The sequence below is a fragment of the Muscardinus avellanarius genome, assembly GCF_963383645.1.
Source record: "Muscardinus avellanarius genome assembly, chromosome: 2".
Classification (NCBI taxonomy): Eukaryota; Metazoa; Chordata; class Mammalia; order Rodentia; family Gliridae; genus Muscardinus; species Muscardinus avellanarius.
Window position 1 is genome coordinate 181,002,450 of NC_137787.1, and position 72,089 is coordinate 181,074,538.

The following is a 72,089-nucleotide window of genomic DNA, read 5'->3' on the forward strand; positions in this document are numbered from 1 at the left end:
TTCTGGAAGGCTTATGACATCTATGACTGTCCCGAGAGCTTTGTTTGGGCTTGGGGAATGTCAGCAAGGAGTGCGTGAGTGACATCAGGAAGAGGACATTCAAGAGAATTATATATGACTTTGGAACATTTTCCAAAGATAAAAAGGGTTCAAGATATCAACACAGTGGTTATTGAGATGCTAAACAGTCTTTATCCCAAGTGTAGATCCAAATAACATTACAGAGCTTCTGGGGATCATTTGTGAAAAATTAATGTGTCTCTGAAAATGGAACAGAAATATATAGCTAATAAAGAGGCAAAATAAATGGTGATGATTGGAGATGAAGAAGAAAAGCTCTTAAGAAAATTCAGTAGAAAGAGTATAGCTAAAGATTTTATAGATTTTAATAAGGTTCTTAAAATGGTCCTTGAATGGACTTAAAAGTATGAAATCAGTAATTTAAATTTTTCATTAATAAGGCAATGCTTGCTTATATAGTATTATCTGCCTGCAAGCAAATGTCTGTATGATTGTATCTAAAAATGTAAAAAAGTTTAAAAGTACAAAAACCCTAACATTTAAAAATAAATTTACATTTAAATTTAATAGTTCAATATAGCAAAAATAGTTCAAAATATAAAAAATAGTTCAAAATATATTTAAATTAATTTAATATTTCAATGGAGATATAAAGAAAAGATTTATCCAACAGTTAATGTTGATTCTTTCCTTTTTTCTTTCTTTCTGGTACTATGGATTAAACTAGGAGCATCAATTATACCTCTAAGCTATATATCCTCAATCACTTTCTGTTGCTGCAATTTTTTTATTTTGGAACATGGTCTTAATAAGTTGTCAAGGACCTCCCTTGAATATATAAAATGAAACATAAAATAAAAATATAATATAAAAATCCCTAGACAGGTAAATCTATTTTAAAAATATTTTTTACTGTATTTTATTTTATGTTTTGTAAATTTACATATATTTAGATAGACAAATTCTCACTATCATGTTATAGCTTTCTAAAGTATTCACCTCAGTAACACACCATACAGGTTGGTAGTCCAATAAGCTTTACTTTATAGACTAAATGTGTAGTAGGCCATATTATTTATATTTGTTTAAATATCCTACATAATGTTTACAAAAATTAAATGGCCTATAAATACATTTCTCAGAAGAGTTTTATTGCTAAGAGACAGATATTGCATCTTTTCTTTTTCTTTTTTAATTTATTGTATTAACTAAGACATCTATGTGATATTGAATAGAAATTGTGAAAGTAGAATTATTTTTGTGCTCTTGATCTGATGGGAGCCACTTCTAATTTTTCAAAATTAAATATAATGTTAGCTGTAGGGTTTTTGCATGTCTTTTTTTTTATCAAACTGGATACATCTCTTAGTATTTCTAGTTTCCTGAGGTTTTTATTCCTCATAAGTGTGTTTTGGATTTTATAAGATGTCTTTTTCTGCATCTATTCATATTACCATATAACTTCTCTTATTTTGCCTGGTGAGAAAGATTATATTAATTTTTAACTATGTAACATGCTTGCATATTTAGAATAAATCCTGTGTGGTTAAGAATTCTAATATTTTATATAAAGTCTTTATTTTTTAAAATTTTGAGAAACACTTTCAATAAAAACAGAATTCTGTGCTTTCTTTTCCCCTTTGAAAAATATTTTACCTCATTTCATATTTATATAATTTCTATATAAAATTCTGATGTAATTCTTATTCTTGCTTCTTCATAAGTAAATTCTCACTACAAGCTTCATTCAATAATGAACTACAATCCTCACTACAATCCTCACTACAAGTTTCATTCAATAATGAACCTTTAACCTACTGGAATTTGAATATAAAATGTCTAGGTACAGGATTGTTCAGTATTTATTTCGTTAGATATTTTCTGATTCCCCTGGATATGCAACTTATCTATTACTAATTTTGGAAAATTTTAGCTGTTATTACTTCATATTTTTTTCTGCTTTCTTCTTTCTTTCTCTTATAGTTAGGCATCCTTCTTTTATACAGTCCTTGTATCTGTCTGTGAACTTCACATGTTCTTTTTTTTTTTTTTTTTTCTGGTACTGGGGCTGTAACCCAAGGGCATTCTACCTCCAAGCTACACCCTCGCCCTATTTTGTTTTATGTTTTATTTTGAAACAGGGTCTCACTGAGTTGCAAAGGGCCTTACTAAGTAGCTGAAGCTGTCTATTAACCAGAATCCTCCCGTTTCAGTCTCCCAAATGCTGGGATTACAAGCACATGCCACCATGCCTGGCTACATATTTTTATCAGTTTCCCCACCACCAACAACAACATGTAGGTGAAGAGAAGGTCTTGATGGTGTTAGAGATGTATATTTTTCTTCTATATGAAAAAATAGAAAAGCTTTAGTTAGATATTCTCATTTTTCTATATCAAAAGATAGTTGGGCTAGAGCTGTCTTTTTTTTCTCACTACTGAGCTAGGCTCTGCAAAAGAGTTTGCCTTGAGGTCAGACATACCTTATAAGTTTTTTAGGATATTTTCAAATGATAACATTTCTCCTCTTCATGCAAGAAGGTTGAGTAATCTTCAGCTTTTACCCTGATATCTGATGGGTCTTTTGGAAGCACAATCATAAAAGTGTGCAAATCCCCTTTAGTATGTATTCCCAGAAGATACTTTATCTTATGGAAGTTCACACTGAGCTTTTAGAAAGTAGTCAATAAAAAGTAGCTTTTAGAAGGTAGCCAATAGTTGCTGGCTTCAGTGATGTTACCCTCTGGTAACTGATGATTCTCTGCCTATATAGCTTTTCAGTTTCCACAGGGTATTTCAGTGTCTACCCACAATTCTCTCTCTTGAGCCTAACAAAAATTGTTAATTTTTGGCTTCTTTGGCTGTCAAGTTTTTCTTTCTCTTTCTCTATTTCGTTTTTGTACTGGGTATTGAACCCAGAGATATTCTCCCTCTGAGCTGAGCTACAGCCCAGGTCCTTTTATTTATTTTTTTAATTTTGAAATGGCCTCAAGCTTGTCACTCTCTTCTCTTAGCCAGCCATGTACTAAAATTACAGTTATGCTTCACTGCTCCAAGTTATTTTTCCATTTTGTCTTCTTTCATTTCCTTGTTAATTAAAAAGAGGGAGTACTTCCAGATTCATTATGTATATCAGCAAAGTAGGATTTGTGGCATGCAAACAGGTACTGTGAATTACTACTGCCCATGGTCAGAGTATAAGATAGGTGTTTGAATTTATATATTTTTGAATGCTATTTATTTATAAAAATATATTATTTTTATTTAAAAGGGTATGTAAGTACCTATTATGCACATAAATTAGTTATGAGAGATTTGAGATTATTTTAAAATAATATTTCAGTATCTGTTAATATTTAGCCAACTATAAAGTACTTTGATCCACAATCACGTGTATACACTGAGTCACAAGATCCAAAACTCTGTGTGACTATAACTTTATTGTAATTCCGGGAGAAAGAAAGATATCTTTTGTATTTACATTTCTTCATTCATTTGGCAAGTATCAATTGAGAATTTGTTTGGTCTAAAAAACTAAGTACCAGATAATCCAAGATGGCAGAATACAGAAAATGAGCTCACTTCAGTTGCTCTGAGACTCAGAACTGAACCAACAGAAAGACTGCTTCTGAATAAGAGAAGATATTCATTCAGAATTACTGCATGTGCTATGGAGATCAGTGTGGCAATTCCTCAGGAAACAGAGAATGAATTAACCATATGATCTAGCTATACCACTCCTGGTTGTCTTTCCAAAGGGATTGAACTCAGCATAGTACAGTGATACATTCATATCCACGTATAATGCAACACAATTTACAGGAGCCAAATCATTGAACCGATCTACGTATCCATTAACAGATGAATGAATTATAATATATATTCAATGGAATTCTACTCAGCAATAAAGAAGAACAAAATTATGGCATTTGCAGGAAAAATAGATATACCTGGATAACATTATGTTAAGTGAGATTAGTCAGTCAGTGAAAGTGAAAGGTCATATATTTTCTCTCATATGCAAAAGCTAGAGAATAATAAGGATATATTTTGGCATTTTTTACAAGAGTTCTACTTCTTCTTACCTGCTTATTTCAAGTCCAGTTGGTTATGTACTGAGTGTATTTTTCATTTACTTATTCAATTATCACTTTAATGTCTCTGTAATCCAATTAAGTGTTCATGCCCAAGTTTAGAGAGAACTGAAACATGACAATATTTTAATGTCTTTTTGTTGTTACTTTTTATAAATATTCTAATATGTTTTTTGCACTCTTATCATCTAACTTTAGTATACTTTTGGTTTTACTTTATTGATATATTTATGTGCAAATTATATAAAGGGAAATGTTTAGATCTGCTACTTTTTAAGTTATATTTAATTTTAGATTAATGTATGCACAACTATATATTTCTGGTTCACACCCTGCAGATACTCTTGCATTTAAATATCCCATCATTTATATATTCATAATAAATCATAACTATATTTTACTAAAATTTGTGCTGAGAACAATTAAGAGTAGATAGTTCAAATTTTAAATTTTATCGTTTATGCCTACACATATTTTCAACATAGATACAATATATTTCTATCTTGCTATTTTGAATAATAGATGAATAATGTCACTTTTTCATCAAATAATATAAATATTATTTTTCTCAGATATGTAAAATATATAAAAACCTCATAAGAGCCTTAAATAAAAATAGCTGAACAAACCTTATAAGAATTGTAGACAAGCATCTTATTATAAGCATGCAATTTATATTATTCAAAATAATTTTTCCACTAATTTTTTATTTGAATGTCCTCCAAGTTTGAAAGATGGGTGTTGTATGTGTTTGGCTGAGAATGCCACCCCAGAGGTGTCTGGATGCTAATGCTCTAAAGCTATATTACATAGCAAAGGCAATTAAGGTTGCAGATAGAACTAAAGTTGCTAATGAACTGTGAGATGAGAAAATTATCTTTGATTACACAGGTGGGTGCAGTCAATCACAGAGAATCTTATAATTGAATCATGGGTACTGGAAGAGAGACCAGTAAATGGCAATATAAGAAAGATTTGATTGGAGATAGTTGTCCATGGGGATACTGGAAGAGACCAAACACCAAAAATGTGGTTAGTCTGTATAAGTTAGAACATGCAAGCAAAGACATTTTCCTGGTACTCTCAGTATGGATCACGAGGCTGCTGACACATTGAATTTATCCCAGTGAGACCAAAATTAAATGACTTAAGACCTGAAAGATAGTCAGAAACAGCTGTGTGCATCTGAAATATCAGCTATTCAGGAGGTTGAATCAGGTGGATCAAAAGTTATAGATGAGCCTAGGCAATTTAGTGAGACAACTCAAAAACTACCACCAAAAACAAAGCTTCAAAGCAATTTGTGTTATTTTAAGCTAATAAGATAGTTGTAGATTTTACCATTACTAATAGATTAGTAGATTAATTCTTACGGGTATGATTTACATTTGGCAATTTCCACTTATTTAAAATATATATTTATACATATATATAAAGAGATCAATATTATCTACATTAAAAATAGGTATGCCTATTTAAGCTTTCAGAAGATTATTTTTTTCCAATTGATTTTCCCTGTAGATTAGTAGCTGTTAATTATAATATTGATAACATTGTTATATTACTTTAATTTTGTTGATTTTATCATTTATATACCTTGTTGATAGTTAATCCACACTTTTTACTTACCTTTAGCTAGCATTTTATTTTCACCTGCTACTCTGTACATCACATAGCTTTTATTTCTGTGAAATTTTAGTTCACTGTATTTTGTTGAGGAAAATATATTTTTTTCATTTACACTTTTTTCCTTTTATTTTACATATCTTATTTATAGGCTAGTTTATTTTATGTAAATACATTCCTTGTTATATTGATATTTACACTAAAGTCTTTCTGTCAAAGTAAAAAAAAATTTTATAGTCCAAAAAAACAGCAATTGGCTTCCTTTGTCCACTGAATTTCATTTAATATAAAATTTTGCATATTCACCAATGTTGCTTTAAGTGACAAGCATTTCTCATTTTTATGATTGAATAGTAACCATTATGTATTAGTATCACATGTTGTTTTCATTTATTATGCTACACTGAGCATGGTGGTAAAGGTATTTCTTCAATATGACAATTTAATTTCTTTGATCTATATATTTAGTACTTAGATTGCTAGATTATATAGAAATTTTATTTTTAATTTTCTTTGGTATAATAGTAAAGATTGAACCCAAGTAATCCACAGCACAGTCATAGCCTCACTTTTTTTTATTTGAATATTTTGAGATAAGGTATTACCACACCACAAAGACTGGCCTGAATCACACAGTCTCCCTGCCCTCTCCTCAACTTTAGCTGGGAACACAGGCATATGCTGCTGTGGTTGGTACATTTAAAATTATTTTTAGTAATTTAAATAATGTTTTTTGTAGTGACTTTAGTGATCTAATCTTACTTACTTTTTTTTTTTTTTTTTTTTTTTTTTTTGTGTGTGTGTGTGTGTGTGTGGTACTGGGGTTTCTGGAAGCCCTTCTACCTCCAGGCTACACTCCCAGAACTATTTTATATTTTTATTTGTAAACAGGGTCTCTTAAGCTAGCACGGCTGGCTTTGAACCTGTGCGACCCTCCTGTCTCCGCCTCCCAAGCACAGAGATTACAAGAGTGCACCACCACACCCGGCTTATTTAGTTTTAAGTAGACAAATCTCAATGAAAAATAACACAGAACACAAGGAGAAGGGAAACCATTACTTAATTTAAGTATCAAAATAAGACTGTTATTTTTTTACATCTACGTTTGTGTGTGTGTGTGTGTGTGTGTGTGTGTGTGTGTGTGTGTGTGTTACTGGGGATAGAAACCAGAGGCTTTCTACTTCCAGGCTACACTCCCAGACCTATTTTATATTTTATTTGGAAACAGGGTCTCACTAAGTTGCTGCGAACCTCACTAAGTAGCTGAGGCTGGCTTGGAACCTGCATGATCTTCTTGTATTGGCCTCCCAAGTATTTGGATTACAAGTGTGCACCACTATGCCCGGCTTATATTTTTATAATAAGCACTTTTTCTCCTTTATTTATTTTTTGTTTAATGTGTCATAGGTATTGACCTATATTTCTGCCCAATTGCATTATTATTTTCATAAGTTGAGTTCTAGATCAGCATACTAGAATATTCAAGTAATTAAATTACCTATGTTTTAGGTATTTGGTATCTTTTGTAAATTTGTATAAAAAATTTAAATTAGTGCTTATTTTTAAACCACAATCTATGATAATTTATTAAACATGATATCGTCAAAAATAAGATTAAATTTAATCAATTTGTGAAAATATTGTATACTTAACAACAGTAAAATGTTAATGAGCAAAATTTAAAAAGACAAATATATAAGGATAAAATTTCTTGTTCATGAATTGGAGGACTTAATATTACTAAAATTGCCATACCACACAAAGCACTGTATATCTTGAAAGAAATTCCCATAAATCCCCCCCAAAATAAATGAACAAACAAGATACCAACAAACTAAAAGTTAGAAGCACACCACAGGAAACAATAGAATAAAAGGTATCCTTTGAAATGCTAACAATATTAGTACACCATTTATTTTATACTGAATACGCATTCAAAATATGTGAGAAAATCCTACAGCAACTCAATAGCACAGAGAAAGAGAGGGGAAACCAATTTAAAAAGGAGGAAGAACTGGGGATGTTGTTCAGTGGTAAAGAGCTTGTCTAGAATGGGTGGAGATATGTGTTTGCTAACCAGCACTGTCAGAGAGCTAACAAATAAACAAATAAAAATAACAACAAAAATGTGAATAATTATGTATCCAAAAAGACATAAAAGATCAACAGATATATAAAAAGTTGTTAAATATCTTTAAGAATCCAGAAAATGCAAATGAATACTATAAAATAACACTTTGTGCTAAAACAAAAAAAAAGCAAAAATATAAAGTGTTGACAATTATAATGGAAAAATGAAAATGCCTTGTTTTCTGTTGTTGGGAGATTGAAATGGTCAGTAACCATGATAAACATTGTGAAAGTTCCTCAAGATATATAAAATATATTTTAATATGAAGCCCTATGTTACTTCAAATTCTACTTTTGGATATTTACTAAAAATAATTATCAACAATATCTTAAAGAGATGCCTGAGCTCCCTGTGTGTATTGCAGCATTATCCACAACAGTCCATTTATGGAAACAACTTCAGTTTCCGTGACTGAATTAATGGATTAAAAAAGTGTTACTTATATACAATATCATTCAGCCTTAAAAAAGAATAAACTATTTCCACAGATGAGTTTATTATAAGGGTGAACATGGAGAATAGTATGATAAGTGAAAAAAAGGTCATGACAGAATAAATACTGCATAATTTTACTTGTAAGAGGTACCTAAAGTACTCAAACTCATAGATCAGAGTAGAATGTTGGCTGCCAGGAGATGTGGCAAAAGGATGACAGAGAGTTACTATTAAAAAGTATAAAGTATCTGGGTGTGGTGGTGCAAGCTTGTAATCCCTGATTGCACAGGTTCGAAGCCAGCCTCAGCTACTTAGTGAGGCTCTCAGCAACTTAGTGAGACCCTGTTTCCAAATAAAATATAAAATAGGTCTGGGAGTATAGCTTGTAGGTAGAAAACCTCTGAGTTTAACCCCCAGTACCACCAATAAAATGAAAAATAAAAAATAAAAAATAAAGGTAATAAAAGAAAAATAATAAAATAAAAATAATAAAATAAAATAACAAATAAATAAAAATAAATAAATTAAATTAAAAATTAAGAAATTAAAAAATAAAGTATCCAATATACAAAGTCAGTAAGTTCGAGAGATCTACTTTATACCTACAGTTAAGGATATTCTACTGTGCTTTTAAAATGTGTTCATAGGGTATATCTTATGTTCAGACTTTTGCCCTCAAGAATATACATGTAATGACTTTGGGAAAATATGCTACTTTGCCACAGTTTGAATAGTACTATTCTAGAGTTTTTTGTCTGAACAGACTTGTCTAAATCTCATGCATATTTACCCAATCCACAAATATTTCTAACCCTTTGCATCTTATATACAATCCCACACTATCTACATTTTCATATGAAAATCTTGCACCAAGCAAAGAACATATCTGCATTTGCTAATTTGCAGGAAATAGTGAGGTAGGGCGTGTTCAGCCACACATTTTTTATAAAATGTTACCAGAATAAATGAGCATGGTTCTTACATCATTCTGTCTTTATCTTGAAGCTATTTTTATGTTGAGTGTGCGTATTAGTGAGATCTGGCAGATGGTATATATCATATTCTTATGGCACAGATGTGACAAGTACCAGTCAGAAACAAAAAGCATAATGACCTTAGCCACAGTACAGTGTTTCTTTCTCCAGCCATAACAGCAGCCCTTGTGAGACACAGGCTCTCTTTGATTTACACTCCAAATGAATGTGGACGTTCTTAGTTTCAGAACCATGATGTGTTTTTAGATTTGTTTATAAGGCTAATTAGACTGTTTTTGTTTTCCACTTTTGGTACTGGGAATTGAATCCACAGACATTCTACCTCTAAGCTACACTCCCAGCCCTAGGTGGTTTTTTTTGTTTGTTTTGTTTTTTTTCCTTAAATTTGAAACAGGGTCTCACCAAGTTTCTAAAGCTCTTGCTAAATTGTCAAGGCTGGCCATCACCAGAGCACACCAATTTTTTTTTTGTTGTTGTTCTGTATAGATCATTTGGCATGTGAATGTGCACACAATATGAATCTCTGATACAATAATCTGCATTCGCAGCTCTCAGCATTTCTGTATTTTTTTGTTGTATTTGTGACTCATATCTGTCTATGGCCATGGCTGTTAAATGTCCTTCAAAAGGTATTATGCTCCATTAAGAGATACCCTGCCCTCTTTATATTCTTTTTTTTAAAATATACTTTGATGCATTGTAATTGCACCATGTGAATAAGTTCATAGTGATAGAGGCATACACGCACATAGCACTGGACAACCTTCCCCAGTCTCACCCTAGTACATCCCCGTCTTTGTATTTGAGATTCCTTGCACTTAAGGTTGGCATTGATAATTTTGTATATATACAAAGTGTAAATTGAAGTGTTTGCTTCATCATACCTTTCTCCCTACCCTTAGATCTCCTCCATCATTTCACTTGGGTTTCCTCCTTCTGTGGAGTCCTAGCTTCCACATTTAAGAGGAAACATAACTTCACTTTCACGTTCTGAGACTGACTAATTTTACTTAACATAATGTTCTCCAGGTCCACCCATTTTTTGAAAATGACAAAATTTTGTTTCTCTTTATTGCCGAGTAGAATTCCTTTGTGCATATAACCTATACTTTTCTGATTCTTTCATCTATTGATGGATATCTTGGCTGGTTTTGTAATTTGGCTATTGTGAATTTGCTGCGATAAACATGGATGTGCAGGGATCTCTGTAATACTATGACTTTCATTCCCCTAGAAAAATACCCAAGAGTGCAATAGCCGGATCATATGGTAGAAGCATTCCCAGTTTTCTGAGAAAACTCCACTCTTATATCCATGGCAGCTGCACTAATTTCCAATCCCACCAGTAGTGGATAAAGATTCCTATTTCCCTACATCCTCATCAGCATTTATTATTGTTTGTATTCTAAATGATTGATTGAATGAATCTATGATTTTATGATTCAAGTAAAATCAAGTATAGTAAGTAGTCTTTTCATTTATCACTATATTAACACATTTAAAGATTTAGGGTATTTCTCATATTAGTCAGGCTTCCATGCACTTTTGATTAATTATTTCCTTTTAAATCATTTTTACTATTTTATGACTAAAAGGTCAGCTTTTCTCCTTAAAACACTGTGTGTTTATCACATTTACTACATGATATTTTTGTTTTTCTTATTTTGTTTTATTTGTGAATCACAATTAAATGCAAACTTTTGATGTGCTTTTCACCGCACCCCATGCTCCTCTCCACTTCTTCCCTCCCCAAGTGAATCAGTGAGGTTGGCAGTAAGACCTTCACATATTGCTACATTATTCGTTTTTTAAATTTATTTTTATTTTTATGTGGAACATATTAAAAATGGCATACATTCAGACTGTGCTTGGTGCCCTCTCCCAAACCCTGCTTCCCTTTCTCCCATCCCAGCAATGAGTGATCAGGATAATCATGCTATATTCATACTTTTACACATATTCCGGTTTCTTTCCGCAGTCCTTCTTTCTCCCTTCCTTAACTCTCATACCTAACACCCTTTACTACTCAACACATCTGTCTGCATTATTTAAAGTCCCTAATGTGTTCTACTTTTTCTCTAGCTTCCACATATAAAAGAAAACATATGACCCTTTACATTTTGAGGGTAAGCTCATTTAGCCTAATATTTTCCAGTTTCATTCATTTTCCTAAAAATGACATAAGTTTGTTCTTCATTATGGCTAAGTGAAATTCTATTGTATATAGAAGGATTCTTCATACTGATCTCACAAAATTTATTGCAGAGGGAAATACAAGTGATAGTGAATGTAGTATGTATCACTTTGAATCTCACTAAGATATATAATTACAATGCACTGATAAATGTATAAAAGACATAAACATTTTTAAAGATTTGAATTTGACATGTTTTCCAATCTGGTATAATATGGAATTTCCTTAAAAATCAGTGAAAGAGAATACAGCTATTTAGAAAAATGTTCCAGGTTTGTTAATCTCTCAATTCACTTTGTATTTAAGACTCCATAATCACAAATTTACTTCTTTATTGATATTATATATTTTTATTTAACTATTAATTTTAATACATAGCTCTAATTGTATTATACAATTATTTTATTATATCATATTAAATATAATATACAATATATTATATTATTTTAGAAATTTAAAATAAATTAGGGTGGTTAATCCACACTTAATTCCTTTTTATTCTCCTAGAATTGATAAAGCGTTTTCTCTTTTCTAAATTCTTCATATGTACCTTACAAATAATCAATTTTCATGTATATATTTAATTTTAATCATAACCAATAAAATTAATGTAACTACTAATAGCTTTCTTATTTACATAATCTATTTCCCCTGTTGATAGATAAGCAACAGGTTAGTGTGTTTATATACTCAGATATGCATGATAACATATGAACAAATAAAAATTATGTGTTTTTACAATGAATAGACACCATCACATTTAAGTGAAAAATGCTATAAAGATTTCAATAAAACTAATTTTTATTGAAAATTTTATTGATTCCATTGGCTTAAGTAAATTTGTCCAATAAATATATTCCTAGAGTTTTGTAGTTAGAGATATCAATGTGATTTTATATATTATACTGTTTGGAGTTTTCAGTTTATACTACAAAACATATTTAAAATAGAAATAAGGTGGCAGTACACTTGTAATCCCAGCATTCAGGAGGCTGAGACCAGAGAATCGTGGTTCGCGGACAGCCTCAGCTACTTAGTGAGGCCCTCTGCAATTCAGTGAGACCCGGTTTCAAAATGAAGAATAAAAAATAGGTCTGGCAGCTAGGAGGTTGAATGCCACTGAGTTCCATCCTCAGACCTGCAAAAATAAATAAATAAATAAATAAATAAATAAATAAATAAATAAATAAAATAGAAATAAATAATATGGTTAAAATCACTCCGATTTTGTGAACCTTTCATTTCCCAAAAGAAAAACAACAATTCACTAAGAAATGAATGTCCATTCTAAACAAGCTAAGAACCAAAACTAAGTAGAATAAAATTATTCCCTTTAGACTGTCTATGTAGAGGCTTATTCCAACTACTGAATCTGATTTTTGCTTATAGACATGCTGGAGAAATCCTGCAGGGTTTTATCGGTAAAAAAAACATGCAGATATGAATTCCTTCCAAATATAGTACACACCACAGATTTTCAGAAAATAAGAAACAGCAGTTTGCAACACTATGAAGGATATATATTCGATAAATGCATTAGCCAATTTTGTATGATTTTTGTGGTAGCTCATTATTAAGTTGGCATCATAAATCAATATTTAAATTTTGCCATACTTTGCTGCTTAAATAAACAGATGTGACAATTTATCAGTTTTTTATTTGAAGAACAGTATTTTTAATTTAAGTTGGAAATGCATTTCTGAACTTGTCATTCAAAGTGACCTAGTAAAAAGTAGAAGATAAAATTGACATGTGATGAAAAGCATATGACATCTTTTACTTTATTTCAGTAATTATAAAATGTTACAAGATTTTTGTCTGACTTTATTTTTAGTGTGATAGTTCTATTCATAGAAAAATTTTGAAGAAAACAGTACAATATAAAATATGCTTATAAATTTGTTTATGAGTAGTATAATTTGTGATTTTTCTCTGTTATTTTGATACTTTCTTTAAAAATCAACAGAGTAGAATTTGTTAACACACTAAACAGACTTTTTTCCTTTATAAGGACACAAGATAGAAGAATAAAGTTATTTAAATTTGTCATAGTAATTATTTCAAGATTCTCTTAAATATTTTTGCATGATACAAATTTTATTGTGCATGAATATATGTAAAAGGATAGATATATTTAACCTTAAAATGATTAAATACTGTTTGTAATGCCTTCTGGATGAGACACTAAAACAAATTGTTCAATTTTTATTTATAAATAGTCAACATGCATTAGCCTATTAGAATTATAGTTAACAAGACTAACAGCTCATGTTGATTTGAAATTCCCAACTACCCTATTTTCTCCTTAACAATGGCTCTGAATCATGCTATTTTCTTGTCCTCAGAGCCTGGTATTATGTAGCTATTCCTTTTCTATATGTATTTGTGTTTACGAGGAAAAAACTCAATTTGATACGTACAACTTATATTTGACAGATTTGGGAAAAGAATTCACAAATTCTCTGCAACTTTTAGCTATGTAACTTATATTAGTCTATCTAATAAATACTTACTGTGCACAATGTCAGACACTGTGTTCAATAATGAGAAAGAAATGGTGATGAAGAGTGTATACTCTTCTAGGGCTGACAAAATATTATGAAGATAAATCAGTATGTAAAATTGTAAATGATATTAAGGTATCTATAAAGTATGCTGCTATGACAGAAAATCACAGTTGAAATGTGAAGGATATATGAGATGTGTAAGTATTTAGGCAGTCCGGTACCAAACATTCTAAGTCCTTGTCATTGCAAGATTATAATTATGAAGAGTGCATGGAAACAAAAAATAGTTTTAGTAACATTAATAGGTAAAATGTTTTAATTTGACTAACAATATTTACACATCTTTATGTACCTATTTTGTACATAAAATTAATATACATTTGGGTTAAGATAGTATGATTGTGTATATGGGTGTTTATGTTTACTATTGTTTTTAAATGAATGTTATTAAGAATGAAAAGGTTAATTTAAAAAAAGTTGTACTCATACACAAATATCACTCAATAAAAAAATAAGCAATTGAGCTAAACAGACATTTCTCCAAGGAAGACTTACAAATGGCCAGCCAACAAATATATATATAAAGAGTTTAATATCTTAAACAATCAGGCAAATACAAACCAAAAGTACATGAAGAGTTAGATACAGTGGCTAATTAATCTCATTACTCAAAAATTTGAGATAGGAGAATTGCAGGTTTAAAGCCCGCCTGTGCAAGTTACTAGCACGCTGTTTCAAAATTAATAATAGTAATAATAATAATAATAATAATAATAATAATAACAACAACAACAATTAAAAAGGCCTAGGGGTATATTTCAGTGGTAGGACCACCCTGAATTAAATTCTCAGTACCCTCCTCCCACACAAAATAAAAAAGTAAATAAACAAACAAAAACCCATACATTTTATTTAAAAATAAGAAGTAAAAAAAGAGAATGGTGGTGCATTTCTGTAATTCTAGTATTTAAGAGGAGGAGACTGAAAGATTTTAGGTTCAATACTAGCCCCCAAAACATAGCAAGACCCTCATAAACCTAGTGAAACCCTATTTTAAAAAATGATCAAACACACACACACACACACACACACACACACACACACACAAAAGAAAGAAAATGAAAAAAGAGCTGGGAGTGTAGATCTGAGGTATAATGCTCCTGGGTTCCATTAACAGTAACAGAAATGAGTGAATGAATGAATAAATAAATAAATAAATAAATGAAATTATGTCATTTGCTGGCAAGCAGAACCAGAGAACATCTTGCTAAGGGAAATAAATCAGATTTAGAAAGATAAATAACATATATATCTTCCTTTATAAAGAATAAAAGGAATATAAAGAATAAAGGAATAAATATAAATATAAATATAAAGAATAAAGGAATGAAAAAGCAACCTCATGAAAATGGACCAGAGATCAATAAAGTAGAAACTGAAGTTAGGGTGGGATAAGGGTGGCAATTGAGGTAGAAACTGGAGATTGAAACTGACTAGATTATGTTGTGTGTATGTATGAATACAACACAATGAATCCCATATATATCTACAAGTATAGTATAGCAACAAAGAAGTTGTCCTTGCTGTGGAAAGGAAAAAAAATACCTTCATGTCATTGAAAGGTCTATGTTATTAAAACTCACATGTAGGTGATATGTAATGTCAAAGACTATTTTGCACCCTTTAGGAAACTGTTTTCTAAAAGTTAGAAAAAATAAGGAAGCTCTTTTATTTATTTTTTGTTTATCTTTTGTTTTGAAACAGAGGGTCTCACTAGGTTGCTGAGAGTCTCATTATGTTGCTGAAGCTCCTCTTGAATCTGTGATTTTCTTTCCTCAGCCTCCCACGTATGGGATTGCAGTCATGTGTCTCCATGCTTGAAATTAAGCGGTTTTAAAAGATAAGTAAGGTTTTTTTAATTTGAAAATAAATCTTATTAATTTAACAAAAATTGAGCAGATATTGAAAGCACAAGAATTAAAACCTACTAGAGTGGTCCAGGCAGGTGACAATATTGGACATGAGGCCTATTGACAGTGAAGATGGAGAAGCTACATTGTCATTGCCAGCTTTCTGACACTATGACAAAATAACCGAGGTAATTTACTCACAGAAAACCAGGTTCCTTTTGGCTTATATATTTTAAGGTTCTAATAATGTATAACGGAGTTACCCCATTGCTTTGAGATTCTGATGAAGCCTCACATCATGGAAAAAACACATGGTACAGCAAATGCTTTATTTCATGAGTTTGAAAGGAAAAAGGAATAGAAACTAGTCCCCAAATACTTTTCCTGAATATGCCTCTTATGACCCACACCCTAAATGCTCCACCACGTATCACAAAAGTTCAATTTGGGGACACAGCCCGTGGAGTTTAGCACACAGACTTTCGGGGGGTGGGGTCTATCATTGATTGCTTTGGATACTTAGGGATTTTAAAGTAGGGGTTGGAGGTGATAAGAACAGATGCTATCTTTCTAGCTGGATCACTTGCCAGGGAAGTATTGCAATGAACTGAAAGGATAAGGTGAGATAAAAGTAAAATAACAAATATTTTTATGCATTGATTTAAGGTATCTTTGACATTAAGAATAGGATATCTGACTAGGTTTTTAATATGAATATGAAGAATAGAGAAATCTGAATAGCAGAGAGAGTATTATAGTCTTCTGTATTTGGTGTTATTTTTTGTATATAATATTAATTGCATTTTATGTATCCCGAACTAGAAAAAACAACATATAAATATTGTTTCACGTGCTATCACACTTCTATTGTCCATTTCTATTGTCCTGTTTAAAACTTCTATTTTTCTTTTTGTAAACCATGATAAAACTGTTGCTGACGATCTCTATAACTTACTCAAAGTACCAAAACTACTAGAGCGTCTTAGCATGAAAGACTATGATGTAACTTATGATTACCTATATTTCATATAGATAAGTATCCCATATCCAATTGAAAAATGGAATTACTTAACAAATTGTCAGTATGATTGGCCTATATTTCACTAAGTATGTACCTAAGTGTGTGTTTCTTAATAGGATACTTCTAAACCACTGATATTGTAAATATTTCAACTTTCTCCATGGAAATGCTAAAGTAGCAATGTGCAATCTATACAACATGAACAGAAATGTGTCTAGAAATTATTTTAAAATGTATTTTCAGGAATAATGAATCATTGATGTCTTCATTCATATAAAATAAATAATGTGATTTTTATCACTAATAATATGTACATATAGAAAATGCTTGAAAATGTAATTTGACAAGTAAATTCATAATTCATTAACGTAACTTAAATTTACAGTTAGAAAATTAAAAATATTTTCAAGCATATTTGAACATCGTGTTAATCCCTTCCAACTATAATAATGTAAGCCCCACAGAGCTGATAACTTTCTACCCTTTGGTTTTATAATTTCTTAGAAATACTGAAAATTATTTTATGAATCTTTAGTTCCATGAAATAATTAAAAATAATAAAAATACTGAGTGCAATTTCATACTCAAGTATTGAGGAAAGGTGATAAACTTCTGTTCTTGAGACATCTGTAGAAAAACATTATTTTAAATTATTGTGGCATTAGATAATCTTGAGTCAACTGCAGGATTCCACAAAGCTTTTTCATGTTTTAGTTAAAGGAAAGAGTTATGATCCTATCAACTATGGATGGTCAAGTTTCTCTAAATAATAAATGTAAAGCTAAAATGTCTACAAAGATGAAGACAAATTCTCTGATTTTATAAAATGATTTATTAAGCTATTTTGCCTTGTAAGAGAAACACTGAACCTAAATAGGAAGCTATTTTGCAGTTGAACATTCATTATATTTTTACATCAGCTTCTATTGCTCTACTTAATATATAGAATTTTATGGGATGTACAATAAAAATCTTGTTCCAACAAATCCCCATCTGTGTCAAAGAACAAATCTCAGAAATTTTATCTCAAAGTGAATATTCCATTTATTGCAATAATAACTAACACTGTTCGCAAGCCTTGAAGCATATATATACATATATCATAATCATATATATACATATATACATATTTCATAAATTGAATTCGACCAATACATATTTAAGAACAAAAGAGGTTCTCTAAAGATCTTAAAACCATTCTAATACAACAATAAAGTCACCTGTGTATGAAAGCATTTCACTATCATATCTTGAATTGGGTGAGAAATCTTTTGTTGATGTTGCAATGCAAAGCAATTCACTGTCTTGGCATATTTTTTTGTACTTCTATTTATTTTCTCATTGTGTTAGCTTACCAGATTATCATCAGTGATTTACTATTGTTGAATTAGGAAGCATATTGATGTTATTATAACATATGTGAATGACTTCTTTCTGAAATTTTTAAGGTTTAGAAAAATAATTAACAGTTCCCTTTCTACTTTGGTTATAGTAAGTCTTTGGGAAACAAAAAAGTTGAGGTCAATTTTTCAGTTATTTATTTCAATTTTAGGATTAAAAAAGTGCTTGCTGGCCTAACACTTCTTTTTTTGACAAAATGTAGATTTGTAATTCGTTGTTAAAAGCTAGAATGTGTGATTTATGCTAACCACCTTTCTTTATAAACCAGTTTCTTTTGTTTTTGACATTAACATTTTTATAATGTGGAAAAGAATTCATTAACTTTAAGCAAAAGCATGATAAATGGAAAAGTTGTTTTGTAATAGATTTTGAAATTAAGATTCATCTAGCAGTGAAGATAACCTTCTATTCTAGAAATTTAAATCACTAAGTGTCAGGAGATATGTTATCTCCTTTTATATAGTGCTTTTCTCAGCCATCTAAAACAAGTTAAACATGACCTTTCTTTTCTTTTGGACAACACACACACACACACACACACACACACACACACACACACACACACTCACTCACAAGGGCAAATGCAAATTAAAAATAAGCAGCTTAATTCCCTCTGACTTATCTCCCTTCCTTTTTTTTCTTATAGCAATTACTTAAAAAAAAAACCTTGTAAATTATTTCTGTGTTACTTTAAAATGCTTGCAATTTGAGTGTGTGTGTATGTGTGTATAAGTGTGTGTGGTACTGGGGATGGAATCTAGAGGCATTCTACCTCTGAGCTTTACTACTAACCCTAATTTTTAAAATTTATTTGAAAACAAGGTCTCACTAAGTTGCAGAAGGCCTCCCTAAGTAGCTGAGGCTGGCAGCAAACCTGAATTCCTCCCATCTTGTCCTCCCAAGTACTGGAATTACAAGCTTGTGCCACCACACCGGGCTTGCAAGTCATTTTGAAATGGTAAATAATAAGGTTCCTATCATTTTAAGATGAAGAAATATCTTTCTCAAGGACTTGGGAACCAACTCTTTGGAATGTTATTATTGAAAAAGCTAGCAACTTTGTTTTCTCAGTTTCTCTAAGAGGATAACAGCCTAATATAATTTTGTTCTAAAATTGCAATCTGTTATAAAGTATGAGTAGTTTATTTTCCCTTCTGATAAAGCCAATTAACTAACACAAATAGTCACTCCCATTACAAAGTGAATTTAAGATGAAGTGTGTGTTACAAAAGGTGCTGTCAAGTCCTCTTGCTTGAAGACTAGTTCTTGTTTATCCTGAGCACATGCATGCATTTGTTTGTGTCTATTTGGTTATATAAAAGCTTGAGATTTCTTTTTGCCTTTGAAATGTCTTAGCAATTGCCTGTGACATACATCATATGCTAGTTTAATTTTCCCTTGATCGTAAGATTATTTTTTATTTCTCTTTTATTTTTGTGGAGAGTTTCTGGTCAGAAGACTTTTTTTTTTTAATATTGTCCCAGCCATTCACATAAAACATATTTATCTCCAGACATGTAATACACACCTTACAGCCTGTCTGCTTTTAAGTTTCCTCTGGAGAAATCATAAATTGATACATTTGTTAATTATCAATGTATTAAGTAGCAGTAAATGTGAGATTGGCATACCCAACATATTTTGGATGTAAAAATAAGAAAAAAAAAATCTCTGTCCTCCAGACACTATTGAAGTGAAGAGAGGAACAAAAATTCAGTAGTGTAATGCACAGTTTTCTATGTCATTTTTTTCTCAATATATGGATCTCTTTATGGGAACTGAAAGTCTTATAATTGGTAGAAAATCTCAAATTTGTTTATATCTAACTGTGCTCAGAGTACAGTTTAATTATTCACTGTTTCTACCTATTTATCCCATCATTTTGAGAAACTGATTAAGTACTTTGCTTTTGTGGTCCTGATATATTTGTGTTTTCAAAATTTTTCCCTTTCTGCTGGAGTTAGTTTGAATGCATTATTTATTTATTTATTTATTTTGCAATAAAATGATCCTTGGCTAAATTGAATAAAATATAACTTCTATAAAGAAGGAGGTACAAAGTGCAGTGAAGAATGAGATGTTCAAGGCATGTAAGCCATGGGGAGTATGTTCAGAGATAGAGGGCGAAAAATGATTTACTTTCTAGTACTGAACCTTCTCTGAAACAAAAAAAATAGCAGAGTCAAAGTCATGAATTTTTAATATTATCTTTGTATTTGAAAGTCCATATTTGGGGCTTTTATTAGTAGATGTTTCAATGATAATCACATACAAAAATTGCAAAAACTCTGAAACCTAGGCTGTTCCCTCAAAACCAGTCAATCTAAAAAAAAAATGCAGAAATGATAAAAAAAGAAATGTAGGATTTAATACAAATAACTCTTATATTTCAATAATAGCTTTAAAATATCTCAATTTTGAGAAACATTTCTCTTTTCTGGAACAATACTTTTGACACGCTAAGCTATTTTTGAATTGCTATTCTCAATATAAAGTAAACAATCAAATGAAAATAATACCATACTTTTCAGTGATATTCATGTCTAAAAATAACCCACATTTTAACAAAAAATTAAAATTATATGACTTTCGTAATTTCAACTTGAAGATTATGTTGCATGGTACTGACTCTTTTTTTTTTTTTTTTTTTTTTTTTTTTTTTGTAGTACTGGGATAAAACCCAAGGGCTTTCTACCTTTCTACCTCCGGGCTACACTCCAGACCTCTTTTTTATAACATATTTTATTTGGAAACAGGATTTCACTAAGTTGCTGAGAGCCTCCCTAAGTAGCTGAAGTTGGCTTTGAACCTGTCTCAGCCTCCCAAGTACTTGGATTACAAGCGTGCCCCACCATGCCCAGCTGACTCAAATTTTATTTTACTGGCATACAAATTCAAATTCTATGCTTGAATGTTGATTAATGTTATAAAACTAGCTGAGAGCCTAGTATTGTTATGCAATAAAAGTAAAAATGAGAAAGCTGGCAAGCATGTACTATGTATACATTGTAAAAACCTTCTCTAAAATTTATTTTTGAAAAATTTCCTTTCATTTTTGGCATTATTTCCCAAAAGGTGACAGATTTTGTAATCCAAAAGCTTAACTCTGTGATGGAGAACACTCAGAAAATGTTACTCCATTTTCAGAAACAAATCAAAAATAAAAATTGTAGGTCTGTGCTTGGATGAAGGGTTCTGAACAGCTGGACCCTAATATTAAGGCCAGATTGAATGGGACCAGCAGTTAATGTGGAGAGACAGGAGAGAGAGACAAGATCATGTAAAAGAAGTAATATTGGAAAAAGATAATCCAATTTCATTGTCAAGAAAATGTCTTTAATAAAAGAGAGAAATCAGCTACAAAGAAAACATTTCCAGGAAAATCAAATCTCTATAAAATGTGTTAATGGGGAGAAATGGAAGAAGCCCAGTTGTACCTTTCATGAGCTAGTTAACCTAGTCATTGCAACATTCTAGGGCACCATGCCCCAAAGTACTATGTAGAGTGATATAAGGGACACTCTGATATGTCATTCCTGTGGATGAGTTCTAAAAAAATGGAAAGATTGATTTTAGTAGATTTTTTAGGATTTGGTGCACTGGTTTGCTAATTTCCAGCTACAAGAGACACCCTTATTCATCTATGGGTAAGAATCAACACCATTTCTTCTTATGCCTTTTAGGTCTCACATATACAAACCCTATTTTATGATTATCATATTATCAACCAAAAGGAGGCAACTACCAAGTCTCTACTTTTCCAAAAACATTCTGCAAACTGGCTGGCAGAAAGTATATATCCATTTATCATATAAGAATAATAATGAATGATTTCTTGTATCTACTAATTACAACTAAGTCAATTCCAGCATAATATATCCTTTTATTCTTCTAATTATTTATCATGTGTGAAATGCTCACATTGTTTCCTTCTTGTGACAATTTTACATTGGAAACTGACTGCTACAAGGTAAACTGTAGGCTAAAAATCTACTGTAAAGATAAAGTAGAAAAAATTGATAGTTTTATCTTGACTGTAATTTAATATGGAAGATCACAAACTGAAAGAAAACAGAGATGTGCTCTTAACATAAAATAGAGTTGCAGTGAAATAACCCAGTTTGTTCTCTAGATTAACATGGAAGTCAAGGCTGTGGTGTATATGTATATATACCACATATATTATATATGCACACATATATAGTATATATTATACTATAAATATCATTGTGATATATATTCAGACTTTAAGAAGAAAAACTTAAGTAAAATTACTAGCATAATTTCAATTTACTAAATGCTTAATGATTGTATAAAATGAAAAAGTGAATTATTTTAGAAATTTTTAAGTAGATAAAGATAAATATAGGAAAGAGAACAATGTGCTCTATTCAAGGAAGTGAAAGTATCTTAGATATTATCAGTAAAAACACACTGAATAGGTATTTTTCTTTTTCTTGATATTTTTTATATTTTCTTGAATGGATTTTAACCATAGAAAAATTGAAAAAGTGTCCATAATATTTTATTTATTCTATACATTACACATTTTGAAACTTTATGCTTTTTTAAAATTATATTGAATTTAGGGTCAATCTCCCTCGGAGCTATACTCCCAGCTTTTTTTTAGCCTCCCAAGTATTGGAATTATAGGTGTGTACCACCATACCCAGCTTGGAAGTTTCATAAGTCATTTTCTTTTCTTTTTCAGGCATGATAAACTTTCAGGCAATCTCTAGATCTGGTAAAATCCTGTTAGAGCCTACTTTTGTTCTTGAGTTTGGTGGCTCATATATTTCATGAAATTTGCAGTTTTAGACATAAACTCTTAGAATCATACTTTTTCCAGCCCTACATTTTTCTTTTTTTCTCCCATGACTCTGGAAATATGAAATATTATCTCACAAAATCTTGCATGTTTCTCTTTATTGTTGTGATTTATTGTTTAGATTGAGTAATTTTTATTGATCTGTTTTAACTTTGTTGTTTTTTTCCTAATTTTTTTTTTCAATTCATTGTTGAATCTATGTAGTGTATTTTACAGCTTGGGTATAGAGTTTTAATTTTATATTTTGTTTGGTTATCATAATTTCTTTTCTAAACATTTTAATGATGGCATTTCTTTCAGAAGTGTCCATCATTATATGTTAAAAAGCAAATAGTGTTAATTGCTTGGGACAATCATTCTGGATTGCAGAGTTGTTTGAAATATAAACACTCCACATACTTTTTATTATATTTGCTTTTTAAAAATTATGTTTACTTTGCCATTGAGAATTAGTAGTGTTATGTATGGCATAAAAGCAAAATTTCCTATATAGCTACCTTAGACATAATTAGGTTATAGAGCTTAATATATATAAATAGTAAGATTTTAGTGTACAGGACTGAATCATTTAGAATCAACAAAGTCAAAAGTGTAAATACATTTCTTCTTTGTTTTGTACTGGATAACTTCTTTACTGATAAATAGGTTATTATATATTTAGATGTTCAAATTTCTTATAAGTTTTAAGTATAGAAAATTTACTGTTAATATTTATATAATAAATAACATGTCTCAAGCACAAACTTTACAAAGCATAATTATATTGATTGACAATTTTATGTTTCAATAATCATTGTTTTTTATTAATTTTTACATTTTTATATCTTTGTTCTCTTTCCCCTATTCCCATTCTTTTTTCTCTCATTTTGGTCTGTGATCTTAGCCCAGAATGTTACCAATGATCTCCCATAATAAAAAAAAAAGATGTATCAATTCCGGTGATATCTTTTCAAGTAGCATAACTAGATCCTCCTAGTTTAGGATCTAGATTTTGAAGTACTTTTTACTCATGAACATGGTAATACATAAACAACTGCATAAATTGTGAAGAACTTTATCGCATCTTATGACTTCTATACACTGTGCTGCATCAATAAACAATTATGCTATCTTGTGTTGAAGTATTTTACTTTAACTTTTACACATATGTCATAGAACAATTCTAATGATTTTTTTACAAATGAAATATCATGGTTCTTGGCCCTTTCAAATGACTTCTTTGCTTTCTGATTGAAATAGTACTGGTGAAAAGAAAATACAGGTTTTCTGTTGTTCTGTGTGAAAAAAAACGCTTTCTAAATATTCACAAATCAAACATTATATTCAATAACTAGATATATGTGTGTGTGTGTATATGTGGTGTGTGTGTGTTTCATTTCATGTGCCTATGGGAAGTTGACTAAATATGAAAATAAAAAATAAAGGAATAATGAAAGTTAAAAGGCCAGGTGTTAATTTTGTTGAGTTTCACTAATTAGTAGCGACTTGCTTCCAGCTACAAGTAAACATTAAACTTAAATTAAAAAGGACAAAGCTGGCAAGTATTTTGCTTAGAGCATATGAGGTTCAAACATAAAATGGTCATTAGTTCAGAGCTGATGACAAGATATTTCACTATAGCTATTAGGCATGCTAAAGCTCTTTTACAAATTCTTGAATATATTTCAGTGATACTTTGAGATGAAATAATTACTTTGTTGAAAAGCCCATAGCATCTGTTCTATTATTATTTTCACTTAAAATAATTTATTTGGACATTATGTTTTCTAATTTCCATATATCATATATATATATATATATATATATATATATATATATATATATGATATATATATATATATATATATGATATATCCATAGCAAAATTTATAGAGCCATGCTATATACAATGTAAATTCAATTGCAAAATAATGTTTATGTCTATAAAGCAGCATATATATTTATTAAGAACAGCTTCAAAAGTTTTAAACTCCTAGTAACAAAGAAGTTTTTATACTGTCTTACTGTTTCTTTTTTCATTTCTTTCTATCTTTTTCAAATTGCCTTTGAAGAAATATTCTATTTAAAAATCCTTCCTACATGACACCCTTTATTGAAGGGGACAAGTTCATGATCTTTTGGCTTCTCCTTTTGTATAACAAAAGCATTCAATACTTATTTTCTATGAGCTCCTCCCTGTGTTTATGCTTATTTTCCTTGCCTCTTTGCTGTGCTTTGATGTAGTCATAAATGATTTCTAGATCTTTAAGAATAAATTCACCATCATCTAAAAAATACATTAACTTATAAGATGCATTCTAATTTTCAGCAAATTACTTCTAAATGACTTTGCATTTATAAAGTCAACGGTATTTGCTACTTATATAAAATTAATCTGCAAAATACACATCTAAATTTGCATGATAATTGATATTCATGGGTAAGTGCTTTCAAGTACAAAGCTTGGCTAAGTCTCCTGGTTTCATTATATGTCATATTGCTTTTAATAGAAATGTGTGTGAACTAAATTTCAAATGTAACCAATAACTTATTTCTACCACTGTATTTGGCAAACTGTTTGAAAGAAAGTACAATTTTTCAAGATGTATCTGTGTCCTTTCTAAATGAGTGATATTTTCATATAGGATAAAAGAAAAAAATCTGTATTCTCTTTTCAGTTTCAGATAAGTTGCCACCCGACAATTCTGAAAAACTTTAAGACTAAATAAATAAAATGTGTGCGCCACCACACCCGGCTAGAAATATTTTTAAAAAGTTAAGATACAAAATTACCCTTACTAGAAATTAGAAAAGAAGATATTAGATAAAAAGGTCAATAATTTTCTTTTTTTATTGGTGCATTGAATTCATATATCTTAATGGGATAAAAAGCTTGTGTAGATGTACACGCACACATCACCCCATTAAATCCTACCCCCATCCCATCCCTTTACCTCCACTTCCCTCCCTTCATGTTTGGTTTAGTGATTGACATCAATATGTTTTTGTGTACATCATGTGCTTTAGAGAGTTTCCTTCTTCTCCCCTCCCATCCCCTCAGTTAGATTGCCTTGTTTGCTCCTCTATAGGATCTCCTTTTTCCCCTGGAGTTCCTCCTATGACCCATTTCACCTTAGCTTTCACATATTCGTGAAAGCATCCATTTTCTTTTTGTGACTGACTAACCTTGCTTAACATAATGTCCTCCAGTTCCATTCATTTCCCTTAAAATTATATAATTTTATTTTTTTATAGCTGAGTAAAATTCTATTGTGCACATATCCCATAGTTTTATAATCCATTCATCTGTTGATGGGCATCTTGGCTGGTTCCATAGTTTGGCAATAGTGAATTGTGCAGCTATGAACATAGATACACATGCATTAGTTTGGTAGTTTGGTTTGCTTTCTTTTGGGTAGATACCCAAAAGTGGGATTGCTGGGTCAAATAGTAAATTAGTTCCCATTCTTCTGAAGATTCTCCATACTGTTTTTCAAAGTGGTTGGACTAATTTACAATCCCACCAACAATGTTTTAGAGTTCCCAGTTCTCCACATCCTCGCCAGCATCTGTTGTTTGTGTTTTGAATGATTGCCATTCTAGTTGGAATTAGGTGAAATCTCAGGGTAGTTTTGATTTGCATTTCTATGATTGCCAACAATGTTGAACATTTTTTTATGCATTTATTGGCCATTTGAATTTCTTCTTTTGTGAAGTGTCTGTTTCATTCACTTGCCCGTCTTTTTATTGGATTATTTGGTTTTTTAGTGTTGAGTTTCTTAAGCTCTTTGTATATTCTAGATATTAGTCCTCTACCCGAGGCATAGTTGGTAAAAATCTTCTCCCATTCTGTTGACTCTCGGTTGAGGATCCTGACAGTTTCCTTTGCTGAATAGAAGCTCTTCTGTGGAAAGTCTGTAGATCCTAGAGTTTACTGAATGAAACTATAATTATTCTGTCCATTATTAACAAGACAGATACAATATCTTGAGAAATCTATATTTTAAGAGATTCTCCAGCTCATCAACTGATCAGAAATTGGACATCATTATCAGTCTGAGTACTAAGAATGACCAGACCACCAGAAACTGCCTTGAGACTCGAACTGAAATCTCCCTCTTATACCTTCTCCTGCCCATCTCTCACGATAGCTGCCTATCAAAGAAGAGCCCTAAATTCCCAAAGTCCATCTCTTCATCTTTCTATGGCCTGCATTCTCCCTTCAATGTGTATTTCCTACTTGCCTAAATAAATATTCATCTATGTCTCAGACTGGTGATTCTGAAATTCTTTTTTATCATATTAGCCAAGGAGCCCATTCATCATGAGTTGAGGAATTAGCCATTCCTCTATGACAATCTAATATTTAAACACAACAACATTGTATATTTATGTATGTAGATACATATTGATGTATAGATGTATGTAGATACAATTGATGTATAGATTATGTCATTATTTCAGTAGTCTTTTTAAGAGTGAAGATCGGACAAAAGCTGATTCTTTACTAATTGAAATGCTTTCAGAATATTAAAATCTATGACATAGAGAAAAGTAAAATACATAGTTAACACATAGATAAAATTTTTATAATTTATCAATAAATAGATTTAAATTTAACTTTTTACATAAAATTCAGAATATAATTGCCACAGTTATCATTGGACATTGCATATGTTTACATGTGTGAGTGTATTTGTGTGTGTGTGTGTGTGTGTGTGTGTATGTGTGCGTGTGTGTGTGTGTAAAAAGCCATTTTATATGCATAAAATATGAAATCACTAACCAGTGAAAGAACTTAAGGGGCACTTAAAATCTTTGCAGACAATCCCCAATTAATAATTTTTCAACTTTATAATAGTGCAAAGCACATTATTATTTGTATCAGAAACTGTATGAGATATTTTTATTTTTATCTTTTCCTCTGCTAGTGATAGGATACTATCTTTTGAAGCTGGGCAGTGGCCATGAAGCCCAGTTCTCATCAGCTACAACCATAGGGTGAAGAGCTGACACTCCACAGTGTACTGTGTTGATAAGTTATGATGTTTTGGAGTCAAGATATACCAAATGCACTTTTGACTTAGTATTTTTTAATTTATAATGAAATATTTGGAACATAAATTCATAAGAAATGGAGAAGCATCTATATTTAAACAAATGAGAACTCTAGTTATGAAATCACAAAAGAAGGAATAAACCAAGATAGTATAAACACCATAGATAAAGATAAAACATTGGTAACCTAAAAATTTTAATAATAATCCCTCAGAATCTATTTTGTTAAAAATTATAAGTTGGAGTCATTTAGATCATTATACTTTACATAAATTATAGTAGGCGGTCTGAATATCCTCAGCTTATTTTATTTCTAAGAAGTAGAATAAAATTGATAATGTATTTTATAATTTGCTAGTTTAAACATCAAATCCAATATTGTGGTTAACCACTGAAATTTGAGGACAATCCAGATTTGCACTGTTTCAGTCAATGTCCTCACTTCTATAATCAAGAACATTTGACCACACAACTTAGAAGAAGAAAGATTTATTTGCTCACAGTTTTCTGGGTGTTCTGGGTTCAGTTCATGTGAGGCTAGGATCTTAAGTTCAGGATATATATGGCAGTGGGAATTGAAGAGAGAGACAGACAGAGGGAGAGAGAAGGAGAAACAAGAGAGCAAGCAGGCAAGGAGATTCAAAGTTCACAAAGGCAGAATCTCTAAGACTGTATCCACAAAGGACCCACCTTCTCCAGCCTCAGCCTACCTGCCTAGGTTACCATCCAGAAAAAATCCACTATAATGACAATATATCCTGATGATATTACATGCCTCATGACTTAAACTATATCAACCCTGAGCTCTTCAGGGACATTCCATATCTGACCATAACATAGAGAAAAAGAATAAATTTAAAAAAATAAGAGAAGGTAAAAATGTATAACAATTACTTGGAGCAAAGAAATCATTCCAAGATAGTTAGCATCGGTAAATACAAATACTATTTAATAAAAATAATCTTTATTTGAATATCATTATTTGAAACTTTATCTTTCTACAACTTATTGTTGATCGTTAAGCTCTGTCAAAGAAGTCACTGGAACCAACTGAGTAGCAAGTCATTGTATAATTCTAAACATGATGATAATAAAACATGAGCATTAGTGTTCAGTGATGACTTCACATCCTCAGCAGAGCGATGGGGGCTGAGTGAGCATTAAAACTGAATAACAGTGACTCCTAGAATTGGTCCCTCAGGTTTAGGGTTGACTGAGTTTTAAATTGGCTGCTTTCTATTGACTATTCAATTCTCTCAGTCAATTGATAAATAAAATACCTCAGCCATCAGAGCTGTTAATCCACTTTCATGACACTTGCTTTTCTTGTGACATTAGATTAGCTCTTTATGTTTTTTGAACTTAAGATTCAGGTCAAGTCAAATGGGGCTTATTGTTATTACAAATTGTCAGACATGATTCCTCCTAGGAAATTTGAGGATTTTTTGTATAAAAAGAAGCTCTTTCTATAAAATCAACAGGAACATTATGACTTATGAAATCATGCTGGAATAGTTATAATTTTTCTCTGAAAAAGAATCATATTAAAATAAAATATATAAAAGTTATTTCACAAATATCAATAATTAGTTGATTTTCTTCTGCCAGGACCATATTTTTTCTACTAGCCTTCAGTGAGTGCATTTTCCCCAGTAATTTAATATAGATGAATCTATAAATAAAAAGATGCATAAGCATACTTAATAAATTTTGATGTCCTCATTCTAACTCTGTATGATACTATGATATTTTTGTGTGATAGATATATGATGAAAGTAATAAATAACATTAAACATTTAGAAAATAAGAGATATACAGAACACACTTATGCATTATCATATCTAAATAAAAATATATTTTATTTGACATTGGGGATTGAACCTAGGGGCATTCTATTTTTGAGTCTTTTTTATTTATTTATTTACTTATTTATGTATTTATTTATTATTTTTGAAACAGGGTTTTACTAAGTTGCTAAAGATCTCACTAAATTGCTGAAGTTGGTCTCAAACCAGCGATCCTTCTGTCTCAATCTCCTAAGTACTGGAATAACTGACATGAGCCACCACACCTGGCTCCAAGTAAATATTTTAATATGAGATGCTTTATACCAAATAATTTTGCTATATTTGAAATTATCTGAATGTTTTTATTTATTTTTTCTGTTCTGTTCATGCATGAGTACTCTCTTTTTTTTTTCCCCCCAGTACTGGGGGTGGAACCCAGGGGCATTCTAACCCCAAACCATACCCCCAGCCTGATTGTTTTTTAATTTTCTGTTTTGATACAGGGTCTCACTGAGATGCAAAGGGCCTCAATAAGTAGCAGAAGCTGGGCATGAACCCAGATCCTCCTGTCTCACGCTCACAAATGCTGGGATTACAAGCATGCACCACCATGCCTGGCTGCATGAGTATTTTCTAATGGTCCTGCATTTAGTACAGAGATTTTATTTTTATTTATTACTTATCTTGTACTGGGAATTAACTCAAAGGCTTTTTACTTCAGAGCTATACCTCAAACTATATTTATTTAATTGTATTTATGTATGTATGTATGTATTTGTATTTATGTGTGTGTGTGTGTGTGTGTGTGTGTGTGTGTGTGTGTTGCTGAGGATTGAACCTTTGATCCACATCTCCAGCCCTATTTTATTTTTATTTTGAAACACAGTCTCACTAGGTTAATGAGAATCTCACTACATCTTGTGGCTGACTTCACACCTGTGATACTCTTCTTTCAGGCTCCCAAATACTGGAATTATAGGCATGTACCACCATGCCTGACCCTTTTTGAATTTTAAAATAGTTTTTTGCTCTGTTGGTAAGCATCTTGCTATGTTGCAAAGGCTGACCTCAAACCTGAGTCCTGTGTCTCATTCTCCCAAGTACTGCAATTATAGGCATGGACCATTGCACCTGGCTGACATAGAATTTTAATTGCTGTGTGTTTTTGTAATATTTTGAATAGGCAGAATATATTTTCCTGGTTTCATTTGACTTTGTCTTAGATATTTTATTTAGTTACTCCAATAAACATTAAAACATTTTTCTAGGCCAGGAGTGGTGGCGCATGCTTATAGTCCCCGTGCTTGGGAGGCGGAGGCAGGAGGATCGCGCTGGTTCGGAGCCAGCCTCGCTGGTTTAAGAGACCCTGTTTCCACATAAAAAAGTAAAAAAAAAAAAAAAAAAGTTCTGGGAGTTTAGCCCGTTGGAATGTAGCCCGGAGGTAGAAGGGCTTCCAGGAACCCCAGTACCACCAAAAAAAAAAATAAATAAATAAAAATTAAATTAAATTAAATTAAAAAATAAAACATTTTCTGTGATGTTAATCTGTAGTTTTAAATACAGTTCATATTCAATTGTCAGAATACATGGCATATGGATGAATTACAGCAATATTATGAGTGATGAGAAGCTTGAACTGGGAATTTTCTCATATAAAGTACTTGTAATATCCGTGAACTGAAATAATGCTATTTGAAGGTGCATATAGATTAAGTTGAAAACACACATTGTAAACTCTAGGGCAACTATTTCATTTTAAATGACAGTTGATGTATCAGTTAGGACTCAACAAGAGAACTGAATCTGTAAGAGACACTCATGAAGAGATTTACTGGGGAAAAGTTTATATGATTATGGGAGATAGCAAATCAAATTCAGAATCCACAGTGAAGGGCATCTGAAAGGGCAACCTGGAACTGTTTTTCACGAGCAAAATGTATACAGACGCATTTGTTCTACGTTTCTGGGAGGTCATATTTATGCTCCTAAAGTCATTTGATCAACTGAATCAGCATCATCAAATTATCTAGAACAATCTTTACTTTCTCTATTTCTTTGCTGAGATCCTCTACTTTTTCATTTATTGCAAGCATTCTTAATGAAGCAGGCTCATTATGGCTGCTTTAACAAGTATGTTCAGTGTTTCAGATATTTCTATATATTTGGCATGTTGCTTTGGACATCTCTTTTATATCATTCATTTTGAGATTCACTTCAAGATCTTCCTGATTCTTGGTAGGTTGAGTGATTTTGAAATAAAACCTGGACATTTTGTACATTAAATGATATGATTTTCCAGGTGTGGTGGTGCATGTTTGTAATCCCTGTACTTGGGAGGCTGAGACAGGAGGATTGCATAGGTTCAAAGCCAGCCTCAGCTACTTAGTGAGGCTCTCAGCAACTTAGTGTGAGACCCTGTTTCCAAATAAAATATAAAATAGGTCTAGAAGTATATCCCGGAAGTAGAAAGCTCCGGGGTTCCACCCCCGGTATCACCACACACACAAAAAAAATGATACGACTCTAGTTGCTATTCTTTTTGTTTTATTTCTTAGTGTGTGTGTGTGTGTGTGTGTGTGTGTGTGTGTGTGCGCGCGCATACTGTATAGGGAGATTCTTCATTACTGTTTTTTTTCTTTTTTTCTTTTTTGCCTTTTTTTAATTGAAAGCAAATGGCATACATTTAAACTGTATTTTGTGTCCTTGACCCCCCCCACCTCGTTTTGCTTTCCCCCTTCCCAAAAGTGAATACCAAAGCTAATCATGCTATATTCATACTTTTACTCATATTCGGAAGTAGCCCCTCATTAATCAAGTTCCTTCTTCCTCTCCTAGCTTTCCATTTGAACTTTGCTAAGATTTTCCTTCCATTATCTGGAGTCCCTCTGCTATCCCCATGCTCCCTAGTTTTGGCATATTAGAAGAAAAATATGTCACTTCTCCTTCTGTGTTTGGCTGATCTTACTTAACATAATGCTCTCCAGGACTTTCCATCTTCTTATGAATGATATGATTTTGTTCTTCTTGATAGCTGAATAAAATTCCATTGTATGTATTTCATAATTTTGCAAACCATTCATCTGTTGATGGAGATCTAGGTTATTTCCATGTTTTGGCTATTACGAATTGTGCTGCTATGAACATATGTATGCATATGTTGCTGTAGTTTTCTGATTTCACCCCCTTTGGAAAAATACCCAGGAGTGGTAAAGCTGGATCATATGGTGGATCTATTCCCAGATTTCTAAAGAATTTTTATACAGATATCCATAGTGGCTGAACTAGTTTGCACTCCCACCCCACCAACAGTGTAAAAGAGTTCCTCTTTCCCCACATCCTCACCAGCATTTGTTGTTATTTGATTTCTTTATGTTTGTCACTCTGACTAGAGTTAGATGGAATCTCAGCGTGGTTGTTTTTTTTTGGGGGGGTGGTACTGGGGTTCCTGGAAGCCCTTCTACCTCCGGGCTACACTCCCAGACCTATTTTTACATTTTTATTTGGAAACAGGGTCTCCTAAGCCAGCGCACGCAGCTGGCTTCGAACCTGCGCGATCCTCCTGTCTCTGCCTCCCAAGCACGGGGATTACAAGCATGCACCACCACGCCCGGAATTCAGCGTAGTTTTAATTTGCATCTCCCTGGTGGCTAATGATGGAGAATATCTTTTCATGTATCTATTGGCCCTTTGTATCTCTTCTTTTGTAAAGTGTCTATTCAATTCAATTGCCCATTTCTTGATTGGGTTGTTTGTTTTGCTAGTGTAGTCTTTTGAGCTCTTTGTATATTCTGGATATTAGCCCCCTATCGGAATGGTGGCTGGTAAAGATTTCTCCCATTCTGTAGCCTTCCTCTTTAGGTTCTTGGTGGTTTTCTTTGATGAGAAAAAAACTTTTTAGTTTGATGCCATCACGCTTGTTAATTCTTGCTTTAATTCCTGAGCTTTGGAGGTTTTGTTGAGAAAGTTACTGCCTGTGCCTATATCTTGTAGTGTTGAGCCTACGCCCTCCTCTAATAACTTCACAGTCTCTGGCCTAATTTCTAAGTCTTTAATCCATCTCAAATTAATTCCTGTGCATGGTGAGAGGTAAGGATTTAGTTCTGTCTTTCTAAGAAGACCCTAAGAACTCAACCAAAAGATTTCTGGAGCTGATTAACAAATTCAGCAAAGTTGCAAGATACAAAATCAACCTAAAGAAATCAGTGGCTTTTCTTTAAACCAACAATGAATTCACAATGAAAGAAATAAAGCAAACAATCCCATTCACTATAACCTCAAAACCAATAAAATACCTAGGAATAAACCTAACCAAAGATGTAAAAGACCTCTACAACAAAAACTATAAAACATTAAAGAAAGAAAACGAAGAAGATCTTGGAAGATGGAAAGATCTCCCATGTACATGGATAGGCAGAATAAATATCAAAATAACCATTCTACCAAAAGTGATCTATAGATTCAATGCAATTCCCATTAAAATACCAACAACATTCTTCACAGACCTAGAAAAATCAATCATAAACTTTATATGGAGAAAGAAAAGACACAGAATAGCCAAAGAAATTCTCAGCAACCAGAATCATGCAGGAGGCATCACAATCCCAGACTTCAAATTATACTATGGATCAATAGTAGTAAAAACAGCATGGTACTGGCCCAATAACAGGTATACTGACCAATGGAACAGAATAGAAGATACAGAAACAAATCCACACACCTATAGTCAATCTTTGACAAAGGGGCCAAACTCATATGCTGGATAAAAGACAGCCTTTTCATTACTGTTTGACAGAAGTTTTATGTCTGGCTTCTTGCTAGGCCTCCAGGAATGATTTCCTATAAGGATGGATAGAAGTGACTGACTACTGCAGCCCTGCTGAAATTGCTCCTAGGGCAGGAAGAAATTAACCTGCATTTGGTAGCAGAGATAGTCTTGACTCTCCAAAGGCCAATACCAACACCACCAGAGTTGAAAAAGGGAGGACTGTCTCCCTCCTGCTATAGGAAGTAAGTTGGGTTCCTCCTGTGATCTTCACTGACACCAACTGAGGGGGCTCATTGGTGTCTTGCAGAGAAGAAAGTCCTGTGTCATTACTCCACATTTTCTGTTACTGCCCTGATTAGGAGTGGACAGTTTAGGAGCCTCACTGAATACCTGTGAGGGTCAGAGTTGAAGATCTCCACTCAGCTCTGCATGAATGGATGAAGTAGGGCAACATCTTTACTCTGGATGTCTGGTTGCTATTTTCTGTCTTTCTTAGTTGCTCACTTCTTGTTCATTGCTCTTCTTTCTTTCTTTCTTTTTTTTTTTTTTTTTTTGGTTTGTTTTGTTTTGTAATAGAGGAAGGCATTTTTGAGGGCCTTTTCAGTTTACGATTGTTGACTTTTCCCATTGCTGAGAATTTCAGCATCCAGTGGGGAATATATAAAGCAATATGAGAACCCTTGAAGTCATCACCATCCTACTATTGAGTTCCGTGAGCCCTAGCTAGTGGCTCACTTTTCTCAAAATTTCAGTTATGTTGGCTTGGATACAATGGCTGCAGTTTGTAGTACATAGAAAAATATATTAATACAACATTTTCCTAGAAGTCCTTGTAGTTTCATATTTTTAAATAATTTTCTTTTCTTTGGTACAATTTTCCATATTTTATTCCATTCAAGAAAATTTGTGACAAACTACTTAAGCATTTTTACATTTCAAATCCTCATCAAATTATAGTCCAAATCACATTCTTCTTGGTTTTGATGTCTGTTTCTTATCTTTCTTGTTCAAATTGAAGTCGTTTCTGGTTCTTCACATAACAAGGACCTTGAACAGTTTGGCTGTTAGAGGAAGTCTGATCTTATTTAAATCATCTCTTTAGCAAGCAGCCACTCTACTTAGGTTCAGCATGCAGGTTCTAGGCAGATTTGTAGGCTGTTCCAAACACATTGGCCATGAGATTTTTCTTCTGCTGGTAATGCCATTCTTTTCTGCTTCATTTGTTTGGTGTTCCAAGGACTCCTGTTCAGTTGCTGCTGGTGCTATCTACAGAAACAGGACAAGCTTCTCTGAACCTCTTGTTGACACTGGGTAATCTCTCTAGAGGAGGAGGTCAGAAGCACTGGGCCTTTGTCTCCTCTCCTTGTGATACTGAATAGGGAAGAAGGACATGCAGGGCTTTCCTGCTGCTGCTGCTGCTGCTGCTCTCTGCCTGGGCTGTGCTATCTGCTGTTACTCTTGCTACAGAGGAGGAGGGGTGAGGATGTCCACACTTGCAGCGGCAGCTGCTATAGATTTATCTAACCCCTGCTTTCTGGGTAACAGAGCTTGGCCCAGGTGGCCAGGGCTTCACTGCGACTTTTATTGTTGGCAAATTACAATGCCCAGTAGAGTCCTGAATGTGAGGAACAGCTGGGAAGGATTCAGAGTTTGCTGCTACTGCTGCTCCCAATTGGAAAGACTGTAAGCAGAGGCCAGGTTTGGAGTAGCAACGGACCTCCGGGCTAAGACTCCATTGGATTTCTTTCCATGTCCTTGAGACAGACTATTCTCGTTTCCTTGATTTTATTTTTGTTGTTATTTGTTTATTTTGTGGATGTCTGTTGGTGGCTTGGCATTGCAGGCCTCTTCACCATATAGTCCAAAGCTACATAGAAGATGAAAAGAAAACCCAGAAAATTTACTGTGCAGTAGCTCCTTAGGTAAAGAGATACAAGCCAGAATGCCAGTTTTCAGTTCTATTTCTCCACTTTTATCATTGATTTCATAACTCTTCAGGTACTTAGTTGTACTTAAGAAGGAAGAACAGGGAAAAATATACACCATCTTATTTAGTACCCAACATACACCAAAACATGTTTTGATATATCTTTGTAACATACCTTCCATTCTTATAAAATATCTGCTTTGATCTTATATGGTATTTCATTTTCTTCTCCTTTTTCACATATATTTAATCTGTAATATTTGAAGTTGGATTTTTTTCTGTGAAAAGAAACTCTAAATAGCATTAATCTACTAGTATTTTTCTTTTTCCTTTTGCATGTTCCACTGTTTAAATCTTCTGTAGCTAAGAACGGCACCTCTAGTTTGGAAATTACATCCTGGGCTGTGATGAGGACTCCATTTTTAATCCTAAATTTTAGAGATAAGGTAGTGACACTGGTAAAAAGATTAGCAAGTGAAAATAACAATTATAATTTGTTTAATGAAATTCTTTAGTTTGCTAAGCATGATAAAATAAACTAGATGGTCTAAATAACATATATTTCTCCTAGTTCTAGAAGCTGGGAAATATAAGATCTAGGTGAAAGTTTGGTCAGGTTCTTAGTGAGGATTCTTTATGGTTTAGAAGTGTCTATGTTCTATATACTCACTTGAGGGGAGGAGGAGAGAGAATCAGAATAGGAGGAAGAGAAGGTGAGAAGAGAGAAAAAGAAAGGAAGGGAATGAAAAGGAAAAGTGGTTTAAAAAAGAAAAGAGGGAAAGAGAGGAGAGAAGAGAAGAGAAGAGAAATTTTCTATTTTTTTCTATAAAAAGGCATAAAGCCAGAGACTTCATATCCAAATACAATTATTTGGGGGATTAAAGCTTCAACATATACTTTGGTTGAGGGAGGACAACATTTAATTTATAGCATATATTAACAAATGCTTTTTTCCAGTAGATTGAGGACTCCTTTAAGATTTTTGTCTCTACTGTTTATAAAATAGAATCAGAAAGAAAAAGACAGACATTTTGATTTGCCAGGAGTTAATCTTTTATCTATTATTACTTTTCCATCTTCCAAGCAGTTGCTTTTTCAAGGCAAATAAATCTTTTGATTATTTGTATTTTGGCCATTAAAGTTCTTTTGTTTTTCAAACCAGGCAATATAATTGAGGTCCTGTGAAATTTTCTCCAGTTAGTTCTATGAATACTTCACTTTTATCACAAACTGGAAAACATGTTAAGCCTCTGCTGTTGTCTACATTTTTTTATTTCTAGAAATTGTAAAGTATTTCCAGTTATTTTGGGCATTTAAACTATATCTTCAAATTCTTTTTATTTACTTTAGATACTAGTTTACATTTAACATGTTTTTCACATTAGGTATCAGGATGATGATACCTAATGTGTGACCATGTGTGCATGGGGCAATATGTCATTCACTAGTATTATTGAGTATCTTTGTGCTCATCACTAATCTGCAAAATTAGAATTATAATAAAGCAAAACTTTGGTAAGACATACATAATTAAGCAATTAGAATGCATACTATGATTACAGAGGTTCTTAAGTAGCATAGAGGCTAAGATGATAAATGATAATGGAGATACCTGCTTTAATCAGAATGATATGGAAAGACTTTTATAGAGAGGTGACATTTGAGGTAAAAAAATCCAATGAGATTACAAAGGCTTGGGAAAGGATCTCAGGTCTTGGTTACAGTGTGTGTAGGTGTCTGTGTCAGGTGACGCTATAATCAGTATCAGGATGAGCATGAGGGTTGGAAAGGATAAGCAAATGCACAATTACGGCAGCCATGTACAGACAACATCGTGCCACGTAAGCCATCATGGAAATTATTATTTATTTTGTGAAAATTTTCAATTGGCTTAGTTTCATGTTGTTTTATATATTAGGTAACATAGGGGTTACATTAAAATATTTCATGAAAGAAGATAGAAATTTAAAAGTGGTTAAAGATTTAAGTTATCATTTAAAGTACATATGAGTTAATATTTTATTATACTTACTTACATTAACAGAGATGAGTTTTTCAACCAGATTGACACTTCTATGAGGACAGTAATGTTCCACAGGTCACTAAAGTGGCAAAATAAATGGCCTTTGAATAAAATTAAGGGGTTTTAAATATTGATAAAACATTGATAAAAATTAACCCACTTATTGTTGGAAACTTTGGTAGATGAACTAGATGAAAGATAAAATTTAATCTGCAGAGAAATCTGCAGTATGTGTTAGGCATAGTTTCCCTATTGCTTACAGATGTGGTTTAAATTGCTGTTGAAAACAAACATATGCAAAATTAAACTTTGAAAAAAGTACTTTTTAAATGCATCTGTGAACAGGCAAAAAAAAAAAAAACCTCAAAAAAAGTAAAATAAAAATAAGAGGTGCCAAGGCCAAACCTAAAAGAAGACTATAACTCAGAGAAATAAAATAAGCTTTGAAACTGCCATTCACCTTGGAGGCATTCATCAAATTTAGTGAACTCATGAATTGTTTTTCACAGTATCTCAAGCCTTGGGGGCTGGCAGACAAAGCTTAGGATACAAGCACAGTGGGAGGACTCTAAACCCTGATACTCTTGGGCCCAAAAGATCATTTCCTCAGATATCTGAATTAATTTCTTCTATAAATCCCTGATCTCTACTGCCTCAAATATCGTTGGATTACTAAAACCCTCTTTTTTTTAACTGACTGAAAAATAAAAAAGGAACTGGAAAATATCATGAGAAATATTTAACCCAACCAGCTATAATAAGTGTTGTTACACTAAATTCTTATATATATATATATAGTCCAGAAAAGTAGTACAGACTGTTTACCTTATAATATACTGTAATGTAATATAATTCCATACTGATTACATTAAATTATTGATAAAATAAATATAAATAAGTTTTGGAAGAAAATATCTTCAACTCAGTCCTCAGAAGAAAAACTTAATGGGTGTGTATGTAAATAAAGTAACTAACTTAAGTAATTTTATCTGCATAGTACTATAAACAAGAAAATATAACTAAAACATAGACATATGTATTTTTACAAATAAATCTATAATAAAATTTAACATGACATTATATCTTTTAGTAGCCTGCTTAAACTAAGTAAAATGAATATAAATATTTGGCAATTTTTTAAATATTAAAAATTTCATCTTTCAGTATAACTAAACCTCTGAATATAGCAATTATAGAAGAGCACATGGATCGTTTGTGAAAATTACCTAAGCAATGTTTATGATCATGCTACCAAACACTCTCTTTTCTCATTATGCAGCTAAGTTTTTATTAAAATATAAGAAGATCAGTGTGCCTATTATGAATTGGCCTTCTCATCAACCCAGAGTCAAATAGAAGAGCATAATGATTATTAAAATATATTTAAAGTTAAACAATCAAAAATATTGCATATTGCATTTTTATTAATAACATTTAAATATTATGATATAAGTAGTCTTATATAAAAAGAAAACAGGCTAGAAATTCTCAAGGAGACAGTAAATAGAATAATAAATTTATTAGATTCATAAAAAAACAAGCAAACCTTAATTATCTTACATTTGCGTATTAGTAGGTTGGTAGGAGGCATCTTGCCAGATAGTGGTTTCAGAATTCTCTGAATTCAGTTATTACTGCATCCAGCCAGGGACAGGAAAAGAAAGCATGGAAACAGGAAACCCATTTATACCAAAAGGGGCTCAGAAATATTTATTCACATGTTGCTTATAAGAACTACTCACACATTTTATCACCCTGGTCATCTGCTTGAAGGTGTGACCTTTGTCCTCTGGAATTGGCCAGTTCAGCAACATTCTGTGAACGCATGGTTTTATTCTCCATACAAAAAAATCAGTTGAGAGAAGGACAGCATTTACAGATTACAGAGGTTTATATTATAAACCTGGGTTACTGAAGAAAGAAGAAAGAATTTGCAAGTTTAGAAAGAAGACATTTGCCCTGAGTTCAAGAGGCAGGTGTTCAGTTAGTGATGCCACTGTGTTTAGTACACAGTAATGCCTGTTTTACTTAGAGACTAAGTTTCTAAATATGTTAGTACTTAATTCACTACTTTTTTTTCCTGTGGTACTGATGATGGAACCAATGGACATTCTACCTCGGAGCTACACCCAGCACTATTTTTTATTCTTTATATCGAAACAGGGTCTCACTGAGTTGCAGAGGGTCTCACTAAGTGGACGAGGCTTTTTGCAAACAGTGATCCTCCAGTCTCAGCCTCTCAAATGCTAGAATCACATGCATGTGTCATCATGCCCTGCTTTATTTACTATTTTCATAGAAGAGTATCTAGTAATCTTTTATTAAATTTTGTTTCAAATTTTGTTTTAACAAAAGTAACCTTTTGTTAAAAGTATACTAATACCCAAGTTGTTTTTGTTTTTGTTTTTGTTTTGTGTGTGTATGTATATGTCTATATGGTAATGGAGACTGGACCCAGGATTTTATTCTGAACTACACTCCTAGCATTATTTTTTGTACATTACTATATAGTAACTGCAGCTTTTAATTATTTAATCAATAACATTAAGAAGGAATACACTCATTTTCTAGATTCTCTGTATTAATTACTGCTGTATCTCCCCAAACCTTGGCTCCAATACACTCACATATCATTTAATACTGATGGTACATAATTCTGATATATGCATTGTTGGTTGATCTTGTCATTGTGAGAACATCATAGGGCATACTTATAAAAACTAAGAAAGTTGTGATATCATTTTATGGGTCCACCGACCTTTATGCAGTCTGTTGTTGACATTGTGCGATGCATGACTGAATTTCTTTTAAGAGTTTGCAGAAGTATTTGATTTATTTTTATATGTATATTATTTTTATTGTTTAGAAATATGACTTATCTTTTTAGAAATTTTTTATTGGTGCATTGTAGTCATACATCTTAATGGAGTTCAAGATGGTAGAGGCATACATGCACACATCGCTCAATTAGCCCTTCTTCAGTTTCTGACCCTGTTCCCTCCTGCTCCTTCCTTCTCATGTTTGACTTAGTGTTTGAACTTGGTATTTGTGAATGTACATCGTGTACTTTAGGAAATTTCTCCATTCCTCCTTTCCATCCTCCTCAGTTAGATTGCCTTATTTGCTCATCTGTAGTTTCTCCTTCTTTGTCTAGAGTTTCTCCTATGACCCATTTACTATTTAGCTTCCCCATATTAGGGAGAACATCTGATTTCTTATTTTTGTGACTAACTAATCTCACTTAGCATAATGCACTTCTTTATTGCTGAGTAAAATTCTATTGTGTACATATCACATATTTTTGCAATCCATTCATCTGGTGATGGACATCTTGGTTGGTTTGAAGTTTGGCAATTGTGAATTGTGCAGCTATGAACATAGATATGCATGCATTTATTTTGTAGAAGACCCCAAAGGCACAACAACCCAAAAGCCGAATCAATGTGTGATTGTATTAAACTGAAAAGCTTCTGTAAGGCAAAGAAAACTATCAAAATCCTCAACAGAGAGCTGACAAGATGAGAGAAAAATTTTGCCAACCATTCCTCCAATAGAGGACTGATATCTAGAATAAACAGAGAACTCAAGAAACTCAGCACAAAGAAAAAAAAAATAACCCAATCAAACACTGGGCAAATAAACTAAATAGACACTTTACAAAAGAAGAAATTCAAATGGCCAATAAAGTATGTAAAAATGCTCATGCTCAACATCATTAGCAATAAGATAAATCTAAATCAAAACTTCCCTGAGATTTCACCTAACTCCAACTAGAACGGCAATCATTCAATACACAAAAAACAACAAATGCTGGAGATTACGCAGAGAAGTGGAAACTCTAATACATTGTTAGTGGGATTGCAAATTAGTACCACCACCTCAGAAAACAGTATGGAGGATTCTCAGAATAATGAGAAGGAACCTACCATATGACCCAGCAATACCACTTCTGGGTATCTACCCAAAAGAATAGAAACAAATTACCACAGGAGTATATGACTTCTGATTCATTATTGACACAGTGACAGTATCTTTCACTTAAATTATATAGAACACATCCTGATATTCAGGTGAAATTTTTTATTTGTACCACATATCCCTTCTGAACCAAAATATGTGGGAAAGGAGAAAATGAAATAACTAGCTTCATAATACTCTACATCTGGGTGTATAATCAGCTTCAACAAAATCATTTGATGACTTTATACAAATAGGTTTTTGGAGAAAATATCAGGCAATGCAAAGCTTCTATAATTCAATTTAAAAGGTTCTATTTGTAAGTTACAAGAAAGAAAACAAGTTGGCTCTAGGTTACAGTGATTATACTCTCAAAGCCAGAATGGATCAAAAAATTAATGTCTTTAAAATTTTGATCTCACCTATTTAAAAAATTAGTTTCTAAGTATATATAGAATGGATCATGGAGTAAACTGATATAGGCTGGACATAATCCCATTGTGCTCTTAAATGACTCAGAAAATACATCACAGTATTTATCCATGCACAATGCCATTAAATGGAAACTATTGCTATGGAAAAATTAAATGTGAGGTTAACAAAGTTAATTCACATAGGGAGCATTTAGAGTCTTCCAAATTAATGTAAGATTCAACACTTGGTGGGAAGAGTAACCACATTAAAGGCATTAATGAACTGTGTGTAACTAAGCTCTCTTTTCACACTAGAAAGTACTTCTAATTTATTGAGGTCTTCGAAAATTAAACAGGAGTCACAGTCTGAGTAAATAGGCAAGAAAAAGCTCGTTGTACTCTTAAATTTCAGAATCTAGATAGAAGTCATCATTCTTGGTTTCTACATTATGAAAATAATGATTTTATATAGTAAGATCAAATGGGCTTTTAAGGTAATATTGTATATTATTAAATATACTTGTTTAAAAATATTTCTGAAAAGCAAATAAGAATAGAGTTAATATACAATTTTCACATACTTGTATGGCCTGTGCTTCCCTGAAAATATTGTTTTTCTATATTTATTAAAGAAAATTTGACAAATTAAATTGTATGAATTTGAGGTGTACAATAGGATGATTTGGTACACATATATATTATGAAATAACACAGTCAGGTTCATTGACATATCCATCATCTCACATAGTTACTTATTGGTTTTTTGTTTGAAGCCATTTAAACTTTACTCTTTTATAATTTAAATTAATTGGTCATGCATGGTAGTGCAAACCTTTAACCCCAACTACTGGGAATGCTGAGGCAGGAGGACCACAAGTTTGAGGCCAGACTCAGCAATATGGTGTGACTGTAATCAACACTCTATGAGTTATGTCCTCAAAATTTATTCATCTTATAAATAAACATTTGTACAATTTGATAAACACTTCCTCAACCTCCTGTTTCCAACTTCCAATCAGGGGCAGCTATCATTCGACTATTAATAAAAGTCTGACTTTTTTCTTGTTATTTTAGATCCTACCTATTAGGGAGACCATGCATGTTTTATTGTCTTTTTGTGATTGGATTATTTCATTTAGCTTAATGCCTTCTGCAGTTTCATTCATGCTTTTGCAAACAGCAAGATTTTCTTTTTTATAAAGAGTTGAATAACAGTTATCTATATATTTGTCTATTTTATTCATGAAAGTCTTGTTCCAAGACCCTCATAAAGAACAAAATCTTTGCATGACACTTTATGTAGTAGAATTTAGTATTTGAACGTAGCCTGTGCACAACATCTTTTGTATTTTCAATCATCTCTAGATTACTTATTTAATGCATTATAAATTCTATGTATGTGATTCTTTTACTGTATCATTTATGGAATGATGTAAAGGAATTCTGTATGGCTGTGTACAGACATAATTGGTTTATTATCTGAGTACTTTTGGTCTAAAGTTAGTTGAATCTTCAGATGTGGGAAGCACAGATACAGAGGACTAACTGGAAATTTTTAAATCTATTTATATGTTGATACAGACATAGGCTATTTCCATATTTTTAGCATTGTAATGCTTCATACATGAGCAGAAAAATACAGATATTTCTATGAGATAGTGATTTTATTTCCTTTGAATATATGCCCAGAAATGAAATTGCTGGATCACATAGTCCCATACTGTTTTCCATAATGGCTATGCCAGTTTTCATTCTAACAGTGTAAAGTGCTCTTTTTCCTAATATCTTCATCAACACTCTTCTTTTTTTATATAATATTACCTACCCCACAAATATTTTTTTCTCAAAACAACCATTCATTATAAAATACTCCCAAAAAGTTAGATATAGAATGAACATACCTCAATATAGTAACAGCAGTTCATACCTAACTCACAACTAATATCATATTCCATAGTAGACAACTGAAAACTTTCTTTAAAATCAGAAAAAAGACAAGGATGCCCACTCTCACACTCCCAAATCATCTTTTCTTTATATATCATGTTTATTCATAACTATCCTAAACTGAAAATAACTAACAAGATGTTCTTTAACAGGAAAACTGAAAAAAAATGCCAAAAGAAAGAAAGAAAGAAAAAGAAAGAAAGAAAGAAAGAAAGAAAGAAAGAAAGAAAGAAGAAAGAATGAGCTTGAGTTAAATATATTAGTGTTGATATTACTATTATTAATTATTATTATTATTATTATTATTATTATTATTATTATTTGTACTGGGATTTGAAGCCAACAGCATTCTACCTTTGAGTGACTCCCACAACTGCTTTATTTATTCAACAAGTTACTGAATATATTAGAACAATTAGAAAAAAAAATAAAGGAGGAAAAAATAAAGGAAGGAATTGTAGAAATCCAAATTATGAGGGAAGAAGTTAAATTTTCTGTTTGTAGGTCACATAATATTAATCAAAAACTCTAAGACCCTAACAAATGTTAGAACTAATAAATAAATCTAATAAAGCTGTAGGGTATACAATAAACATATATGAAGTAGTTGTGTTTCTTTATGTTAAAAACAAATGCTATGAAAAAATTAGAAAAGCAACCCTATTAATACCATCATTAAAAATGAAAATATTATGAAATATATTTAAGCAAGGACATAAAATATCTGTATACTCAAAACATTAATGAGAAGTTTTCCTCTGTTTCTGCATTAAAAGAACATTTAAAATGTACAAAATAATCAAAGTAATGTACATACGCAGTGCAATATATATAGAAATTTCAATGATATTCTTTATCATACAGAGGAAAGCAATGTCAAAATTCACCTGGACCAACACAAGATGGCAAATAGCCAAGGCAATTTGTTAAGGACAAATCTGAAAACATCATACTTCCAAATTTCAAACTATATCAAAAAGCTATCACAACCAATACAATACAATACTGGCACAAATACAGACCTAAACTAATGAAACAAAACAGTGAGCTGACATATATTGCCCACTAATTTTCGACAAGAGCACCAATAAGATGTAATGGGAAAAAAGACAGTCTCCAATAAATGTTGTTAAAAAGTGAATTTCCATATGCAGAAAATGAAGCTGAATTATTTTCTTATACCATAAACAAAAATAACTTGAAATGAATTAAAGATTCAAATTTAAAACCCAAGGTACTATAATTCACAGAAGAAAGGATATGAAAAAAGCTCTTTTACAGACATTGTTCTTGACAGTCACATTTTAGATGACACCAAAGACACAGAAAGCAAAATCAAAATTAAACAAGTGGGACTACATCAAAATAAACAGCTTCGGCACAGCAAAGAAAACAATCAATACATTGAAAAGGCAGTCTACAGAATGGAAGAACAGGCTTGTGCCAGAAAGTGTTTTCTTCTGTCTTGCATTTGATCTTTAGAGAAATAATACAGATGTAACTGTCAAGAACGTTAATAATCAATTATATAATCAACCAGCACATTGAGAATAAACTTAAACATTAAACAAGGTAGAATTTTATGACCTATTTTGTAATAGCTTTGTTGGCTAAAACTTTACTTAAAAAAAGTGATGAGGAACAAAAGCTCATCATAATTAAATCTGCTATAAAATGTTACAGGAAGAACAAAAATATAAATTTGTCTTTCAGATAGCTTAGAAAACTAGAGCGTAAATATTTTTTCTTCAAATTTAATACTTAGACCATATTTTTCTTTTTTCTCTTTCAAATATTATTTGTGTTTGTGTGTAGCCCTGACAGTTTCTTTTATAAATTACTATTGCAAAACTCCCTTCCATTTAAATGATATTTGGTATGTGATGTTACTTATATCACTTTATTTAATTCTCTATATAGCTATCGTGTTATTATTCTTTATAAAGGGAAGAAAGAATAGTTTTATAAAATTATATTTTCATTAATGTAAGCAATATTATTTGGACCAACCCAACAACTGAAAATAATTGAACAGTCTTAACTAAACTAAGGAGAAACTGACAGCATGATAAAACATTATCAGGACAGACAATGAAGAGGAAATTTTTCAGATAAGAAAATCAAGTCCTGTAGGATAAACACACACACACACACACACACACACACACACACACACACACACACAAATAAATAGATAAGAAAATAAATTTAAATAAATTTGGAGAAAAATAAACACCCATTTAATACTCATAATAAGTAATAGAGTTTCTCAAGTTATTTTCAAAAGTTGTATCAAAAGTACATTTGAAAAGTTATATTTCCAATTAGACTGAAGAGAATTACATTACCTTTTTCTTGCATTTTTATTTTTTAAATATTTTTATTGGTGCTAAGCTCTCATCATAATATAGTTAATTGTGGTAGTGACATAAGTGCACACAGCACTTGGTGAGTTTTCCCACAGTTCCTCCCCATCTCTCCGTATTCCTCATATAGGATATTGTGATTGATACTGGTATCATCTTATACGTACGTAATGTCAGTGGAAGTGATTCCTTCATTAATTCTTTCTCTCCCTGCCACTTTCTCCTCAATCATAACATTTTGAAAATATGTAAAAAGCTACAAATATATGAATTGCATATATATTTTAGTTTTGAAAGTGTATACATATTACATATGTAAATATAAAGTTCTAGATACAAAATTAATGTATACATCTAGAGGGAGATGTTGAGATTATAAATTTTGTAAAGTTTTTTATTACTTAGGAATGAGGTTAAGTTCTACATGAAGTCAACATGGAAATTCTTTCTCCTATATTTTATTAGATTAAAATTTAAAATCTGTTTTTCTAATTGCCACCTATAGGTATCATCTTGATACTTTTTACTTTCTTATGCAATACAACCGTCTAAGACCAGATTTTCCATGTGGGTTCATTTGAGATTCCAAGCCAAATCTTTAAATTTGCTTGTGTTTTCTACAAGGCCATTTAGAATATGAAGTTACAGTCTACCATGCTATCAGATCTTAACTCTAAGCTATGGGAAGGGTTATATCATGTAGATCATGAGCCTCCTGGGATTCCAAAATGAATTTGTACTTATCTTGGAAGTGTCTTCCTTTATTAGTGTCCATCTTTCCTCCACTTAAACCCATGCTACACCCCCTGCCCTATTTTTTATTCTTTATTTTGAAACTGGGTCTCACTGAGTTGCAGAGGGCCTCACTAAGTAGCTGAGGCTGTCCACGAACCAAGATCCTCTAGTCTCAGCCTCTCTAATACTGGGATTACAAGCGTGCACCACCACACCTGGTTCCTGGTGTTCTTTTTTAGGACTTAATGTAAGGCGCCTAGATAGTTGGACCTTGCTGAGTAGAATGTTCTCACAGCACTAAATTCAAATCAGGGACTGCATCACCCTAACAATCCCACTTTATGGAATAGGAATTAAAAATATAAGCTCTAACGCTGCTACTAGGAGAAAATAAAAGATCCTCTACCTGCCCAAATTGGCCCTGTGTCTTGGTAAAAAGTACTCAATCAGGGTTTATTTCTTTCCTTCTAGCATTTAAACAGTCTAGATGTGACCAGTCTGTTTGTTTTAATATCAAAGGAATTATTTATGCTGATGTGATAAGATGAAAATTGATGCACCATGGCCAGCAGCTTCATGGTACAAAGATCCTTTTCATCTTCTGTGTATGTGAAGGTGCTGGGGTGGAGGATTGGAGTAGGGGTGTTTGGTAGAGGGTAGGAAGTTATAATAAATGAGGTTATAAGAAAGCCATGATCTAACTTTCAGGGTTCTGGACAGCAGCATATCAAGGGCAGGCTCACAGTCATCATTCATGAAAGTGGCCATAATAAAATACCTTAGGCTGAATGATATATAAACAAGAGAAATGTATTCTATACCTGCCAGCAGCTAGGAAGTCTAACATCAAGACAATGCTGGCTTTTTATCTGGTGATGGCATGCTTTCTGCTTCAAAGATGGCATCTTTTTGCTGTAGCCTCATAACAGAAGAGGCAAATCCCTCTTCAATAGGGGCAAAATGATTCTCTTTTTGAGGGTGGGGCTCCTCATAACCTAATAACGATTCTCTTTTTGAGGGTGGGGCTCCTCATAACCTAATAACTTCCCAAATACCTTTTCTTTTAATATTATTTTATTGAGGATTAGTTTTTAATATTTGAATTCTATAGGAATACAAATTTCAGACGCTGACACTCATATTTTCTTCCTGTCCTCTCTACTGACTAGGAATGATAGTAAGGCTAATCAAATGGAAGTATGTGTGTGTTTGTGTGTGTACCTGTGTGTGTTATTAATTTCATATTTAAGACCTGCGTTAAATCTGGCATATACTATACCCATATTTCTTCACATAATTCCATACTCGTTTTCTTTTTCTTTTTTTTTGTTTTAACACCAAGACTTCCAATGCTATGTGAAGTCTTGCTTGCTGTAGAGTTAAAAAGAGTATGTCTTTATGAACTATGAATTCCTGCTTTCTTAGTATAGGTATTTTTATTGATATGACTGGAAAATGATATACATTGTTAACAATAAAAAGCCCTTTTATCAGAAATTTATTATTACAAATGGGTTTGAAAGATTACACTTGTACTGCCAGTACTTGGGAGGCTGAGACAGGAGAGTTGCAGGTTTTAAGGCAGCCTCAGAAATCTAGTGTGCCTCTGTTTTAAACAAAAAATAAAATATGGTTGGGACATAGATAGGTCAGAGGCAAAATGTCCCTGAATTCAATCCTCAATGCCAAACACACACAGACACACACAAAAAATGTATCATTACATTACCAAATTTATTTGAGATAGCTTTTACTAAGCAATAAGCTGACATTTTAATTGGTTTTTCAATATTTCATATCTCTATGGTCTAATTTTTCAAGGAATTAAATTTAAAAGATGCTAACAGAGTAATATATACCTAGTGCCTAAATCTCTTAAATTTATGTTGTTTCTCTACCACATTTATAGCAATCATCAATGGCTTTATTATTTTTGTATATTAAGTGGCCCTTTATTTGGTGGTACTGTGGACGGAACCCAGGCCCTTTCTACCTCTGGGATATACTCCCAGACCTATTTTATATTTATTTGGAAACAGGATCTAAGTTGCTGAGAGCCTCACTAAGTAGCTGAGGCTGGCTTTGAACCTGTGCGATCCTCCTGTCAGCCTCCTAAGCACGGGGATTGCAAGTGTACGCCACCAAGTCCGGCAAGAGGGCCTTTTTGTAATCCTTGTACTTTGAGACCTTCATTGGTATTTTGACATTGTTGATAGTTATTGCAGAGAATACTAAAATTGGAATTCTAGCTTGTATCAGGTTAATGGATACAAATGAGTATTTCTAGAAAAAAATGCGGATGTTCTAACTCAAATCAGATTACTAGTTAACACATTTTATTATTTTACCTATGATATGCAAACAAAAGGGTCTAGGTAATAGGAGCAAGAAAGAGAGAGATAGAAGTTAGTGAAAGCTCTGAAAGTCCTACTCATGGCTCCACCTTGAGAGGGCTGAAGACTGCCTGTTTCCATTCCTTATAGCTAAATCAGGGGCTGATTTTTAAGAGGATCCTCTAAAAAAAAATGAATTTGTCCTTTAGGGCCTGGGGTCCAATGTCCACCCCAGGAATCTTGAAAATAGCACTGAGTAGCCTACTGAGAATCTTGGAAGTTAAAATCAGGATGTGATACTACTGTGCTTAACAGTTGCTAAAAAATAAAATGAGAGTTTTCTTTGAACAAGGAGTGGATCACAACAGGAGGCAGCTGATGAGAGCCATGTCAAATTCTGTTTAAGAAGGCCACCTGGAAAGCAATAGAATCCAAACACTTAATAGTCTGAAGAGTGGCCTCCTGGAGATTCCAGGGCTGGAAAGTGGCAGGCTGAATGAGCCATTACCTCTGTCATTTGCAACACTCAGCACCAAAAAGCATGATATCAACATGAAAATGACAAAAGGAGAATCAACAAGTGTACAGAGCTCCGACATTATTCAAGAGCTACATCCTTCTTGCAGGAGTAAGGCCTTTCTTCCTAATTACTGGTCAATGGGCACTGTGCCAAAGAGGCCAAGCAACAATATCTAGAATGGAAAAAGATTTGAGGAAAAATGCAACAGTAAGGACTACGCCCCGTTTGTAATGCAGATTAAACATGACTGGATAGAAAATAAGGCTGGAAAGAAAAGTTGGCATTTTTCAAGTTTGGGTGGTCATTGTGGTTAGATAATAGGACATTTAAATTGAGATTCCAGCAGAGACCTGAAATGAAGGTAAAACTCTAAATGAATGGAGAAGTCATTGAGCTGCCTTTATCTCCCCCCACCCTTGCTTTTGGGTAGAAAAAAAAAAAGTGAATATTAAAATGAACAGCAAGAAATAAATATAAAGTCGCATTCTTTTTTAATTTTGTTGAAGGGTATTGATTCAGCATAATGATTGCATCTTTTATTTAGAAATTTCTATTTCATTTACAGCTTTGAAGTCTCTAATTTATTACATATTCTGTTAAGTATAATAAGCATTAGAAATTTCCTTCTAATTTTTTATTTTTTATTTTTTCTCTTATATCCCCATATGTAATCACTAGCAGTGCTATTGCTTCAATTATGACTGTTATATAAACAATACATGTCCTAAAAATGCCCACATCTCTGTTATTTGATATGAACTTTGGTGCCTTATATTACAATACTAATCAAAAAAAATTTTTTTTTTTTTTTGTGGTGGTACTGGGGTTCCTGGAAGCCCTTCTACCTCCGGGCTACACTCCCAGACCTATCTTATATTTTTATTTGGAAACAGGGTCTCTAAAGCCAGCGCAGCTGGCTTTGAACCTGAATGATCCTCCTGTCTCTGCCTCCTAAGCGCGGGGATTACTTGCGTGCGCCACTATGCCCGGCTCTAATCAGATATTTATTTAACTCTCTGTGTGTGTAGAGACACTTAGCATATTAGCATATACACCTTGCCTCTCAAAGTGCCTTAAACTTAGGTCAATAAATAGTAATGTCACTATACTCTTAATTTTACTTTTCTTGCTCTCTCTCTCTCCCTGTCTCTCTCTCTTCCTCCTTCCCTTTCTCTTTTTCACACACACATACACTGTATATGTACATTATAGAATTATATTGCAATTAATTGTTCATTATAAAAATTTTCAAATTGTTATTAATACTCTTATACTTAAAATTAACTTAACTATTTTAACAAACATGAGAAGAAGAGAAGAGGAAGGAAATAAGGTGGGAATTGAGAAAGAGCTAAATAATTTATATGTACATATATGCCTCTACCATCTTGTACCCCATTAGGATGTATGACTATAATGCACCAATTAAAAATTAAAATTAAAAAATAAGAAAAGTATTTTAAATTATTATGGCAGTGGTCTATAAATTACACATTGCCATTTATTTTTTCCTGTGTTAAATTAATTTCCTCTGCTTAACCAGTTTTTTTATTATAGTTGATCATCTTAATTTAGCTAAAATATATGTACATATATATGTATATACATATGTATATATATATATATATATATATATATATATTTCTGTCCAAGTCATCTGCTTTGAAAAATGCATTTCACTTGCACTTTAAAAACCTGCAAAAATTATTTTATAATGTTTATTTTTAACCCATGTATGCAAGGATAATTTTACTTTTTTCCCTTGCATTACACTTGATTATAAATGGAAGTATAGAGTGTAGAAAGCTTCAGACTTTTAAGCTTAATTGCCAACTAGATCCAAAGGTAATCTTTCCTGGAGGAAATCAATATTATAGCAAATTGATCTTGTGAAATGGAAGTCCTGACCTTGTTTGGCAGAAAAAAAATGTGAGTTGTAACTGTGTCTGCCAGAATGTTTCACTTGTAGGAATAGCTTTATCCCTTGGCTTGTTCTTTCATTTCTTGCATTTGCTTCTGAATATTCATCAAGCTTTACTATGAGGACTTTTCATTTTTCATAGTTGCACACTATTTCAATAGCAGTTTCTTCTTCTTTTTTTTTTTTTCGGATCCGGGGATGGAACCCAGGGCCATTTGACCTCTGAGCTACACTCTTCCCTGTTTTTTTTTTTTTATTATTCTTTATTTTGAGACAGGGTTTTAGAGTTGCAGAGGGCCTCACTAAGTAGCTGAGGCTGTCCGTGAACCACAGTCCTCCAGTATCAGCTTCCCAAATGCTGGGATTACAAGCGTGAACCACCACGCCTATCTAGCAGCTTCGTTTTAAAAGAAATGTAGGTCCAGGTGGTATGGCCCACGATTGTATCTCAGCAGTTGGGAAGCTAAGACAGGAGGATCACAGGGTCATGACAAGCCTCAGCTACTTAGCAAGGCCCTCCACAACTTAGTGAGATCCTTTTTCAAATAAAGAATAAAGAAATAGGGCTGGAGGTGTAGCTCAAAGGTAGAGTACTCTGGATTCCATCCCCAGTACAGCAAAAATAAAAGTAATTTAAAATTTTATGATGATTTCATTTTATGGCATTCAAATATATATGTATATACATATAGATGTGTGTATATGTATACTTTATATTTGTAATAGCAAGTAATATTACTTAGACTATTGCTCAGATAAATGTATTTATTGTTTAATTTTTCTGTAGAAAGAATAACTTGCTTTGTATTCATTTGTCCTGAAGTATTTATATTTAGTAGTATATATAATTTGGGTGTTTTTGGAGTTAAGATAGTATTTCTAACATCTAAGGAAACTGCTCTCTCTCCATGTAGTTTTTACTTCTCTGTTTTTATACCCCACAAATCTGGCTTCTGTTATCTCTCAGCTTCTCAACTCACTAATGCTCTTTTTTTCTTTATCTTTCCTCTTCCTTTAATGCTATTTCAAAATCAGAATTCTACTTTGCAGTAATCACTTGGTTCTTCTTATTGATTTCTCCTGCTATAGGGTCTAAAAGCATGTACTGCCTTACTATCTGATGACTAAAATCATTCTTTAATATATTTTTTCTAATATTCTAATTGTTTGAGATAAAAGGCTAAAACTTTCCCATTATTTTACTTTGTCTTGTAACAGGTATGTAAGATATAAACATTTTTTCCTAAATTGAATATTGAACTTATTTTATTATTTATTCATTTATTTGATGGTACTCGGAATTGAACCCAAGGGTGTTCTTTCAGGAACACTGCAGCCTTTTTATGTTTGTTTTGAAGCAGGGTTTCACTAGGTTGCTAAGAATCTTGCTAAATCCTAAAAGTTGTTCCCTTAAACCTGCAATCCTCTGTCTCGGCCTTCCAAGAACTGGGATTAGAGGCCTGTGCCACCATGCCCAGCCTGATTTTATTTTTAGAATTCAATTTCTATGCAATATATATTTTAAATATATATATATTAAATATTTTATATTTTAAATATATATATATATATAATATTTACTTTAAATATATATATATATATTTAAATATATATATTTGGTATGGGGAATTGAACCTAGGGGCATTCTACCTCTGAGCTACAACTCCAGCCCTATTTTTTGTTCTTTATTTTGAAACAAGATCTCACTAAGTTGCAAAGGGCCTCACTAAATAGCTGAGGCTGTCTGAGTATACTTGATCCTCCTGTCTCAGCCTTCCAAGTATAGGAATTATAACCGTGCACCACCACACTAAGCTATCAATGCAATATTTTTATTACAAATATTCAAATATTTGATTTGTGTTTGTTTTACTCTAACAACCTAACTTTTATATTTCCTTATTGTTTATAGCTACAGTTAAATGTTCATTGTAAATTACATACAACATTGGTCACCTATTAAAATGCTAGAGAATGGTTTGGCATTATACTTTTTTTAGGAAAAATATTTTTCTACATTATTTGTACACCTGGTTTAATAATATGATGTTAATACTTGAACAGTAACAACGAACACATTTAATAAGTAATAATGTTAGTAATTATAGTAGGTATAATGAGTATAGCAGTTAAGCCAATGCTCAACCTTTATCTCTTTAGATATTAAATGTGAATTTGCATGCCTGGATTAAAACTTCTCAGGAAAGGCCAAGCAAATGATAGACTCTTACGTAGAGCTTCAAAGTGGCCTCTTCTGTACTATAAAATGTAAATACTTATTGAGGTACTTCACAGCCTTTCCTGAGAGAGCAGTTGTAAGCTTTTAGAGTCATTTTTCTTCAGTTTCTTCATGTCTTTAAAATACAAGAAGTATTTTAAATTTCACCTTTTCAGATAGCTTTTTTGTGATGTATTTCAACATTATTATTGCTGTTTAAAGCAGAAATCAATGACACATACACACAGTTCATGAAGTTATATTTGTCAGGTAAAAAATTATATAATAGACCAAAAACATTATTTTAAGAGAACATTACTAAACAGACATAAAACTACTCTGTTTTGAATCTGGCTTACTTGATTTAAAACAGGCCCGAAGGCACAAGTTAAGAGTAAACTTTGAATATAATAAAGTGAGAATATTAATAATTATAATTATTAAAATGAGTCTTATTATTATTGTTAATATAGAAATCTTTAAATGTATATATGTAATAAAACAGTCATGTGTGTTGGCACATGCTTGTAATCTCAGCATTTGGAAGGCTAAGACAAGATGATCACAGTTTCGTGGACAACCTTAATTACTTAGGCCCTTGGCAACTCAGTGAGACCTTGTTTCAAAATAAAAAATAAACAAAATAGGGCTGCGGGTGTACCTCAGAGGTAGAATGCCTCTGGGTTTCATCCCCAGCCCTGAAAAAAATATGCATATATATATATATATATATATATATATATATAATATATTATATATTATATATATGTATATTTAAATCAAATATGAATAACCAAATGTGCTAACCAAAGTTTATTTAATTTGTGCCATATAATAAAATAAAATAATGTTACCTGAGTGTTACAGTTTGGCTCTTAATAAACCCCAAAGGCCATTTGCTGAGGCAGATGTTGAGAAGTGCCAGAAACTCCAAGAGGGAGGAACATGGAGGAAGTTAGTTCCTTGGAGTCGTGTGGTCCAAAGATCTATGGGGACTCTTCACACTTTCGCTCTCATTTTTGCTTCCTGGCCACCATGTGCTCCCTGCCGTGATGCGCTATACTTCTCTAGGACCCAAATTACAGGACCAAGAAAACGTGAACAGAAACCTCTGAAACCATAGGCCAAGATTAAGTCTTGTCCCCTCTTCACTATCTTAGGTAGTTTTTCACAGCGATAGCTGACGAACACACTGAGATGAGAGAGACTTGGGAAAAAATGAAGCCATCTAATGATGGACTTTAGCTGGCCAATTATCATTTTGTAATTAAGAAACATTGCCATTGCCAACCTTTAAAAACATAGTGACTCAGTTACAATTCTACTGTCAAATAATCTAAAAACTATTTTTTCAATTCATTTGTTGTATGTTTATAAGTGATTGCTTCTTTAGCCAAGATATTTGGTGGATTTAAGAATTTTTTTAGACAAGATATTCTTCAGGTATATTGTGTGTGTGTGTGTGTGTGTGTGTGTGTGTGTGTGTGTGTGTGTGTGTGTGTGTGTAAGAGGTATAGTGGTGCTATGGAGTACAAAAATAGGATTGGCATCCACTTTTGTGCATTTTTCTAAATTGCTTTCATGCATTAGTAAAATCTGATTCTACTTTATTCATTGAGTCCTCATTTCCCTTGCTGCTTTTCTCCCTGGGCTAACCAATTAATCTGTCCTCTTATATAATACTCATTTGCCACTTAAAGCAATCAGGATGTTCCTCTCCCTCTATTCAGATAATACTTCTATAAAGTATTCCTAAGGCCTTCTGCTGATTATAGACTAAACTGGCTCAGAGTTCTCTTTGTTCCAAACCTACTAGCATAATTTCCAATGTTACAGCTTGCTGCAATTTGAAAATAAAGAAAGCACAAGGACACTGAATGCTACTTAAGAAAATCCAAGTGTTCAAAGTGACAACACATTAAGAAAGTCACCTTAGCTACATGCTGTTACCCTCAACCCAGAATGCCACAGGAACCTTAAAATCAGCTTTTTAAGAGACCTCTTCTTGAGCAGATTTTTAAAGGTTCCATAAACTATAAAAATAACATGTAAGTGAATAGGCAGAAGTTATGTATTTATTTATAGAAAAGAGCATATAAGTACATGGTAGAATGTGTATTATTTTCTGAAAACATCCTCTCTATGAATTCAGAACTATCTATCATTTAAAATTACTTAGGGGATTTTCTATAGTTTGGATCTGGAATGTTCCTCCAAGGCTCAAGTGTTAATGCCTTAATTCCTGGAGTGGTACTATTGGGCCATGGTGGGATCTTTATTTATTTATGTATTTATTTTTTGTCGTACTGGGGATGGAACCCAGGGGCATTCTACCTCTGAGGTACACCTCCAGCCCTATTGTTTTTTCTTCCTTATTTGGAAACAGAGTCTCACTGAGTTGCAAAGGTCCTCACTAAGTAGCTGAGGCTGTCCGTGAACCAGGATCCTCCTGTCTCAGCCTCCCAAATGCTGGGATTACAAGCATGCACCACCACGCCCGGCTCATGGTGGAAATCTTTAAAAGGTGGGTCCTACTAGAAAGTCTTGGATAATAGGGTACATATCCTAGAAGAGAATTATGGTCTCTTCTAGTCTCCTTCTTGTTTCATTCTAAGCCATGAAATAAGTGGCCTTCCTCAATCATACACTCCTTCCATGATCTTCTTGTTTTTTTTAATTTCTATTTTCATTTTGTTGTTATCTGAAAAGATGCAGGAAATTATATTTTATTAATTTGTTGGTGCTTGCTTTGTGGCCCAGGATGTATTTTATTATGAATAAGGTTCTATGTACAGCTGAAAAGAGTGTATATTCATTGTTTTCTGGATGAAATATTCTGTATATGTCTATTAGGTCCATTTGGTTTATAGTGTTCTTTAGGTCTAAAAAGTCTTTGCTCAGTTGTTTTCTTGAAAATCCAATGGTGTCAGTGATGTCTTGAAGTCTTTCAATATTATTTTATTTCGGTCTATTTGAGACTTGATGTCCCAAAGAGCATGTTTTACAAATATGGGTGCACCTCCATTGGGGGCATAAATATTTATCATTATATCTTTTGGATATGGATATCTTTGGCTGTAAAATTAGTTTCTTGAAAGTAGCATGTAGTTGGATTATACTTTTTAATCTATATTGCCAGTCTATGTCTTTTACTTGAGGGGGGGCAGGAATGATACCATTTCTAAAAAGACTTCCCCTTCAATATGACTGTGATATTGCAACCAAGGAAGGAAGTACATTCTGTCTAATGCTGCTGTTGAGCCCTTTCACCTATCCAGTCTCCTGGACTGATGAGATTCCTCTCCTCGTTCTGAGAGCTTCAGTCTGTGTGCTAGAGAGAAGAGTGTGGTTGCATCAGCAGTATATCCTGATCTTTTTGTGCATAAAGAATATGGATCCAGGGGTGAGGATGGAGGTCTATGGTAGGATGTGAAAGTACCTGCTTACAGCCTGACCCAGATCCATCCCAGATCTACCCCTGTCTGCTTCAGTCCTTATCATAGAATTCAGACTGCTTATTTCAAATAAAAGCACCCTTTGATATGCTCTGCAGACTTGTCAAGGTTCTTTATAGTTTCCTTTTCTGTATGAAAGCTTTTAATACAATCCCATGTATTGCTCCTTCTCTTAATTTCTTGTGCCTTTGAGGGTCTGTTGAGAAACCTCTTCCTATATGTTGAAGTGTTGGGCCCATGCCCTCTTCAAGGAGCTGCCTTAACATCTCTGGTTTGATTTCCAAGTCTTTGATCCATACAGAATGCAGGTTGATAAAGTGAGGTTTATTTCTGTATTTCTAAATATGGTTTAAGAGTTTTTGCCAAAACCATTTGTTGAAGAGGCTATATTTTTTCCAGTGTATTTTTTTTTTTTGCCCCTTCATCAGAAATTGGCTCTAAGTTTGTGGATTTGTTTCTGAGACTTCTATTCTGTTCCATTGATCTATGTGTCTGTTTTTGTGCCAGTACAAGGCTGTTTTTATTACTATGGCTTTGTAGTATGGTCTGAAGTCAGGTATTGTGATGCCTCCTGCATGCTTCTTGTTGCTGAGAAAAACTTTGGCTATTCTGGGTATTTTGTTTTTCCAAATAAATTTATATTTCTTTTTTTTTTTTTCAAAACTAGGATGGAACCTAGGGTCATTCTACCTCCAAGCAACATCCCAGCCCCTATTTTTTATTCTTTATTTTGAAACAGGGCCTCACTGAGTTGCTGAGGCTGTCTTCAAACTGCAATCCTCTTGTCTTAGCTTCCCAAATGCTGTGATTACCATCATGTGCCACCATGCCCGGCTGTTTCAAATGAATTTAAAGACTAAGTTTTCTATGTATGGTAGGAATAACCTTGGTAATTTAATGGATATTGCATTAAATATATAGATCAGTTTTGGAAGTATGGCCATTTTGATGATATTTATTCTGCCTATCCAAGAGCATGTAAGAGCTTCACATCCTCTAAGGTCTTATTTGATTTATCTTTTCAATGTTTTATAATTTTTTACAGGTCTTTTATCTCCTCTTTTAGGTTTATTCCTAAGTGGTTTATTTTGTGTGGGATATTGTAAGTGGAAGTATTTTCTAATTTTTTCAGTAGATTTATACAGTGCCATTATCACATTAATACCATAACCAAATAAAGTCAGCTCCAGAAAAGAAAACTAGAGGTCTACATTATTGATAAACATTAACAAAAACTGCTAACAACATACTATCAATACACATTCAAAACCACATCAAGAAAATCATACACCATGACCTAGTAGGGTTCATCACAGGGATGCAAGGCTGATTTAGCATATAAAAAGCAATCCATGTACTTCATCACACACACAGAACCAAAGACAAAAATCACATGATAATTTCAATAAATGTTGTAAAATCACTAAAAAAATCCAACACTCATTTATGCTTAAACCACCCAGATAATTGGAATACAAGGAATATATCTCAACATCATAAAGGCAATAAACAACAGGCCTATAGTCAACATCATATTGAATGGGAAAAAACTGCATGAACTGCCCTTAAACACAGGAACAAGACAATGATATCCATTATCAGAATATTTTTTTGATAAAGTACTTGAAATTCTAGCCAGCGCAATAAGGCAAGAAAAGAAAATCAAAGGAGCAGAAATAGAAAAGAAGGACTAAAACTATCACTATTTGCAGATGACATGATACTATACTTAGAAGACCCCCCCAAAAAAAAAACTTCCAAGAAGTTTATAGAAATGATCAACAAATTCAGCAAAGTATCTGAATACAAACTTTATCTTAAAATATCAGAAGCTTTTCTGTATGACACCCATAACATTCTTAAAGGACTTACTTAAATATAAACCTTCCTGATCTATGTTGTTGTATATTTTTCTTTCTTATCACCTGGATTCTATTTTATTTATTTTTTATTTTTTGTACTGGATATTGAACCCAGGGCTTTGTATCTACAAGCTCTACCCCTAGCTTGCCCTTTTTTAAATTTTCTTTTTTTCCTCTCTTTCCTTTCTTTATTTCTTCTTTCTTTTTCTAAAACAAAATGAACAAAAGCCACGGTTTCACTAATTTGCTGAGGGTCTCTTAAAATTGCTGAGGATGGCCTTGAACCTACAGTCCCCCTGCCTCAACAGCTCTAGTACTAAATTAAAGGTGTGTACCATCACACCTAGCTAAAATAGGGATATATTACTAATGCCCAATAAATTCTGTCTATTTCCTTTTTATGGCGCTCCTATTTATAAACAGGACTAAGTGCAAATATATTTCCTATAAGAGAGATACCATACTTAAGGAAACTTGCCTAATTTTTACTGAAGAAAATAAACACAAAGTTTAAACTTGTCACTTATTAAGTAAAAAAAAAAACTTCATGAAAAAGTCAATTCAAATTAAGAAATAAATTATATAATTTGAAGAAAATAATATTTATTTATAAAAATAAATATACCCCATATTTAAATAATACAAATGAATCAAAATGACATGTCAATTGATAACTAAAATGTCACATTTTGGTGGATGAGCTTGGATAGAAAAATTTATCTCTTTTAGATTTATTTTCTTCAAATAATTCACAAAATTTAAGGGAGATTCTGAAACATATTGTTTACATTATACAGTTTACTATGCAGTAATAAACATGAGGAAAATCTTCAACATGTTATTGAAAACCACTAAAGTGTTAAAAAAAAAAAGGGCTTGTCATGGCACTTGTTGAAAAATTCAATAACAACCAGGCATGGTGGCTCATGCTTGGAAGCCCCAGGATTCAGGAGGCTGAGACCAGAGGATCATGGTTTGTGGACAGCCTCAGCTACTTAGTGAGGCTCTTTGCATCTCAGTGAGACCATGTTTGAAAATAAAGATTAAAACAAATAGATCTGGGAGTGTACTTGGAGGTAAAAAGCCCTTGGGTTCCATCCCAGTACTAGAAAATATTAAATAACATTTAAATATTTAAAGCCATTTTATTTTAGTCAAAAGTCATACAGATTATAAAACAACACTTCTGTAAAGGCACTATTATGTTCATATCAACACTTAAAGAAAATGCAATTATATATCAACACCACAACTCTACTCTAAAATACAAGAAATACTAGAGGCCAAATTGAGAAAATCCTGTAAACATATTAGAATTGATTTTACAAAAAGTGTATGCATTGAGAAAGAAGTCTGAATAAATTCATCTCAAATGAATGGACCTTGTTATAAAGTAGTTCTGATAGATGAGTGAGTTTCTTACATCTCACAAATTGGTATTTGGGAATAAAAGTATCTGGAATTATTTAAGAAAATATTAAAAAAATAAAGCAGTATTTACAAAGCACTAATCTTCACACAAAGTACACATGGACTTTTAGGATGGGTAATATCCAAGTGGGGCGTGGTGGCACATACCTGTAATCCCAGGGTTTGGGAGGCTGAGACAGGAGGATCACGCAGGTTCGAAGCCAGCCTCAGCTACTTAGTGAGGCTTTCAGCAACTTAGTGAGACCCTGTTTCCAAATAAAGTATAAAACAGGTCTGGGAGTATAGCCCGGAAATATAAAATCCCCTGTGTTCCACCCCCAGAACCACAATAAAAAAAAAAATGGGTAACATCCTACTATAATATTCAAATTAATGTGGACTTAAATTATACTGAAATTACTGTGAATTTAAAATATTTAAAATATAATCTAAAAATGTCAGATTATTTACCAAATGTAATAATATGAAAAGGGATAATATTGCTATGATGTAATAAGCTAGAATAAATAGTCATCATCTATATCACACTATTTTTACTAGAGGGCCTTAAAAACTGCTGAGTGTAAGCATCTGTATTGTTATAGAAGGCGAAGGGAAGAGAGTGGGAGGGAGCCAGAAAGAAGCTCCCCAAGGGTTTGTGAATGCATGTCACTATCACTCGGAACTACATTACATTGTGATATGGAAATGCAGTGCACAAATAAAAATATATTTTAAAAAGAAGCTTAATTAGTGTCTTTTAAATAATTATTGGTCAAAACCACTGAATGAACCATGTTTGTTGGGAAAGTTAGTAACTGTCGGATGAATAAGCTAGAATCAAATGTGAATTTTTTCCAGTTATTTGAATAGCATGTTCACTCTTTTCTTTCTTTTATAAAAATGTTGGTATCAGCTTAAAATGTACATTGAGATATGACACCAAAAATAATTTTTGGAGAAAATTCACAAACAGAAGTGCATCCAATCTATTTTTTATCCAGTGCTTGATTTGGACGGTGGTTAGGCAATTTGGAAAGCCGCATTAAGTGTTTTAGGATTTATGTGTCCCAGACTAATGTTGTGATGTGCCAAATAGCACTTCAGTGACCTGGAATAACTGGTCTCATTGCCCAGACTGGAATATATTCCTCACAAACCTAGTAGAGAATATTTTATTTTGCTTTTTAAAAATTTATTTTTTATTACACAGTTTTCTGTTTTGTATAGAGACAAATAGATAATAATAAACATAGATTATTATTATTACTATTATTAGTTATTTAGTAGTAATGTTCAGTAAAGAAAAGCAGGGTTTTGAAGTTATAGCATTTTTAAACTATTTATGTATTTTTTTTTTATTTTCAGAACTCACATGTAAATTATATTGTTGTAGATATAGCTTACTCTTAGTATTTTCCCCATAAATCAATAATGACCTTTAGAAATGTATAAAATTCTCACTGTGACATTATTTTATAAAATATTGTTTACTATTTTATATGTAATATTTTAAATAACACACCTATTATCCATAAAATGAAAACCCCAAATCAATCTTAAAATCTAATGTGCTTTTAATTTAGATACATTTATTATGTTTGTATAATTATAGCTATACTTGCATAATTATATAAATATTTACCAATTTCAGGTAATTACAATCACCTTTAATTCAATAGAGCAACCATATTTGTGCCTACTAGTAAACTGAATAAATACTAATACATAAATGTAGTAGTTAATTATATAATTTAATTGTCATGAAACATCACATTCAACATACTTAATCAAAAGTATTCTGCTTTATATCAAATATAAATTATTTTTATACATGGGTTATATTATTAAAATACTATCTTTTCTGAAATAACTTTTAAACATTTAAAATTTCAAAAGCTTTTATAGTAAGCTTTTATCATATGATGAATGATATGTACATATCATTCCTTATGATGTTCATAAAAATTAATACAATTGCTATGAAATGAAAGAATATAACTAGCCAACATGAGGATATAAATTATTCCTGAGTATTGACAGCTGATATCATAGGATTAACATAATCTGAATGATGTTTAGCCCAAATAATTCATGGAAGAAGGCCATGTGTGCTGTACCAACCTCCAGGTTCAATGTAGGCAGCTGATGACCCTTATTTTCTACAAGCAACTTGAATTATTAGATTCATCCCTAAACCTCTCCCCAAATGGAAGGCACTCAATAGAACTGTTGATTAGCATCAGCTCATTTAGATAAGTATATAAATACATTTCATTTTTTACTCTAGCTGAATGAATGAAAACTAAATATAAATCAATATCTAAGGGCCAGTTTAAAAAAGGCAGTAATTTATATTTATTCTTATTTTCATTTGTGCACTCAAACAATCAGGGCGATTGTTTAGATGAACAAGTACTCTGCTATGTAAATGAAGCGACAACAGTAGCTAATCAACACTGTGGGCAAGTAATACTTCTGAAATTTAAAAAAAACCATGTAAATTATACCTAAGAAACTTAAAAACACTAAGAATGTACACACATGAGATAAAATCTTTTGAAATTTTAAAATATTATGACTATAATAAAAATGGAAGTGTTGGAGGAGTAATATAAGGGCTAAAACTATTTAGATTAGTCATTAGTAAGATAAGGTTGAGACCTTTTCCAGATATAAAAAAATAAATATGTTTAGAGTATATGAGAATAAAGTTAAAGCTAAAAGACATTCAGTGCTAGCATGTTAAAGGTCATCTCAACTTCACTTAACACTAACAATAAAATCTTTTAGGGAAGATCCATTGAGATACTGAATATCCATATACTCATTGTTGTTCTTGATACTATAAATCTTATTTTTTGGGAAAATAGGTACTTTGGAGAGAACTGCATCCAGACGATATGTAAGATCATGTCCTCAAAATATACATGATTAGGCAGAAGAAGAAAGTGACAGGAAGCTTAGTGGCCAGTGAGTACTTGGCTGATCCATTGTGTAGGATGATTGTTCTTAATTGTATCAAAATGAGGTAGTAAGTATCCCACACTACCTTGACCAAGGTTTACGCACAGTGCTGTGCTATTATTCCAAATATTTTGAAGGAAAAAAAAGCAAAAAAATCTGTGATTTGTATGGCCAACTTGAACTACTTTCAGTTTAATAATAGTTTAGCAAACATTCTTTGATATTTAAAATTTTATATTACTTATCAAATGCTTACTCCACCCAGGCACTAGGCCTAACTTACAGTAGACCTTCCTGCCTGCAGAATTCCCATCAGCTGAGGGGCTGGGGAGGGAGTTAAGCCCCACTGAAGAAGGATCCCATTCTGTCAGCAAAACATCCACCGAACTCTCTATTGATAATCATTCTCAGAACTTCATGCCCATAAGCTCTTAACAGTCACATTTATCTCGTAAGGTTTTAAATCATGGCCTGTTGAAATTAAACCACCTGAAGATTCTACACTGGGTACAATTTATGTAAAAAAGAAATTCTGAGAAATATAATAAGTGTAATAAGTCTTAGGAAACTGAAGATGAATGTTTGAAAGCACCATATTGAAACAGGCAAGCTTGGTATAATATATATATCACTATTAAACCTTCTTAGTGACTGCTTTACTACTTTGTGTAATAATGTAATGTGTATGGAGCAGGCAATCTTTAATAAAACTACCCTGAAACAAGGAAGCATTGCAATAATATGCAAACATGTCTATGCTGTTACATTCTTTCCTGTCACCCATTCTACAAAAAAAAAAAAAAAGATGAAGCAAAAAGAAATAGAAAAAGAAAAAGACCATCTTTAAACTGAATTTACTTTCACTGAAAGAGTAGAATTAATGTTATCACTTGCTTATTGTGAGATGAGGCAAACATTGCAAAGTGAGACAGTCAATTAAACAGTTTTATATGAAAATTAAATTACTTTGTAACTTTTACTTTCATAGACTGTGATTATTATTTTGAATTGTAGAGGCTATATGATTAAATTGTGTAAATAACAGATTTGTGATTTACTTTAAGAGAATTCAAGTTTATCTAAATTATTACTAAGAGTCATCGGACCCATTAAGATCTTTAAATAAATCATGAATGTGAAGAAGCCTTTATATATTATGTTGCATATGGTAAATATTTTATGAGAAATACTCGTATATTACAAAGAGATTACTAAGATAATATTTCAAATACTGTTACCCTGTAAAATGTCAACATTTACATGCAATGTGCATGTTAATTATCTTTCAAAAAATTAATGTAAAACATAATTTTACTGATAGGGAAATAAATATCAACTGGAATGTTAAAGCCATAATTATATATATAGTATAACATGACTTTTTATAAATTATTTTGAAAATCAAAATTCATAAAGGTAAGTAGGTAATTATAAGCTAATAAATTTTTATATAAGGAATATTAAAATAGAGCATCATGAATAAGAGCAAAGCAAATAAGTAAAATCATTATGATCATCAGTGTTAATAAGCATTTTCAAGTCCTAGACATTAAAAAACAAAGCACAGGCTGGACGTGGTGGCACATGCTTGTAATCCCCGCGCTTGGGAGGCGGAGACAGGAGGATCACGCGCTGGCTTAAGAGACCGTTTCCAAATAAAAATATAAAATGGGTCTAGGAGTGAAGCCCAGAGGTAGAAGGGTTTCCAGGTACCCCAATACCACAAAAAATAAATAAATAAATAAATAAATAAATAAATAAATAAATAAAACCACAAATAAACTTCTTGATAAATAAACAAGTGGCTCAGAGAAAAAATTGTAAAATTTAGTATGTGTAAGGCCATCATATGTAAAAAGTACAGAAAATAACAAATTAGGAAAGAAGTAACAAGGTACATATAATTTTCAATAAAATAAAACATTTATTAGTCAGTGCATGATACTTTTAAACATATAAATATTTTTAAAAAACATTAATGCAAGTATCATTCAGTATCAAATACTCTGTAGTTTTCCAAGTTTTTTTGTAAATGTAAATATTGTTTCCATCTAAAGAAAAATTTAAAAGGACACATTAAATGATATATCACATTAATTCCTTTACTTATATGCAGTTAATATTAAAAAGCAATCAAGAAATATTGGTAAATGTATTGTGATTTGCTTTTATATAAATTTTGGAAAATTTCTTTAGTTGTGCCAACATCACATATGTCTGTGAAGAGGTTATAGCTGATTGCTTCTCAGACCATGTAGTTACCACCTCTAAAAAGTATATTTTCATCATGTGTCCATTTACTCTTTATTCCTATAATTCTTGTCATTAAGAAAATAAACAGACTTCCGGGAAGATGGCGACCGAGAAAAGCGGGGCTTAAGAGCCCCGCTAACAACAAATATCCATTACCACAAAATCAGCGCCTTTCAAAGCCAGAAAACAACATCACCAGAGAAACAAAAAAAAATCACCAGGCTCCAGAGAGAAAGCGGACTGAGAACAGAGCCACAGAGGAGATCCTCAAGCCCGAGGACGCGGCAGACGCGGCAGCAGCGCCATACTGCCGGCGAATTCACGGGACGGCCACAGCAAGCCGAGGGGAGCCGCTGCGGAACAGCCAGGCGGGATTTCTCGGCGCAGAGGCCATCTAAAGCTCCCAGTGTCTGAGCTCAACACACGCTGCAGGGATTCAGAGTGGAAATCAAAACCAAGAAAAAAAAAAAAACGCCAGCCCAACAGCCGAGGGCGTAGCAGCGGCGCCATATTGCCACCGGCGGCAGCAGCACCGAATCCAGTACAGCTACATCTGCGTACTCAAGAACAGTGAGTCAAATTGCGGGCCACAGAGGAGAAATCCCAGTACTGTACTCCCTGGGACTTGACCCAGTGGGGGAGGGGCGGTGGCAGAGATATCACACCATAGGAGAACATTCAACCTGGCACCCCCCACAGTCTAAAGCAGCCCCTATTGACTCTCTGGGTCGGAGACTCTGTGATAAAACCCAGTAAAGGAGTAGTGGGGTCGGAGATACTACTGACTCGAGATCCAGAGCACCTTAAGTGAAGTCATAGTGACCCAAGGGAAGAACCCAGAGAAGGCACAAACTTCCGAAATCATGGGAAAGAGGAATAATACTGGAGCAATGAATGCCCACAACCCCACAACATCAGAACCCGATAAAACAGAAAATCAGAGATTTCTAGAAGATCAAATCAGGAAAATAACTGTAGAAATAATAGAGGTGCTTCGAAAAGAACTCAGAGAGAGCCAAAAAGAGATAAAGGATGCAATTAATGAAGTAAAGGCCTCAATTCAAAGCACAAACAACCGATTAGAACACATGGAGAACAGAATCTCGCTCTTAGAAGATGATCATTCCAAAAATGAACGCATAGTTTCTAATCTAAAAAAAAATATTCGACAGCAGGAATCTGATATTGAAGAAATATGGGCCCATTTTAAGAGAGCTAACCTAAGAATAATTGGAATAGAGGAGGGAAAAGAAAGTGAAACTAAAGGGATCAACAATCTCTTCAAGGAAGTAATAGCAGAAAATTTTCCAGACATAGAGCAAGAGGTCGATACGCAGGTCCAGGAAACTTATAGAACTCCCTTTAGACAGGATCGGAGAAGAGGATCCCCACGCCACATAATTGTCAAAATGACCAATGTGGAAGCCAAGCAGAGAATCTTAAAGGCAACAAAAGCAAAGGGCCAAGTGACATTCAGAGGCAAACCAATTAGAATCACTCCAGACTTCCCAAACCAAGTTATGAGAGCCAGAAGGGCTTGGAGTAACATATTCCCAATTTTGAAAGAAAACAACTTCCAGCCAAAAATTTCCTACCCAGCAAAACTTTCTATCAAATTAGATGGAGAAATAAGAAGCTTCCATGACAAACAGAAACTGAAGGAATTTATGTCTTCAAAACCAGCACTAGAGAAAATACTCAAAGAGATTAACTACAAAGAAGAAATAGGTAACACACATCAGAACTAGAGAAACAAGATTTTCCATCCAACAGACAACTATGATTGGTTATCTGTGGAGATTCATTATTTATGTTAGTCTGTTACCTATCTCTAAAGGGTATTGTTTGCCTTTATTGTTGTTAATTTTTAGGATTTCTAGTTGGAATATTAATATACCTTCAGATATAGCATTTGGAAATATTTTATCACATTCTATTAGTAACTGTTAACTCTGTTTACATTGTCTTTGGATATACAATATGTTTTTTATTTTTTAGGGAGTTTGTATACTCTTCTGTTGCCTGTGCCATTGAAATCATAACCAAGAAATCACTGCCAAGTTCAATGTTGTGAGGTTTTATGACCCTGATTTTCTCCTAAAAGTTTATAGTCTTAAGATTTATATTTAGGTCTTTTATCTATTTTGAGTTAATATTTGTATATGGGATTAGGTAAGGGTCCAACTTTATTCTTTTCCATGTAATTATTATGTTTCAACAATATTTAGTTAAAAGATTATTATTTCTACCACCAAATGTTCGTGGAAACCTTGTCAAAAATAACGACAATATAGGGAAGAATTTAGGTCTAGGCTTTTATTTAACTCCAATGGTTTATATATCTGCCTTTAGAATAGTACTACACTGTTTCAATTATTGTAGCTTTATATGGTTTGAAATCAGAAAATATATATCTTCTAGCTTTGTTCTTTTTCAAGATCGATGTGGGTACCTAGAGTCCATATTCCATATTAGGATAGATTTTTTTTCTGAAAAATAAATATATAAATATATGATAGTTTCACCTAAAAAATAGAAAAAAATAGATTCTCTGGTAAGAAAGAAAGCAAAAAGAAATATTGAAATGTTATCTTTAAGTCATCAACAGCTTGGTATCAGACAAATGAAACTGTTATGTGAGATTATCATTTTTAATTTTGGATAAATTGCTATAATACTAGATGTCAACTACTAAGCCAAGCATAGGAGGGGGGGATAAGGAGAGAACGGGGTGGGGATTGGGTGGGGGCTGACTGGGCGATGTGTGCATGTATGTCTACAAAAGTTTGTATCCCACTATGATGTATGAATACAGTGCACCAATTAAAAATAAATATGAAAAAAAATAAAAAAAAATAAAAATAAAAAAAAAGAAAATAAACAGTGCAAGAGAGAAAAAAACTTTTATATATTTTTGACATATGGAAGAACTTCCGTTTTGTTACTTGGTTAATGGTTGCCCTGTAGCTTTAGAATCTCCTTTAAAAAAATCTTTTCAGGCAGGCATTGTTGTACATTCCCTTAATCTCAGTAGTTTGGAGGCTAAAACGGAGGATTGAAGATTTGAGGCAAGCGTGGGCAATTTAGCAAGACTCTGCTTCAAAAGCAAAAAAAAAAAAAAAAAAATTAAAGAAGATCTGGGGGTATAGCTCAGAGGTAGAATATCCCTGGGTTCAATACCCAGTATAAAAAAATGATTTTCATATACATTTTATTTCAAATGAAAAGTTGTAAAAACTAAACTTCAAAAAATTATTTTATTAATTAAATGATCACATATTTTGCCTGAATTTATAGTTTTTCCAAAAAATGAATTATGATATGTGTTGAAAGTTTGAGCTAATAAAAATACAGATTTTCTTTTCTATAATCACTTCATAATTACTAAGTTTTTTCTCTCATAAAGGAGCTGGGTGTGGTTGTGCACACTTGTAATCCCAGTAATTTTGGGGAGGCTGAGATACAAGGATCACAGGTTTGAGATCAGCCTCAGCAACCTACTGAGATATAACCTATGAGACTGTTTCATTACAAACAAAAATAATAATAGTAAGGCTGAGGATATAGTATGAAGGTAGAGTGTTCCTGAGTTCAACAAAAAAGAAGAGAAGATATACATCATGTTTGCTTATAGGTCCTCTGATATGTAAATCTGTTCTGCCAAACCTCTATGCCTCACTTAAAAATGATTATTTACAATTGTTAAAAAAATATATATTTTGTTTTACTAATGTATAATATAAAACTTCATTATATTTCATAAGTAAAGATAAAAATAGGTGTATAAATGCTCTCTTAAGATTTCTATTTTTTTGTGTGTGTGAAATCACAGCGGTCAAGGCATTTGAAATTATGTGTTAACCAATTTTCTGGACACTAAACAGCAAATAACAAGTCAAAGATTTGGCTGAATGAAGGAAAATGATAAGATTACTCTCTTCAGGAAGATATTTTGCACAGGCAAATTGAAGTGGAAATCAGGTGAATCATATGTCAAATGTGATCAATACAGATAATAAATCTATGTAATTATAGCACAGCATCTAACATTTACCGAACGACTGGTGTATTCCCTTTTCTGTTGAATTGTCTAAACAATTGCTTAAACTCTTCAATTTAATTTGCCTCCATAGAAACCAAGTGTACTTTTCAATGCATTTGTTTACCACTAATCAATATATTTAAAGAAACCACTCCTCCTTGGCTAAGAATTATAATTAGACACACGTACAAATGTATAAACATTGAATTTTGAGCTTTACAGCATAGTAAGTTTTAGGCATTCCCTTAAGATACTGTAAAGTTTTAATTAAAGTGTTTTCATTAATTTAAAATATTCTTTATCTAAACAAATTGGCAATGTGCATATGTTTTTTACATTCCAGAGAGAATATGACATTGCATATCAAGAAATTTGTAAATACTCATTTTTTAATCCAACACATCTATTTTTTATAGTTCTATGAACTAGGGATCAATGCCAAAAGGAAAGGACTACAACATTACTACTTTGAAGATGCTGTGATATTGCTTATAATGGTGAAAAAGTGTAATCAACTTAATGCTACATAGTATGTAATGTGTATAATTTTGGGTATAATGTAGTTGCAGTAAGAAGAGAAATAAATTTAGAAAAAAGCAGTACTAGAAGTAGTGTTCAGAGTTTCAGACACTTTGTTCCCTGTTTATAAAAAAGCCATGCAGATGTTTATGCTACCATACCATGTAAAGAATTTTATGTACTAAATATATATTTGTTGTGAAGTGACTATTTTAATCATAATTAAAATTCACTCCAATAGAAATTTATTATCAATTTCACATGCCTTACCATAATGTAAATTTCTATTATTTTTTTAAAAATGATTTTCATCTGTTTTCTAAAGCCTGCTAATGCAAGCAAAAATTTTGTAATACTGGGTGGAGGACGGACATATTATAATAATTATGTTTGGCCTTAAATCACCTATATAGGGACAAACTATTAATCTTTTGTGATGCCTATAATGTATCGTGAGAAAAGTAGGGGTT